Genomic DNA, 72,089 nt, shown 5'->3' with positions numbered 1-72,089 from the left:
AATGAATCTCGTGTAGTTCGGATTCATGGTGACTCGTGTAGTTCGGTCATCTTATTGAGGTAGTAATCTCGTGTGGTTTCGGATTACTAAGGCTCGTGTAGTTCGGCCAACCTCGATGTTGTGAAGATAGTAATCTCGTGTGGTTTCGGATTACTAAGGCTCGTGTAGTTCGGCCAATCTTCATTGTGGTATTTGGTTCTCGGTATTGGGTTAAGGTGTTAACCTTGTTCATTTATATTGTTATATATTAATGTATTGTTGTGTTGTAGCTAACCCTCCGGGTGTAGCTATTTGGAGATGTTCACTTTGTCGTTGGTGGACTCATATTTGTTGTTGTACCTTTAGCTTGATGCTTAGAGATTGTACGGTATGCTTAGTGTAGTTGCTTTATATTTGGATGCTACGGTATGCGGTATTTGCTTGTGTGGCGTATTCATTTTATACATATATATGTATGTAGTATATTATCATTCACTAAGCGTTAGCTTACCCTCTCGTTGTTGACTCTTTTTATAGATTGCATGCGGATGGTGGCTCGGGTAAGCGCGAGGATTAGAGGACTTGCATAGTTTGCGTAGAAGGCTTGCTTTTGGATTTATTAGGATTGGGTAGCGTATCCCCAATCGCCATGCTCGGCTTTGTCTTGTATTAAGAGTCTTATGGTCTAAAATTGTATTTTTATACTTAAAGGGTAATTTGGGCACGTGTGGGCCCCACTTTGTGAAACTCGCTCAAACCTTAGTTATGTGCTAGTTTTACATATATTAATGTACGGTTAAAAGCGTTTTGGCTAAATATGTCGGGAACTAGTCAAACATTTTCGTTAAATTGACTTCCGGGGACAGCGGGCTGTCCAGGTGATTCGGCGCGCCGCGCGCCCACCTGGCGCGCCGCGCAAATGAACTGCACAAGAAAATTTTTTTTTGTTTGAAATCTCGCCGTGTTTGGTCGGTTACGGTTTGGGTTGTTACAAGTGGTATCAGAGCATGGTCTAAGGGATTTAGGTGACTTGAGATAGGTGCCTAGACTTAGACTTGTGTGTGCTTAAATTGTTGCGGGACTTGTAGGATTACGGGTCGGAATGGGTTTGGTTAGTGCCTTGGCTATAGGTTGACTAACGTTTATATTAGTAATGCGGATATTATTAATATGTTGTTGTGTTGTGATAATAATTCTCGCGTGTGTTTGTACCGCGTAGAATTTTGGTTATGTTTGTGTATATCATCGAGCGAGACGGTCGTTGTACTAACGAGTCGATGCGGCATGTGTGCGTAATAAGAACTTGCAAACCTTATTACGGGTGCAAATCGTGTCTAACAAGTGATGTACGATGAGTGTTTAGCAAGATGGGGCTGTGTCGTGCGTACGGTTTTACACGTTCGTGGACTAATCGTTTTGCATTCTTTAGAATGGCGACGCGAAACGAGATCGAGACGAATGACGAGGAGTTTAATACTAGAGTTGCGGCCGCCGTTGCGGAGCAAATGGGTGCTTTGGAAGAAAGAATGGAAAGGAAGTATTCCGAACTTCAAAGTAGTAGTGAAATGGAGCGTTATCTTAAAAGCTTCATGAGGACTAAACCCCCGATGTATGACGGGAAACCGGATCCTTTGGTAAGCACAACTTGGATTTCGGATGTCGAAGGGTGTTTTCGTACTATTGATTGCCCTCCCGAGAGGAAGACGAGACTCGCTACGAGTTTGTTGCGTGGTAGGGCAAGGGATTGGTTGGATGGTAAGATTGATCTTGTCGGTGGTGAGACGTTTATGGCCTTATCATGGGACGAGTTTAAGGAAGAATTCTTTGAGGAGTTCCGGACTTCGGCCGATTTGTGGGAATTGCGTAATGAGTTGCGAAATTTGCGACAAGGATCTATGGATTTGAGTACTCTTAAGACGACCTTTATGGCGAAGGCTCGTTTTTGTCCGGAGTATTTGGGGAATGATCGTTTGTTGATGGGAGATTTCTATCGGACCTTGAATGATGACTTGAAGGGTAAAATTAGCCGGGGTCAAGCGAAATCGTTTTCGGAATTATTCGACTTGGCGAGAGGTTTCGAGTCGTATTCACGACCGAAAAAGGGTGAACCTTCAAGTGAGCGAAGGGTCGTTTCTTATGGTGCTCCGAGTAAGAGGGCTAAGGGTCCGAGTGTGAGCACGGGTGGTACGCGAACGGGTATATCGGATTCTAGTGCGGCTAGATGTTACCATTGTGGCGTGAGGGGTCACAAGTCTTGGGAATGTTCGGTACCAAAGGGTGGTAGTATGGTGTGCTTCAATTGCCAAAAGGAAGGACATCGTAAGTCGGAATGTCCCAAGTTAGCGGGGACGGGTGCGGCAAGGAGACGTTAAGGTACGTTTCAATTTAATAAATATGTCTTTTGATTATTTATTAAGTGCCGTTTGAGTTTGTGTAGTATGCCTTTTGTTGTGCATGTTATTGTTGTGGGTGACGTTTCTAAGGAAGTACCACATGTTGATGTTTGATTGACGGGCGAAGGGCGTTATACTTGGTGCAACCAAGCATTCCTTAGTACTTGGAGAAATGTTTCTACCAAGCCATGGAAATGGTTTTGGTGTTCGATTGTTAAGAGCGTGTTCACTTTTGTGTTGAAGTGATGAACCATGAGGTTCGTCGAGTGATTGGAACCTTTGTGATCGAGTGTTTAAAATCTCGATGTGTGTTGGTAAAGGAGTCTTTACGACGCGACATTAGGTGCCTCTTTTATACTTACTAGCGTGGTGTCGACTCCGATTGTGTGGTGGGTACATTGTACTTAGGGTCCCGGGAGAAGCCCTTACGTACATGAGTGACTAGGTGAAACTTGACAAACTAGGGCAATTGAATAACTTGCGAGGGTATGGTTTGTGTAATCGTGGTACACTTTTGTTTGAAGTGTCTAAGGATTGTTTGAAATCCTTCGTGTGCTCAAGGTTGGAGCAAGGGGTGGTGATGGGTCGTGTATGCCCAATCGTTGGTAAAGTCTACCTTTGGTAGCATTGTACGGTTGTACGAATTGTGATATAGGAACGTGGTTCCAAGTGGGGGAGTCGCACTCCCGCATGAGGAAGTTTTAGTGTGATATTTCGGATGATGTTTTTGGTAGATCCGGAAATTTCGTCGAGACCTAGTTTTGGTCAACTTGTGGTAGAGTACAATTTTGGTTAAATTGTACTTATGATATTGGATTGGAATTACCACTGAGGTGGTAATGTGGTAAATCTCGTTGAGAGATAATGGACGTGTTTGGCGAGCAAGGTGAAATCCTTCGGTTAAGGGAGGTGTGTGTCGGATTCTCTTTTGGAGAATTATTGTTTGGTACCTATGTTTGATGTAGGTGGTTCTTGCTCGATTGTGGGGATGGTTAGTGATATCCGTTAGGATTCACTATAGTGTAGCAGAGCGCGATGTTGCACTACTCGTTGTTTGAGGCCGAAAGTGCGTATGTGATTGATGAAGCATGACTTTCGGAGTCCGCTGACTTCATCATGGGATTGACGATTAATGAAGCATGATCTTCAGGGTCCGCTGACTTCATTATGGTATGGTTGATTGATGGAGCATGATCTTTAGGGTCCGCTGACTTCATCATGGGAGTACGGGATTGGTGGAGCATGATCTTTAGGGTCCGCTGACTTCATCATGAGCGTGGTGTTGATATCGGTGAAGCATGATCTTCGGGTCCGCTGACTTCATCCGGTGTTGAGATTGGTGAAGCATGATCTTCGGGTCCGCTGACTTCATCATGGTTGTGAATCGCGTGTGGTTTCGGATTCACGATGACGCGTGTGGTTTCGGTCATCTTATCAAATGAATCTCGTGTGGTTCGGATTCATGGTGACTCGTGTAGTTCGGTCATCTTATTGAGGTAGTAATCTCGTGTGGTTTCGGATTACTAAGGCTCGTGTAGTTCGGCCAACCTCGATGTTGTGGAAGTGAATCTCGTGTAGTTCGGATTCACAAATGACTCGTGTGGTTTCGGTCATTGTATTGAGGAGTGAGTCTCGTGTAGTTCGGATTCACAAATGACTCGTGTAGTTCGGTCATTCCTCCGGGATAGTGACTCTCGTGTAGTTCGGATTCACTATGGCACGTGTAGTTCGGCCATTCCCGATTGTTGTTGTGGTGAAGGTAGTGAGTCGCGTGTAGTTCGGATTCACTAGGGCGCGTGTGTTTTCGGCCAGCCTTCGTGTTGTGTGATCTGTCGGTTGTTTTATACACCGATGGTGGGGTCGTGAGGACCATGTTGTGTGATTAGTGATGCGATAGCCGTGTTTCGCTCACATGTTGTTACGGGTGTGACGAAAGTCGATTTTGTACACCTTGGTTTAGCGTTGCCATCATCGTTTTGGACGTTATCGGTTTTAGCCGTTTGTTATGATGTTACGGTAGTTGCGCTTTGGTCGTATTGCGCACTACAAGGGATGTTAGTGGTTGGTGTTGTCCGTAAGGATTCGTTTGGTTCGTTCTTCATCGTTTCGGGTTGTTGACCTTAGGTTGAGACTTGGTTGCTTTTAGCGTTGTACTCGGTAATAGTACGCTAAGGGATTGATATCTCGGTATGAGATTGGTTGAGTTTTCCCGATGTTAGGGAATGAGCATGGTTTTAGTGCTCGGATGGTGATTTGAATAAATCGCGGGTGACGATTTAGTTGTGGAAGGCGATTCGTTGGGAAGGAATTGCTTAGGAAAGTCGGATTGGGACTTATGTCGAGGACCGTAGGGTGAGGTCCACTTGGTTAAGTGATGAGGATCACGAGGACGTGATCGAGTTTAAGTGGGGGAGAGTTGTAAGACCCGAATATTTATCTTGCTTGTTTGTGTATTAAGACGTTCGAGATTGGGTTTCGTGGATTATTTATATAAAGTTTAAAATGCAAAAGAATCTGTTTCAGTTAGGTCGCGCGCCGCGCGGGGATTCGGCGCGCCGCGCCGTTTGCTGCTGACAGAATCCCTTGTTTTTAATTAGGTTTAAATGAAGGGCAAATGGGTAATTTCACTTGAGGCCGGATTTGTGAGGCTTATGAGCTAGTTTGGATCAGTTTTGGATCCCATTCACATCCACTCATCATCTTCATCCATTTTAGAGAGAGAGTAAGAGTTTAGAGAGAGATTGGAGGTTTTGGTGAGGAAGAAGCTCGAATCGTTCAAAGTCTCGGGTTTTAAAGTTGTTCCTTTCGTTCTCGGCTACACGGTGATAGTATTGGTAAGCTCAAACTCCGAATTTCAATTATCTAATTTGATATTCAAGTTAGGGTTTTGAGTTAATTGGTTGTAAAACCCTTTTATGTGATGAAATGGGTTTAGTGAAGCTAGTAATCGGGGTTGTTGTTAATTGTTGGTGGATTTTGGGTTTGGTGAACTAATTGGCCATGTTTAGAACTTTAATTTGAGTTTAATCACTTAAGTTAGTGATTATGGAAGTGTTGAAACCCATTTAGGGTATTTGATTGACTAACTTTGACTTTGGGTCAAATTAGGGTTTGGTGGTGATTATGACCCATTTGGTGGCTTAATGAGGTTTATGAACTTAAAATGGATTAAGTTGAAGTATAAGACCGAGATAAATGTGTTTTGGTGTCAAAACTTATAAAGGACGAGATTTTGACCTTTATGGGTCAAAATTAGGGTTTAAGTGTCAAAATGGGTATGACACGTGTTTGGCACTTGTGTCCGGGTTTAATTGGCATATTATGACCATTCTCACTTGCGTTAGTGAGTATTGGTTAGTTTGGGCACGGTTTGTGCTCGGAAGTGCATTTGGGTCGAAATTGCACTAAGTGGCGAATTGGGTTGGTTTGTAAAATCCATCCTAATTGTATTGTTGTAATTGTGTTAATGGAATAGGTATTTTCCATTGGCGAGTTGCGGATCACTTGGAAGCTTCCTTCAAGACTTCAAGGTGAGTGATATTATCCTATGTACATATGTATGTGTAGGATGGGTGCGGGTCGGGTGAAGTGAATCTCGGCTATAGAGCTCACTTCACGTGTAGGTGGACTTGATGGGCTTTTGTATAAGTCCAATTGGCACGGTTGTGCGTTTTGGTTGACCATCTTTGGCGAAGTACACGTTCGTGTGTACATTATCACACGTGATTGTGATTTGGATGTTGTGGCCCCGATGTGGTGGATTATATAATCCCGTGACCGTGGGTTTGAGTTGGAGAAGTGAATCGCGTGTGGTTTCGGATTCACGATGACGCGTGTGGTTTCGGTCATCTTATCAAATGAATCTCGTGTAGTTCGGATTCATGGTGACTCGTGTAGTTCGGTCATCTTATTGAGGTAGTAATCTCGTGTGGTTTCGGATTACTAAGGCTCGTGTAGTTCGGCCAACCTCGATGTTGTGAAGATAGTAATCTCGTGTGGTTTCGGATTACTAAGGCTCGTGTAGTTCGGCCAATCTTCATTGTGGTATTTGGTTCTCGGTATTGGGTTAAGGTGTTAACCTTGTTCATTTATATTGTTATATATTAATGTATTGTTGTGTTGTAGCTAACCCTCCGGGTGTAGCTATTTGGAGATGTTCACTTTGTCGTTGGTGGACTCATATTTGTTGTTGTACCTTTAGCTTGATGCTTAGAGATTGTACGGTATGCTTAGTGTAGTTGCTTTATATTTGGATGCTACGGTATGCGGTATTTGCTTGTGTGGCGTATTCATTTTATACATATATATGTATGTAGTATATTATCATTCACTAAGCGTTAGCTTACCCTCTCGTTGTTGACTCTTTTTATAGATTGCATGCGGATGGTGGCTCGGGTAAGCGCGAGGATTAGAGGACTTGCATAGTTTGCGTAGAAGGCTTGCTTTTGGATTTATTAGGATTGGGTAGCGTATCCCCAATCGCCATGCTCGGCTTTGTCTTGTATTAAGAGTCTTATGGTCTAAAATTGTATTTTTATACTTAAAGGGTAATTTGGGCACGTGTGGGCCCCACTTTGTGAAACTCGCTCAAACCTTAGTTATGTGCTAGTTTTACATATATTAATGTACGGTTAAAAGCGTTTTGGCTAAATATGTCGGGAACTAGTCAAACATTTTCGTTAAATTGACTTCCGGGGACAGCGGGCTGTCCAGGTGATTCGGCGCGCCGCGCGCCCACCTGGCGCGCCGCGCAAATGAACTGCACAAGAAAATTTTTTTTTGTTTGAAATCTCGCCGTGTTTGGTCGGTTACGGTTTGGGTTGTTACAAACGATTTGAGTCAGGGTTTTGCGAACGGTTGACGGCTCTAAAAACCCTAATTGGTCTTGAATCAAACGTTATGCTTTCTAGTCGACGAAGAAACTGTGCTTCATCTCCAACACCATGGAACCTAGCAAAAGCGAACTTGAGTCCATTTCTTAGTCGTTTGCCTGCCAAGTAGATGTCCCTAAGATCGCCGAATTGCTTGAAGACCCGCCAAAGATCAGAAATAGCCCAATGATCACCGAAATTAAAGAACATAAATGATGTCAAACGATGCCCGAAAAACTTTGTTGTCGTCGGAACCCTAGGCTTTCCCTCTCCGCGATCTCTCTGCCCCGTCGTACTAAACCTGTGTGCATGACTCTCTCTCCTCTCACTCTCTCTCCTCTCACTCTCTCTCACACACTCCATTTTTACACTTTGGTGGTGGATGTTGGGTGGATTAGGGTGGTTTTACGGTGGTGGAAATTTGGTGAGAAGAAATTGGAAATGGGGATGAAAGTTAGCAGAAGATGAAATGGAAATTGTGCGAACTTAATTTCATTTGTATTTTAATAATACGAATTTTACAGGAATTGAAATGAACTAATCAGAGAAAAAGGAATCAGATCTGGATCTGTACAAACATTACCTTATCCACATACATGAATATAATAATGGATCTGTCTTTTTGATAGCAGATAAATAAACATGAAATTAATAAAATACGTTATTAATATGATGATAAAGGCAATTTAAACAGCAACGATTTGGAAAACCCTAAATTTGAATAAAGCAAAATTAAATCAAAAGTAGATTGAAGATAAAGTTGAAATTGACATATCTGGGAGAGTTGATAAGAGGACAGAAGAAAAGCGTCGGTGGATGACGGAGGATGCGGCGGTGAATAGAAGGGAAGGTTTGTAAATTCAACGTTATATGTTTTTGTGCTTATATGAGTGGCCAAAGTCTCATTGTAAGGGCAGAAAATCAATTAGTTTTTATTTTGCCATTTGTGAGTTGAACTTTGGATCCTCCAAGTGTGTGTAGTAAGTGTTGTGTTTGCTAACTCCTTGTGTTCATCTCTGTCAAACGGTGTTAGAGTTGGCTTAAAGATTACAATGATTAAATTCGAAGGAAAATATCTGCTTTTCACATACCCCAAGATTTTACATTATCAATGTGGGAATGATAAGATGTACGTTATACTATAAAGGTTGTACAAATAATTATTTCATCTCTGTAAAAATAACTAAATTTTGTGAAATCCATAGAATTCAAAAAATAACTACTACTACTCATGAAAAGCATAAAACTTAAGTTAATATACCCTTTTTATTTGAAAACCTATTATCAGCTTTCTTAAAGAAAGAGAAAGGGGTAATTCATAGTTTGGCTAAAAGAGTAAATTATCGCCCTCTTTTTTTAATACTACAAAGTTTTATCGGTAGTCGTCTAAATCATACGTAGTACATTCATAATAGTTTTAGTTGTGCCTTTTTTATTCATATTGATCGAACATCGAAGCTCTTTTCGGTAAAAATTTATTTACTCGATAATATCCTTCCGATCAGTGATGCGATGGTTGAAACTTTTACTTCGGAAAGTAAACATTTTTATTTTTATTTGAAGAGTAGCCTTACATTGGCTTCCTCCGCCCAGCGACGGAACTAGGATTTTTTTCACCGGGGGCAAAAAATAATTTAAAACCGTAGCAATTTTTTTGGACAAAATATGGAGGTTTTGGGGCAAAAAATTGAGATTTTTGGGCAAAAGTTGAAGGTTTTGAGGCAAAATTTGAAGGTTTTGGGGCAAAAGTTGAAGAATTTGGGGCAAAATTCAAAGGTTTTGGGGCAAAATATGTTGATTTTGGGGCAAAAAAAAATCACCGGGGGCAAAGTCAAAAAACCCAAAATTTTAACACTGAAAAAAAAATCCACTAGAGGCGCCCCTGCCCCCATTTATTTTCGCACTGCTTCCGCCGCGGTTGAATCTTTCTAGAAGATGTTTGGAGATTGAAGATATTAATTGTTGTATATGTGAAACAATGTGTTGAATCCATCAATCATGTCTTATTTTCACACTCATGTGCTTCGAATTTATGGAATAGAGTTCGCACATGGATACATATTCAGGTCCCTTCATTCGATTCTTGGTCAGTTTTTGTTTCATTAAGGAAATTATGGGTTATAGCTATGGAGGTGATTGAGTATGGTTCATGGGTATGCTCGTGAGGTCAATATAGTGTTTATCATTTCCGTTGCGTCTACGTACCTTTCCTGCAATATTGAATCTCAATATTGATACGTGAGTACTCATAATTTAACTTTTACATACTAATAGTGTATCCCTGACTAGTGCTCGAGTATTTAGGATTATGCATGCTTGTACTTTTGATATTGCCCTTAGACAGGTTAGGTTTAATCTTGAATTAGTTACACTTGCGGTTGAGATAAGGTATAAGATATGCATGTCCTTGGAAAGCTAGCGAAAAATTAAGAACTTTTCCTTTAGATATCGAATGGTTTCGATGAATGTATTAGAAGTTATAATCAATTGAATTTTCGATATTTTTATTAAAAATGATTATTATTATCTTCGTTTTTATCGTCGTTCTAGTTTTATCTTATTATTATTATCATTATTATTATCTTTATCAATAAAAGGGATTTATCATTAAAAATTGTTATTTTTTTTTATTATTACTATCGTTATTATCGTTAAAGTTATAATTAATATTATTATTATTATCCAATTATTATTATTATTATTATTATTATTATTATTATTATTATTATTATTATTATTATTAGTATTATTATTATTATTATCATTATTAATATATATATATCATTATTTAAAAATGATTATTGTTATTGTTATTATTATTATTACTATATTATCATTAAGATAATTATTAGTATTATCGTTAATAATGTTATAGTAACTATCATTATTAATATTAGTGTAATTAAAATAAATATTTGTAATACCTAATTAATTTGATTACTATTATTATCATTATTATGAACACGATATAAAAGACGATTAAAAGCTATTAAACGAAACGATTAGGAAATAATGAGTAAGAGTATCATGATGAAATTAAAATATTATAAGATATTGATTTAGATAAAATTATCGTTCTTATTATTTTTATCATTACTATTATTATTAAAAGTATCGTTAGTAGTAAAACTATAATTTAACAAAAATTATCATTTTAATAGAAATGTCATTGATACTATAAAATATCATTATTATTATTATTTTAAATAGAATTATTATTTTAAAGATAATATTAAAAATTATCGTAAATATTAAAGTTATCATAATTAGAATTATCGTTTTATCATAATGTCATCTTAGTAATTATAAATATTGATATTTTTATAATAAAAATTATTATTACAAAATAATACAACTTTTACTTACTATCATTATAGATATTATTTTATCAAATAAATATGTGATACAAACATATTTTACTACGTATAATAACTTACTTTAACGATACCTATCATATTATCTTTATGATATTAAATGAACCCTATAAATTTTATTACTTAATATATATAAAAGTATATTTTATTATATAAATTTAATATAAAATTTTATTTATTAATAAATAAATTATATTATTTACTCTAATAAATCTTTTAAAAATATTTAAAAATATAAAACGACGATATTTAAACTATATATTAATCATGTATAGATTTTTGGAAATTATTTTGAGTCAAATTTACTTTTGTTGACTTTTGTATATTAGTCTCGAGCATTAGGATTGTGGTACACTATGACTTGACCTAATTTGTTAGACAAATATTGACCAACACATAAATATATATAATTAATTTAGGTTCGTGAATCCGAGGCGAACCTTGCACTTGTTCAATGACGTTATATGTATTTTTACTACGAAATACAGTATGGTGAGTTTCATTTACCTTTTTACCCTTTATATATTTTTGGGACTGAGAATACATGCGCTTTTATAAATGTTTGACGAAATAGACACAAGTAATTGAAACTACATTCTATGGTTGAATTATCGAAATCGAATATGCCCCTTTTTATTAAAGTCTGGTAATCTAAGAATTAGGGAACAGAAACCCTAATTGAAATCCTAAAGATAGATCTATTGGGCCTAACAAACCCCATCCAAAGTACCGGATGCTTTAGTACTTCGAAATTTATATCATGTCCGAAGGAGGATCCCGGAATGATAGGGGATATTCTTATATGTATCTAGGTAATGTCGATTACCAGGTGTTCACCATATGAATGATTATTTTTGTCTCTATGCATGGGACGTATATTTATGAGAACTGGAAATGAAATTCTTGTGGTCTATTAAAATGATGGAAATAAATGATTATGATAAACTAATGAACTCATCAACCTTTTGGTTGACACTTTAAAGCATGTTTATTCTCAGGTGTTAAAGAAATCTTCCGCTGTGCATTTGCTCATTTTAAAGATATTACTTGGAGTCTTTCATAGCATATTTCGAAGAACGTTGCATTCGAGTCATTGAGTTCATCAAAGATTATTATTAAATCAATTTATAGTTGGATAGTGGATATTATGAAATGGTATGCATGCCTGTCAATTTTTGATGTAAAGAAAGTTTGTCTTTTAAAAACGAATGCAATGTTTGTAAAATGTATCATATAGAGGTCAAATACCTCGCAATGTAATCAACTATTGTGAATCGTTTATAATGTATATGAACGGGTCCTTTCAGTTGGTAAAATGACCCGTCCTAATCCATCTGGACGAAGTCACCAACAACTGGTTCCATTGCGATGATCGACTCCAAATACTGTCTTTAAAATGAGCAAATGCACAGCGGAAAGTTTCTTTCATACCTGAGAATAAACATGCTTTCAAGTGTCAACTAAAAAGTTGGTGAGTTCATAAGTTTATCATAAAACAATAAAATTCATCATTTTGATGGACCACAAGACTTAAATGCTGCATGGTACAAATGGGCCCGAATCCTATACCCACATGTAATGTACATGCGATATCTTTTAAATACAGTACACCTTTCTCGTGTACGAAATCCTTTTTCATAAAACTTAGTAACCGTACACATATCTCGTGCACAAAACTAATACACATAAGCTGTGCATAAAAATCATTCTCTCGATACATAACATTCATATCAATTGGTGGCAATTATCATGTCCACATAATTTAACGGTGGCAATTATCATGTCCACATAATTCAACGCTGGCAATTATCATGTCCACATAATTCAATAATAATCCGCAGAACTTCTGTCTGCATAATAATTCATTCGAGGAATGTTTTGCTTGTGTCTATCTCGTCAAACATTTATAAAAGCATTTCATGTATTCGCAGTACAAAACATATTTCAAATGCATTTAATAAAGCAGTTGTAAAAACAGCGCATGTATTCTCAGTCCCAAAAATGTAAAGAGTAAAAGGGAGCAAATGAAACTCACGCATATAAATATTGTAAAACAGTTAATAAAGCATTTGCATGTATTCTCAGCCCAAAAATGTAATGATGTAAAAAGGGAGCAAATGAAACTCATGCATATAAATATTGTAAAACAGTTAATAAAGCATTTGCATGTATTCTCAGCCCAAAAATGTAATGATGTAAAAAGAGAGCAAATGAAACTCACACATATAAATATTGTAAAACATTTAAAAAATCATTTGCATGTATTCTCAGCCCAAAAAGGTAAAGAGTAAAAAGGCAAATGAAACTCACTATAATGTATTTTGTAGTAAAAATACATATGACGGCATTGAACAGTTGTAGGGTTGGCCTTGGATTCACGAACCTATATCATTTGTATTTGCATATCCATTAAAACATATAATGGAAATTTCATAATCTCATTTATTAATTATATAATATTTATGTGTTTGTAGTTATATAAGTTTTATACTAAATTCCATTTGAAAACATATCTTATTTATATATATATATTATATCTTATGTTATATATGTTTATTTAGTATATATATTTAAAATAATTATTATCTATACAATTAGTTATATTACCATATCTATATCTATCTATATGTTTAGTATTAAATGTAAAATTCAATAATTTGTTATAAAAAATTATATGTTTGATATATGGTTATATAGTTAGAATATGTGTAATAAGTATATTTCATGTACATTATTTATCGATTAAAAAAATGATAGTTTTGATAATATTAATGATAATACATGTGATAATAATAATGATAATAATGATATTAACAATAATAATAATAATACTACCTTAAGAAGCAAGCTCTTCAAAAAAATAAAGATAGGCCTCTGCATGGACTCGAACTCGAGACCTCTCGCTCAACGCAAACACCACATCCTAACCACTGATCTATTAACGTTTTTCTGATCTACTTAGGAATCTAATAGGTTATAACCATCGAAATTGTATCTAATCTTTCATTCATCATCACCAACATCATAATCACCAACATCATAACTTCATTATCATCATCACCTCATCTTATCTTCATTTTCTATCATGACTCACATGAACTATCATTATCATCGTTTATATCATAATACCATCATCACTTTAATCATCTACTATGGTCATAATCAAATCATCATAACATCACCAAATTTATTTATCCATCTGTTTCAGCCCTTAAGTAGATCAATTGGGCCTCGATCTGATATACACAGAATCTCGGCTCAATAAGCCAACGAAACATGGCCCATCAAGCTAATAATCACAACCCGTTAATGAAATTACTAAACCCATTCAATCTAGATTGTTTTAGACTTGTATATGCTCGTTTGTAAGTCTAATACCAACTGCTAGAGAACAAAGGAAAACGTATGTAATTATTGGTATTACATCATCATCAAATCGTCACTCCTTAACTTTATCAATATCAATATGGCCTAATCTTCCTAAATAATATTATACAGTAGGATAAAATTTTCACCTAGTGCTTCGGCAAATTGAAAAAATATAAGTGGCCCCATCAAAAGGAAAAAAATTCTTGTATGTAAACCGGATAAATCATAGTAACCCTAATTATAATATCGTGCATAAGTATAGAATTATTTAATGGATAGCTCACTACAACATATTCATCATTCATACATCATGGCTAATTCAACAACTTAAGGTAATCATATAATATTATTAATAATAAACAAATACTAATAATAATAATTAATATAGTAATAATCAAAGAATTATAAATGTGTAAATTATTAGCCGTCGTTTACTAAATAAATTCGAGTCCCTATATTCTATATACTTTATTTATATATATGTAGATACTTTTTAAATAATAATAATTATAATATGTTATATTATTTTATTTTACAATTTTAATTCTAATAATTACATCATATAATATTTTTTAAATTATATATATATTTATTTATTTATAAACATATCTATTTACAATTAATTGTTCGTGAATCGTCGGGGATAGGTACTGTAGTGACCCGAACTTTCCATGTTTATATATATATTAAATGAAATTGTTATTTACATGATTAAGTGTTTTCAACATGTTAAGCAATCAAACTTGTTAAGACTTGATTAATTGAAATAGGTTTCATATAGACAATTGACCACCCAAGTTGACCGGTGATTCACGAATGTTAAAACTTGTAAAAACTATACGATGACATATATATGGTTATATATATAGTTAACATGATTTTATTATAAGTATGTATCTTATTAGGTATTTTAACAATGAGTTATATACATAAAAATGAGACTATTAATTTAAGAAACTCGAAAACGATATATATAACGATTATCGTTATAACAACGTCTTACTAGGTACATATGAATCATATTAAGATATTGATACACTTGGTTAATTATGTTAAATGATAAGTAAATATATTATTAAGTGTATTAACAATGAAATACATATGTAAAAATAAGACTACTAACTTAATGATTTCGAAACGAGACATATATGTAACGATTATCGTTGTAACGACATTTAACTGTATATATATCATACTAAGATATATTATATATCATAATATCATGATAATATAACAATTTAACATCTCATTTGTTATAATAAACAATGGGTTAACAACATTCAACAAGATCGTTAACCTAAAGGTTTCAAAACAACATTTACATGTAACGACTAACGATGACTTAACGACTCAGTTAAAATGTATATACATGTAGTGTTTTAATATGTATTCATACACTTTTGAAAGACTTCAAGACACTTATCAAAATACTTCTACTTAACAAAAATGCTTACAATTACATCCTCGTTCAGTTTCATCAACGATTCTACTCGTATGCACCCGTATTCGTACTCGTACAATACACAGCTTTTAGATGTATGTACTATTGGTATATACACTCCAATGATCAGCTCTTAGCAACCCATGTGAGTCATCTAACACATGTGGGAACCATCATTTGGCAACTAGCATGAAATATCTCATAAAATTACAAAAATATGAGTAATCATTCATGACTTATTTACATGAAAACAAAATTACATATCCTTTATATCTAATCCATACACCAACGACCAAAAACACCTACAAACACTTTCATTCTTCAATTTTCTTCATCTAATTGATCTCTCTCAAGTTCTATCTTCAAGTTCTAAGTGTTCTTCATAAATTCCAAAAGTTCTAATTTCATAAAATCAAAAATACTTCCAAGATTGCAAGTTTACTTCCAAGTTTTCTAAATCCATTCCAAGTAATCATCCAAGATCAAGAAACCTTTGTTAATTACAGTAGGTTATCTTTCTAATACAAGTTAATAATCATATTCAAACTTTAATTCAATTTCTATAACTATAACAATCTTATTTCGAGTGGAAATCTTACTTGAAATTGTTTTCGTGTCATGATTATGCTTCAAGAACTTTCAAGCCATCCAAGGATCCTTTGAAGCTAAATCTATTTTTCTCATTTCCAGTAGGTTTATCCAAGGAACTTGAGGTAGTAATGATGTTCATAACATCATTCGATTCATACATATAAAGCTATCTTATTCGAAGGTTTAAACTTGTAATCACTAGAACATAGTTTAGTTAATTCTAAACTTGTTCGCAAATAAAAGTTAGTCCTTCTAACTTGAATTTTAAAATCAACTAAACACATGTTCTATATCTATATGATATGCTAACTTAATGATTTAAAACCTGGAAACACGAAAAACACCGTAAAATCGGATTTACGCTGTCGTAGTAACACCGCGGGCTGTTTTGGGTTAGTTAATTAAAAATTATGATAAACTTTGATTTAAAAGTTGTTATTCTGGAAAAATGATTTTTATTATGAACATGAAACTATATCCAAAAATTATGGTTAAACTCAAAGTGGAAGTATGTTTTCTAAAATGGTCATCTAGACGTCGTTCTTTCGACTGAAATGACTACCTTTACAAAAATGACTTGTAACTTAATTTTCTGACTATAAACCTTTACTTTTTCTGTTTAGATTCATAAAATAGAGTTCAATATGAAACCATAGCAATTTGATTCACTCAAAACGGATTTAAAATGAAGAAGTTATGGGTAAAACAAGATTGGATAATTTTTCTCATTTTAGCTACGTGAAAATTGGTAACAAATCTATTCCAATCATAACTTAATCAACTTGTATTGTATATTATGTAATCTTGAGATACCATAGACACGTATACAATGTTTCGACCTATCATATCGACACATCTATATATATTTCAGAACAACCATAGACACTCTATATGTGAATGTTGGAGTTAGCTATACAAGGTTGAGGTTGGTTCCAAAATATATATAGTTTGAGTTGTGATCAATACTGAGATACGTATACACTGGGTCGTGGATTGATTCAAGATAATATTTATCGATTTATTTCTGTACATCTAACTGTTGACAACTAGTTATAGGGTACTAACGAGGACAGCTGACTTAATAAACTTAAAACATCAAAATATATTAAAAGTGTTGTAAATATATTTTGAACATACTTTGATATATATGTATATATTGTTATAGGTTCGTGAATCAACCAGTGGCCAAGTCTTACTTTCCGACGAAGTAAAAATCTGTGAAAGTGAGTTATAGTCCCACTTTTAAAATCTAATATTTTTGGGATGAGAATAAATGCAGGTTTTATAAATGATTTACAAAATAGACACAAGTACGTGAAACTACATTCTATAGTTGAATTATCGAAATCGAATATGCCCCTTTTTATTAAGTCTGGTAATCTAAGAATTAGGGAACAGACACCCTAATTGACGCGAATCCTAAAGATAGATCTATTGGGCCTAACAAACCCCATCCAAAGTACCGGATGCTTTAGTACTTCGAAATTTATATCATATCCGAAGGGTGTCCCGGAATGATGGGGATATTCTTAAATATGCATCTTGTTAATGTCGGTTACCAGGTGTTCACCATATGAATGATTTTTATCTCTATGTATGGGATGTGTATTGAAATATGAAATCTTGTGGTCTATTGTTACGATTTGATATATATAGGTTAAACCTATAACTCACCAACATTTTTGTTGACGTTTAAAGCATGTTTATTGTCAGGTGAATACTAAGAGCTTCCGCTGTTGCATACTAAAATAAGGACAAGATTTGGAGTCCATGTTTGTATGATATTGTGTAAAAACTGCATTCAAGAAACTGATTTCGATGTAACATATTTGTATTATAAACCATTATGTAATGGTCGTGTGTAAACAGGATATTTTAGATTATCATTATTTGATAATCTACGTAAAGCTTTTTAAACCTTTATTTATGAAATAAAGGTTATGGTTTGTTTTAAAAATGAATGCAGTCTTTGAAAAACGTCTCATATAGAGGTCAAAACCTCGCAACGAAACTCCACGTGTTTTAGTATATAGGGGAAATGTGTGTGGAGATCATACCTCTTTCATATGTCACTCAATTGGATATTGTTTTTCAATAAAGGCGATTTATATATTTAATCCAAAACTTTTAACAAATCTATCAACTTATATAAAAGAGAGATTAGATTAGCTTAGTTGTTATTAGTCCCAAATTAATAGCATCCGATGCCAAATGGATACTCCCTCCGTCCCATAATAAATGTTATGTTTAACTTTTCAAGGTCTTACTGTCAGAATTTTGACTTCAAATATTTATATTTGTGTTATGTAGTATTTGATGAAACTTATATGAATAGATTCGGTTTTAAAATGTGTTTTCATTGATATAAGTTTCATCAAATGTTATATAACACAAACAAAAATATTGGAAGTCAAAAGTATAGAAGTAAGAGCTTGAAAAGTCAAACATGACACTTATTGTGAAACGGATGGAGAATTACACTTTACACATGTCAAATTAACAGAATTTATGATTATAACAAATAATGATATTTAATGATAATTAACAAGTTATAAAAAAACATTAGTTGACCACTAATGCATCTAATGATATTTATTTAATGATAATTAACAAATTACACATGTCAAAGGCTGTAATCAAGATGGTTAATATCGATTCCAATATCAATTTTTTATTCTATTATTGTTCAATGTTCAATTCGTTGATTTTTTGTATATTTTTATAAACATATTAAAGAAATTATCGTTAAAAATTATCAGACTTTATTGATTATTCACATAATTTTAGAAACATGTTGAAATTAGCCTACTGTATTGATGATTCGATTCTATTAATGCCAATATATATCGATGTCTTACCAATTTTAAAGCCAGTCAAATTCAATAAAAAAATGGAAGAACTGTTCCGTAAATTATGCAATAGTGATATCGATCCAATTTAAAATTAGAGATGATTATAATCGTGATTTATTCTCAATTTATACTTGATTTCAATGCGATTTTCTACTATAAATATATCGGTAATTAGCAGCACAATTATTCAAAACATTTATCTTTTTCTCTTATATAACTAATTTATACTATAATATATCAAAGCATTTATCTTTTTCTCTTATGTTATTAATATGTAGTTATCGAAATTAGCAGGTACATATATCATATCACATAGCAAAACCAATATATGACAATTTTTTGAGCAGCCGTGCATCGCATGGGCTCAAAACATAATCTATCTATCTATATAGATAAAAGAGAGATTAGATTAACTTAGTTGTCATTAGCTCCATATTAGTAGCATCTCATGACAAGTGGAAATTACACATGTATAATTAACATAATTTATGATTTTAATAATAAATAATGATAATTAACAAGTTATGGATCACGTCAATAACAAGTTATGAAAAATCGCTAATTATCGAAGGCATATTAAATAATGATAATTATTGATACATAGCAGTCATGTTTAATGGGTAAATTTTAACTTCCTTTTATCTCAATTAATTTTTGTTACTGTTTGTTTCTAAATGATCCATTTTAGTCTAAATGTGTCTCCCGTCCGTAACAACAACAACAACAACAAACCCAATCCCACATGCGTGAGGTATGGGGGAGGTGAGGCGTAGACAATCTTTCCTCTATCCTAGAATAAAGAGAAATTATTTCTCCACCCCGAGTGAAACACTCATAAGAGTAGAGAAAGTCCTCCCTCTCTCTGTTCGATGGATAAATTTTAACTTCTATCTCAATTAATTTTTGTTACTGTTTGTTTCTAAATGATCCATTTTAGTCTAAATGTGCCTCCCGTACGTAAATCGTATCTATTTTGTTATTAATAGGTAGTTATCGAAATCAACAGGTACATACATCATATCACTTATCAAAACCAATATATAACGGTTTTTGAGTAGCCGTGCATCGCACGGGCTCAAAATCTAATATATACATATAGCTCACTTGCTCTTCAACCCATAACATGACTTCATGCTTAAAGAACATTGCAATACCGGTAAGTCAATTTTCCTTTAGTATCTAATTTGATATTATCATTATTTAGATCACACATGTATACTAGTTTTATTTGACATTCATATGCACAATTTTAGATAACTATCGATTAACTTTATACATGGTTCATGAGATAATTTAAACATAAACTAATAGAAATATTAAATAAAGCTTGAATTCTAACAATACATAAGAAATTTCACTAGACTATGATATTGGTCTTGACTTTTTGGATTTGAGAAAACAAGACTTGGTTTTCTTGATGTAGTAGAAGTGCTTTTCTTCTAAGCTTTTCATTCTCTTCAATCATGCATTGATTTTGAATGTACAACTTCAAGTTCTTCATTACCATCTTTCTTTTCAACATTACAAACAAGACCTTTGTATTTTTTCTTGAATTTTCCGTACCCATAACTCCTTTCCTGTTACATTAAACAAAAAATGATCTCAACTAAGGCCTAATAAGTATGTTTCAAAGAACATAGTTATACAAACGAGTTTTTACTGTATAGGTTACCGAGTATATATACGGTTTAACCAGTTATCGGATGAACATGGTTGCTTATTCATATCGAAATTAGTGAACCGCCAAATGGTAAATGAATTCCGAGATATGTTCGGTTTGTATAATGATATATTAGTGAGAGTCCACACATTGTGTAGCTAAAATAACAATTTAGAAGAAAGAGTAACTAACCTTGGTAAATGGTGAAAGTTAAAATTTGATTTTGTGAACTGTTGAGAAGTGAGATATGAAGGATGATATAAGTATTCCTTCGAGTTGTCAAGACACATCTGTTCACCTTTTAAGTAACTCCAATGTGTGTTATATAGGGATTATTATAGATAGATTTGTATCAAATGGAGAGAATGAGATAACAAGTAGTTACATATATATAGGCCAATTGGAGAATGGTAATTAAGTATGAGGGGTAAAATGGAAATTTGATTATAATTGACACTATTTCTAAATCTCTTATCACACATTTACATGTTTGACCACCAATTGTCTTGGACCAATTTAAAACATTAAAACATAATGATGAAAAGAGGACTCATAATTACAAGGACCAAATAAAAAGAGGATCAACCTCCTTCCGATTCCCATTTTCACAAATCACAAGTGGTAGTAAAAAGTGATCAAATGTAACACTCAATCACACACAATAGAGAGTTCTCATTTGTACTTTCATCCTTTCTTGATCGAAGTTTTCACTCCAAAGACTAAAAAACACGTAGTAGGACCCAAATAAAGATATACCCTTTACCTAGTACATTTTTTAATCTAAAACGATTATGTTATAGTAGCATGTACTTCATGCATTAAACTTTGTATCTTGTCTTGAGTTCTTTAGTTTAAACAAGGTTAGCCCAAATTAACCAACTTTATACTCTTTTTGAAACCTTTATTCTTGGCTTGGATCCTAAAACCTTCTCTTTTTGTTCTTTAGTTACCATGAATAGTCATGATTGGGGTTCCATTTTAGTCTTGTGTACTCATTGAGATGAAATAATGATGGTAGCTAATGACAACTCATTTTCATTGTTGAATTCAACCTTGGGATGCTTGCTTGGTTACTTTGGAGAATATACCTTACTGATCATAATTAAAGGGTATCTTTGTCTTTTTAGAAAGAAAAAAAAGAAGCAAAATGCACATTTCTATGAAATAAAGATATTACTAGTAGTATTTTACTAGGTAACAATAAGAAAGTTACAAACATTCTATCATCTTTTACTAAAGAAGCATAAACACGCCGAAATCTATCTAGTAACCGAATGTATCTTCTGTAGTGGAATTGGAAAGCTCTTGTGTGTAAACGAAGTATATGGGTAGTTTGATAAGAAGGTGAAGAACAAAATTACCTAGAAAAATCTTACTGTCTCTTAAGTAAAGTAACCATAAAACAAAAAGGAAAGTTAATTGGGCGATGAAAGTTAAAAGAGCACATTACATATTTGACAAATACCCAGAACAAATTAATTTGTTTAATAGAAAAATATCACTTTTACTGAACAACTCAAGTTTTCTCTTCTAGTTATCTGGAGAAAGAAAATATCTTTAAGCAAATGTACACGACCTAATCAGATTATTTCATAATCGTTTCTAACCCTTTCTTTGACCACCTCAAGATATTCTGCTAGTAAAATTTAAATCTGAAACCTCTTGTGAGGATGTAAAGTTAAAAATCGCATGCTTAAACAACAACCAACAATCAATGTTAGTTGATCACCCAAATACCTACACTAATAACTAGTCAACCTAAAAAATGCAATTGTCATGGTTTTTCAATTAGGAGAAAATTTAACCCATGGGATCAAAGTAGAGATTCTCTATTATTAATATCGTGCAATGCATCCAAGATTCAAGAATTCTTTTTTCTTTGAGCGGCGATATCGATATTGAATGCATCATTTGTCACCCTCTTTTATTTAATTTTCAACTTCTTTTTTCATCTTTTCTACTCTTATCGTCTGATTTTCTCTATTCTAGTTACAATCTCTATTTTTTAACAGATCTATTCGCCACCTTACCTTTTCATCTTCTCCGGTGAGCCACGGCGGGATCAAACGCCAATTTCCTCCATGGTAGGCAACACGCATAATATTCCGCTCAGGAACGGGTGGATTTCCAAAGAGAGACGTAAGAAAAAAACTGTGTATCGCAAACTCGATTTACCTTTTGAGAAGGTTCCGGATAAACAGAAAGAGTATTTCTATGTTACTAATTTCCCAGTTTATGCAAACATCCAATCCTTATGGGATATTTTTGATCGTTATGGTTGCCTTGTTGAAGTTTTCATAGCGAAAAAATTGGCTAAATCAGGGAAACGTTTCGCTTTCATTCGTTTTATGGGGGTGAAGAATCTGATCGTGATGGAAAACAGATTAGCGGACGTGTGGATGGATTCCTTTCATCTATATATCGAGGCTGCTAAATCATCTCGTTCAGCAACAAATCCTTCTTTGTCTAAGGTGCACACTTCGCCTCCTATTGTTCACAAACAGGCGTCTAATCCTCCTTTGTCTAAGACGCACACTTGGCCTCCTGTTGTTCACAAACAGGCTTCTACTAAGTCTTATGTTCCAAAGCAGGCCGATAAGACTGGTGGTGAATCGTCAACTTCGTCCAAAAAGTGTGTTCTGGATGACGCAGACTTGGTCACTGTCCAACCTAAAGACTTCATCGTTTTGGCCAAGTTGAAGGATCTTACTACATTATCGCTGATTTATAAACTGGTTTTCGCAGAAGGTTTTGAAGATGTGAAAATCCAATACATCGGTGGTTATTGGTTGTGGTTCAAGTTCTCATCCCTGTTCAGCTGCTTGGCCTTTAAAGGCAATGAAAATCTTAAGCCATTGTTTTCATCCATCAAAGATGCTTTTGACAATTTCATTGTCGATGAACGAATTATCTGGGTGGAAATCACAGGCCTCCCAACATGTGCGTGGGGAACGAAGGTTTTCAAAAAGGTTGCTTCCCTTGCAGGACGTTTTCTCTTCTTTGAATCAAATAGAAAAATTCCTCTGTCCTCGGGGCGTGTTTGTATTGCTACTCACTCAAAAAAGGTTGTCTCTATGAGTGAGGTTATTAACATTAGTGCCATTGATGTTGATATCATATTACAGGAAGTCGGGACGTGGGCATTTGATCTTGATAGTACTCTCGATTTAAATGAGTCTGTTTCTGGTGAATCTGAATTGAATACCGTATAATATGAGGAATCTGATGAATCCGTGGAGAGTGTTGATTCTGATCCATTAAAAGAGTTTGACGGGATTAATTTGGGTGATAATTCGTCTGATGGTAATAGTTCAAAATGGTCTGATGGTGCTTCGGTAATTGTTGGTCAACAGCAAGACCAAACTCTCAATTCTGCAGATTCCAATACGAGTACTAAACCTATTGCTGCAGTTAGCTCCAGTTTACCAAATCCACCGGGTTACTCGAAAATTATTCATCCTGCGTCGTCTGATTCGAGCGCATCAGTCAAGTGTTACACTCCGGTATTTCATTCTTATCCCTTCAGTAAATGTACGGGGGCTACGAATTTTAATGATGACGCTGGTAACTTTATTGAAGTTGGGGACATGCTTGGCTATAATTTAAGAAATTGTACAAACTTCGTAGGAAACGATCGTGCAAATCATGGTTTCCTATGAAGATCATATCCTTGAATTGTTGCGGGTCGAAAGACCATGTGAAACGTAAATGGATCCGTCAGGTTTGCACATCCTCTAACGTGCAATTTTTAGGTCTTCAAGAATCGAAGATGTCTAGGCTAAATTTGTTTCGTTTAAAGTCGATTTGGGGTAATAGCCAATTCGATTATGCTGTCTCTCTATCTAGGGGTTTCTCGGGTGGTATTGTTTCTATTTGGGATCCAAATGCCTTCATCAAAGATAGAATTTGGTGCGATGATAATTTTGTTATTGTTAAAGGCAAATGGGTTCGGGAAGACATGAATGTGTTCATGGTTAATGTTTACGCCTCTCAACCCGTTTCTGAAAAGGCGGCCCTTTGGAATAAATTATCCGCTTTCATGTCTTCTAATGTAGGCGAGTACATTTTATTTGGTGATTGGAATTTGGTTCGGGTGGATAACGAAAGAAGCAAGTCAGAATTTTGTATTCTAGACGCTTCTAATTTCAATCACTTCGTTGATTCTAATCTTTTGCACGAGGTCCCCCTTGGTGGTCTTCAATATACTTGGCGTAACAAAGCAGGTAACAAACTTAGCAAAATTGATCGTTTTTTTGTTACTAACTGATAAGGCTAAAAAGGAACATATATTTCATAGCATTATCCCCCAAGAAAGACAGGATTTTAGTTGTAATTGTTCCATATTCAAGTAATATTCGTTTATATTTAATAAGTGCGAAGACAAAAGGCGAAAACGAAGAATTGAAGACGGAAAGGTCCAAAATGCTCAAATGTACAAGATACAATTAAAGTGGTTCAAATTATTGATGAAGAACGTCTAAAAATGACAAGAGTACAAGTTGCGGAACGCAAAGTACACGATATAAAATAATACGCGAAGACGTCCGAAAATCCGGAACCGGGACCCGAGCCAAGAAGAAACGCGCGACGCAACGGACCAAAAATATCTAGTCTACTATGCATATAAATATAATATAATATATAAATAATTATTAAAATTATTTATATTTTATTTATATTTAATATTATGTCGGAAAGCTATGAGACAAATCAATGTGAGCTGTCCAGGGTGGCCATGCGACTCGCATGGCCAGAAGGCTATTTCCCATGTGAGTCGCATGAGGATCAGAATCAGGCCTGGTCTATAAATTTGCCAGTTTTCGTTCGTTTTTACACACACCACACACATAATAATAATAATACTCTGTAATAAATAAATATATATATAATATATATAGTATAGTGTAGTTTTATATTAGATTAGTTCGGGTTATGTAAAGGTTATTTTACGGGTTTTAAAGTCGGAGCTCTGTCCGTGTAACACTACGCGATAAATAATCAATGTAAGCTATGTTCTTCTTTTTAAATTAATGTCTCGTACTTAAGTTATTATTATGCTTATTTGAGCCAAAGTAATCATGATGTTGGACTAAATATTAAAGACGGGGTTATTGGGCTTTGTACCTTAATTGGGGTTTGGACAAAAGAACGACACTTGTGGAAATTAGACTATGGGCTATTAATGGGCTTTATATTTGTTTAACTAAATGAAAGTTTGTTAATGTTAATATAAAGATTTACAATTGGGCGTCCCTATAAATTACCATATACACTCAATCGGACACGATGGGCGGGGTATTTACTTACTTTGATATCGCTCTAGTAATCTCGAGTATCATCTACGTCATTTTTGATTTCTAGTTTTTTGTTTATAGTAGCACTATCCCGAATAATCGTTCATTTAACCGTACACGGGAATGGATTAATAGCCACTAGAATAATTAAAACAGGGGTGAAATTACATTCAAGGGTAATTGGTGTAATTGTTAACAAAGTAGTAAAACCTTGGTTTACACGCAGTCGATAACCTGGTGTATTCATTAAACAAAGTATTAAAACCTTGTTACAATTCGAATCCCCAATTAGTTGGAATATTTAACTTCGGGTATAATAATAATTTGACGAGGACACTCGCACTTTATATTTATGACTGATGGACTGTTATGGACAAAAACCAGACGGACAGATTAAATAATCCAGGACAAAGGACAATTAACCCATGGGCATAAAACTAAAATCAACACGTCAAACATCATGATTACGGAAGTTTAAATAAGCATAATTCTTTTATTTAATATTTAATTTCCTTTATTTTATATTTAATTGCACTTCTAATTATCGCACTTTTATTTATTGTTATTTAATCGCACTTTTAATTATCGTACTTTTTAATTATCGCAATTTTATTTTATCGCACTTTTATTATTCGCAATTTCATTATCGTTATTTACTTTACGCTTTAATTTAAGTCTTGTATTTATTTTATATTTTACATTAGGTTTTAACTGCGACTAAAGTCTTAAAATCGACAAACCGGTCATTAAACGGTAAAAACCCCCCTTTTATAATAATATTACTACTTATATAATTATATATATTTTATATAAATATAGTTAAAAATATAGTAAGTATCACCAGCTCCCTGTGGAACGAACCGGACTTACTAAAAACTACACTACTCTACGATTAGGTACACTGCCTATAGTGTTGTAGCAAGGTTTAGGTATATCCCATCCGTAAATTAATAAAACTTGTGTCATATTTTGTAGTATTTTGTATTAAAAATAATACTATTTCGTACCCTCACGCTACCACATCAAGTTTTTGGCGCCGCTGCCGGGGAGTCGGCGAAACTATCTATTTTTCATTTTTGTATATATATATTTATTATTTTTAGAAAAACAATATAAAATCCTAAAAATTAAAAAATTTAAAAATCTAAAAATTTAAAAAATTAAAACCGAAAAGAAAAAAAATATATATATTTTTATATAATTTTAAGATTTTTATTATCAAATATTTCTATTTTTAGTTTTATAAAAATATTAAGTTTTTATTTAAATTATATATATATTTTATTTAATATTTAAAACAGAAAATATAAATAAATATAAATAATACGGTTGAGCCTGTCATTTGACCCCCCTCATTTGAACCGGCTCTGGAGGTCATGCGACTCGCATGACCCTTAGCCTGAACCCCATGAGAGTCGCATGAGGGGTCTGACAGGGCCACATACAACCCTACTTTCGCATTAAATACGGTATTTTATTTATTATTATTAATATAAACCCTAATTAGTTTATTAATTTAATATTAATTAGTTTTAATTCTTAATTAATTTGTATTTTACTTTTAATTAGTTTTATTAATATATAAATTAATATCTTTAATAAATAATAATATAAAAATAATATTTTTTTTTTTATAAAAATTATTCTTTTTCTCAACTTTTTATATATTTTTATATTTTGTATCTTTTAGTCGTTTAGCGTAATATTTGTATTTTGTCGTTCGTACTTAGTTTTAAATATAGATTTTGCCGTAGTTTATTTTTATATTTCTAGATTTTTAGGTTTGCCGTAAAATCCCTTAAGTACTTATTCCTTAGACTAAGATTTAGGTGCTTTAGAATTTTGCGACGCCATTTTTCGTACGACTTTCTTACTTTTATTTTTCGACGTCTATTTTTCTACCTTTTTATTTTTCGACACTTTTCGACGCGCAATCTATTTCTTTCTATTTTCTCGACACTCTAGTTTTTAGGACCTAGAATTTTCTCTATTTCTTATCTAATATCTCAAACAGAAAGAAAAATTATTTAAGCGGTTAAATTAATGGACGTTGACATTTTTCTGGTTCGTAGTAATAGTTGGATTTGTTAGTGGCTAGTTGTGGGCTTCCGATTTAAAGGGTCCTGGCTACCTGCTGCATCTTTTGGCTATTCGAAACGTGGGCAAAATCAGAAAAGTCTATTAATTGGACAACTTATATAAGTTTTTCTATTTTTATAACTAATAGGATAATTCGTGAATGCACCACATTGTAGCTAAAATTTGGCCATCGCAATAAAATGGAAAATTTTGAAAACAAGGCCTTGGAAACTCTTTTTGAACTCCAAAATCAATTAAATCAATACTCTCAACCGAGTGTTGATGACAATTCGGTCAGTCAATCTTGGATCGCGAACGACGAAACAATAACTGGTTGTGAAATCTGTGGAGATTATCACTCAACATGGGAATGTTACTATTACGTTCCTACTGAAAATTACGCACCCACAGAACCTGAATGGAACGATTATGAAGAACACAATTCTAATTGGGATTATTCCCAAGAAGATATTCAAACTCAACAACCAGAAGAACTTGAAGATTCTTTAGATTATATGAGAATCAAACTCGAAGAACTTGATGCTCAAAAGGAACAAATGAGAGAGTTTGTAAATAGGCAAGCTGAAACTCTATCAGATTACACACCTGTTGATCTGAGGAGTATTGTGCAAGAAAATCTCAAATCATCGAATTTTGATGAATTCGAGAGCTCCGAAATCACCAACTATCCCGATGATAATTCTTATTCAGCCTTACCAATTTCACAACATATCGACACATTAGCCTCTACCGACGAAGAAGATGTAAGGGTAACAAATTGGTACTCTTGGGAAAACGATAACGTTGAAAATTTTACCCCCGAGACCAAACCGAACTTCACCATTCCACAACCTCCTAACCCAATATTCTCAATAGACGAGTCATCTACTGAAGATGAACCACGAGCTGTAATAGATAATGACACCTCGAATTTCACCCAATTGGGTAATAGAGGTGAAACCTTTGATTCCGAGAATGAACGGAAGGAAATATTAGAAATTGTCCACCCTATAGATATAAGTATGTCGGTGTATATCGATCCATTTGACCAAGAACCAGAAAAGAGACATATCCATTTACTAAAAGCTACACTTAAAAAAGAATTAAGTAGTGACGATCGGGTGAGTCTAAACTTTAAACCCATTGATATATTATACACCACCCGAGATATAAATAACTGGCTCACTATTCTAATTCGTGGAACTTATTCTACCGACTTCACATGTCGTCAGCTAAGTGTGGGGAAGTCTAATCCCACTTAACGTTAAAATAGGGGTTAGGGTTAGTGCATAACTCGTTAATAACCATGCATGATAAGTTAGGGTAAAATATGTATTTTCAAAAAAATTAGCAAACAGTTCAGAAAAGCAACCATTTTTGAAGAAAAACATGTGTGATAAAACAAAAAGGAAGGAACGATGAGGCGCGTCATCTATCATTCGACGAGCTTTGTAAGTACAAACTAGGTATTCTTAATCACTTTTCTACACTAATCACCCTCATGAATTTATAATTAGAGTCTGATTTCATGCAAATGAGGGCATTGCATGATCTCAAGTGTGGGGAAGGGTTATAAATTCTCTCGGGTTTACACTTGGTTTATTTGCCAAATTTTGGGAAAATTTGAAAAAAATTTCAACTAAATGAAGTCAAAATCATGTTTATACATATTTATGAACGATGAAAACTAGGTGATAATACCGAAATTATCGTTACCTCGAAAAGGACATAAATTGAGAAACAACCAAAAACGCTTGAATTCATTTAAAATGGAATAAATGAGAATAAAAAGGCAAAGAAAGAAACTAAGTGTGGGGAGAATGTACCAAGTTATTCAATTAAAAACTATCTATCACATGTTTCTGTAAAGTTATTGCAGGTGTTTTTGTTTTGGACTAAATTAACTGTTTTACCCGATGAAAAAAAAGAATAGATGGATCTACACGATGAATCAATTCCATCATTAAAAGGAAGTAAAGTCTTCCGAAAAAGACACGCACTTCTTGATTTAGGTCATGAAGTTGTCGTCCAGACCAGCTGTAGGATGACGAAAAATCTAGAAAAGTCATCTCTAAAATCAGCTGGAAATCCACGGACCTCAGCATCAAACAGGGTCGCCAAGTGGTCAGATTTATCCTAACCATGAGAAGGATTTATCTCGTACAATGGGGGGGTACCGTGCAAATTAGCTTGATAAGACTAATGAATCAGATCCCCAGAAAGGATAATCTCCTTTAAAGATCAAAAATCAGCTTTTAAGCCTGATATTACTCAATCCTTGAGATTGACCTTAAAGATTGAGAATTCAAACTCATGGAATTCGATGATATCTAAACTCGAGCTTGAACGAGAAAATATTTTGATAAAAATTACAAACCGATTTGTTTTCTGAAAACCCATTTTCAATGCGTTCATTACCATTGAACGTAAAATCCTAGGAATTCACCTGGAATTCATTAGGTCACCTGAACCAAATCGGGTGTCAACCGTAAGAACGGTGGTTGCATAGCATGGTCGAAGACAGGACCTTGTGCCAGACCGAAAAATCAAAGGATGATCTTTACTATTGCTCCTACCAAGGATAGTTCTAGCATCCGACACGTTAATTAGACCATGAACAAATGCATGTCATTAGACATTGCCTTAACAGTTTCTTGTTCATCGCTTTCCTTTACAACCGGACGGTAGTTTACCGAAAGGTAATATACGGAACAAGTAAACTGGATGTGTGCTTCCGATACCGGGATAGCAGTGGATTACACGAACCTAAAAGTTTTAAGCCAAAATATTGATCCACAAATATATTTTGCAACACCGATGATGGATCAAATCAGAAAACTTGTCTAGGGTAAAATCTAGCTTGAATTTTAAAAGATCAAATGTTTTCATAAAGATCCAATTTCCTTAAGGATCTACATTTTTATAGTCATGTGGGACTGTAAACCACCTTTCAAATGTGCACTTTGCTTTGAAAACCGAAAGTAAATCGGCTATTTGATTGTAAGTGTCGTTGACCTAAACCCAAGGCAACTGTGGATGACACACCCACCTTTAACCATGGTTCTATCATTACTATCATTGTTTATACCGCTCTATCAAAATCACTGATGTACAAAGTGTGAAGAATAAAGAAGTGATTCGTGTGATGTATTATATTATTTCAAGACTGTATTGCTTGAGGACAAGCAACGTTCAAGTGTGGGGATATTGATAAGGCTAAAAAGGAACATATATTTCATAGCATTATCCCCCAAGAAAGACAGGATTTTAGTTGTAATTGTTCCATATTCAAGTAATATTCGTTTATATTTAATAAGTGCGAAGACAAAAGGCGAAAACGAAGAATTGAAGACGGAAAGGTCCAAAATGCTCAAATGTACAAGATACAATTAAAGTGGTTCAAATTATTGATGAAGAACGTCTAAAAATGACAAGAGTACAAGTTGCGGAACGCAAAGTACACGATATAAAATAATACGCGAAGACGTCCGAAAATCCGGAACCGGGACCCGAGCCAAGAAGAAACGCGCGATGCAACGGACCAAAAATATCTAGTCTACTATGCATATAAATATAATATAATATATAAATAATTATTAAAATTATTTATATTTTATTTATATTTAATATTATGTCGGCAAGCTATGAGACAAATCAATGTGAGCTGTCCAGGGTGGCCATGCGACTCGCATGGCCAGAAGGCTATTTCCCATGCGAGTCGCATGAGGATCAGAATCAGGCCTGGTCTATAAATTTGCCAGTTTTCGTTCGTTTTTACACACACCACACACATAATAATAATAATACTCTGTAATAAATAAATATATATATAATATATATAGTATAGTGTAGTTTTATATTAGATTAGTTCGGGTTATGTAAAGGTTATTTTACGGGTTTTAAAGTCGGAGCTCTGTCCGTGTAACACTACGCGATAAATAATCAATGTAAGCTATGTTCTTCTTTTTAAATTAATGTCTCGTACTTAAGTTATTATTATGCTTATTTGAGCCAAAGTAATCATGATGTTGGACTAAATATTAAAGACGGGGTTATTGGGCTTTGTACCTTAATTGAGGTTTGGACAAAAGAACGACACTTGTGGAAATTAGACTATGGGCTATTAATGGGCTTTATATTTGTTTAACTAAATGAAAGTTTGTTAATGTTAATATAAAGATTTACAATTGGGCGTCCCTATAAATTACCATATACACTCAATCGGACACGATGGGCGGGGTATTTATATGTACGAATAATCGTTCATTTAACCGGACACGGGAATGGATTAATAGCCACTAGAATAATTAAAACAGGGGTGAAATTACATTCAAGGGTAATTGGTGTAATTGTTAACAAAGTAGTAAAACCTTGGTTTACACGCAGTCGATAACCTGGTGTATTCATTAAACAAAGTATTAAAACCTTGTTACAATTCGAATCCCCAATTAGTTGGAATATTTAACTTCGGGTATAATAATAATTTGACGAGGACACTCGCACTTTATATTTATGACTGATGGACTGTTATGGACAAAACCAGACGGACAGATTAAATAATCCAGGACAAAGGACAATTAACCCATGGGCATAAAACTAAAATCAACACGTCAAACATCATGATTACGGAAGTTTAAATAAGCATAATTCTTTTATTTAATATTTAATTTCCTTTATTTTATATTTAATTGCACTTCTAATTATCGCACTTTTATTTATTGTTATTTAATCGCACTTTTAATTATCGTACTTTTTAATTATCGCAATTTTATTTTATCGCACTTTTATTATTCGTAATTTCATTATCGTTATTTACTTTACGCTTTAATTTAAGTCTTGTATTTATTTTATATTTTACATTAGGTTTTAACTGCGACTAAAGTCTTAAAATCGACAAACCGGTCATTAAACGGTAAAAACCCCCCTTTTATAATAATATTACTACTTATATAATTATATATATTTTATATAAATATAGTTAAAAATATAGTAAGTATCACCAGCTCCCTGTGGAACGAACCGGACTTACTAAAAACTACACTACTCTACGATTAGGTACACTGCCTATAGTGTTGTAGCAAGGTTTAGGTATATCACATCCGTAAATTAATAAAACTTGTGTCATATTTTGTAGTATTTTGTATTAAAAATAATACTATTTCGTACCCTCACGCTACCACATCACTAACCATATTGTTTCGAGTGTTGATGATTTAAAAGGTGTGGTCATGTCCCGTGGTTCTTCTGATCATTCCCCGATTATGCTTTTTCAAGATAAGGCGGATTTCGGTCCTACCTATTTTAAAGTTTTTGCTTTATGGTTTGATAGACACCATTTTGATGCCATTGTTAGTAACGCTTGGTCTCAAATTAATGTTGATATTAATGCTCCTCTTACTATTAAGTTTAGATCTTTAAAACTTAAACTTAAAGATTGGATCAAACTTTCTAGACTTAATGAATCGGTTCGGTTAAAAGACATCACTAGAAAGATTGATGATCTCGATATCTTGATCGACACGGGGGCTGCCAATTCGTCCCATATTACTGACCGTAACAACTTGTCTCAGGAAAGGAACGACATGAATTAGTTGGAATCGTTTGATTTGCTACAAAAACCGAGAATTAAGTGGGACGTGGAGGGTGACGAGAACTCGAAATTTTTTCATTGTTCTTTTAAGAACAATAGATACCAACAACATATTCAAGGTCTCATGCTAGACGGGTCATGGGTCGTTGATCCTAGCATTATCAAAGATAGATTCTTCGAGTTCTTCAAATCCAAATTCGATGCTGTTAATCAGTCGGTACTGTTTTCTAACATCAGCCCTGAAGTAGTGTTAAATCATGCTGATTCGGTCTTCTTGGAACACACATTTGATGATGAAGAAATTAAAAGGGTGGTATGGGATTGTGGTAGTTCCAAGGCTCCTGGTCCGGATGGTTTTTCTTTTAAATTCATTAAACATTTTTGGGATATTTTATGTCACGATTTATGCAGGGATGTGCGTGAATTTTTTGCTTCATCCGTCATGCCTCAAGGTGCTAATTCAGCTTTTTTTTCTTTAATCCCTAAAGTGAACAATCCGGTCCTCGTTACTGATTTTCGCCCGATCTCTCTGGTTGGTTTCTTTTATAAGGTAATCAAAAAGTTGTTAACGAATCGGTTATCTGTTGTTATTGATAAAACCATCTCTCCCGTTCAGTCAGCATTTATTTCTGGCCGCCAGATTCTTGACGGGCCTTTGATGCTTAGTGAAATTATTGAATGGTTCGAGAAACGCAATAAACAACTTCTTCTCTTTAAAGTTGACTTTGAGAAAGCTTACGACTCTGTTAGTTGGGATTAACTTTTTTTCATGTTACGTTCATTGGGATTTGGTCCAGTTTGGTGTAGTTGGATCTCGGGTTGTCTAAAAATAGCTCGTACATCCGTTCTCGTAAACGGTAGCCCGACTAGAGAATTCCAAATAAAAAGGGGCCTACGTCAAGGCGACCCTCTTAGCCCGTTTCTTTTTATCATTGTCATGGAAGGATTACATTTAGCTCTTAAAAAAGCTATGGATTCTAACTTCATTAAAGGTATTAAAGTCGGGCCTAATTGTAACAACCCAACCCGCAATCCATACGATAAATTTTTTTTTTTTTTTTTACAACACAATTACACGCCAATTAAATATGTAACCCATTTCACGAGTTCTATTTAAAATGCACGACAGTTAATTGTTTACAAAAGGCACGAGGGCCACGAATAAAGTGTAGTACAAGTTTGACCATCTACAATTGATAGTTTATAAACCAAACGACATTCCGAGCATGGTTTGAGACTAAACTACCCAAAACTAGGCCAACTTCCAAAAGCACCAACAAAGCATCATCACGGGACACCTAATGTCCGATAACCCCCTTGCCCTTAACTACGCCTGCATCTAAAAAGATAAACAACGAGAGGGTAAGCTAACGCTTAGTGAATGCAATAATTGTACATATACATATATAATACACCTACTTGCAAGCACTTACACAAATACCTCATACACACAAGCAATTTACATGGCATACCATTGCAAGTATAACACTAAACCCTTCAAGATCACAAGCTAGCATCACAATAGCATATATATAACCCGAATGATATAATATACTACAATACAACGCGTAATTAAGGTTAACCAACACACAAGGGAATGGTACTTCGAATTTCCCATCGGTGTTCATAACAACCGTTAGTGTACAACGAAATATATCACTAACCCCTAGGCGACGCGGACAACGAAATATCCGTTCAAGCAATCGTTAGTGTACAACGAAATATATCACTAACTCTTGGGCGATTTAGACAACGAAATATCCATAGTTAGTGTACAACGAAATATATCACTAACTCTTGGTGGTATAAACAACATTTACCCCGGCCCCTTCCCCGCCCTACAAATAGATACATTATATACACACATGTATAATCATTCCACTCACCTCAAGTCTCTTGTGAAAGCTAACCGAGCTTGCAAACCTTCAATGTAACGTACTTATTACACTATGCATTTATTAACATACAAACTAGTTGAATTAAATGCCAACCACAACCCTTGAGCATTTAATGACCCGTTTGCATTAAATGACTAAACTACACCAAAACGCCCATTAATGGCCATGCCCCGTCATAAATCACTAAAAGCTAGTGATTAGGGTTTAACAACATCAACTAACACAAACTTGGTGTATTTCATAACCATTTCACCCGATTAGGTCAACTAGTGCTCTTTTGACTCTTTGACTTACAAATCAAGTCAACTTACACAATAACAACACTTTCATCACTTTAAAAGTGCATTAATGACTAACATCATCATTTAGCACTTACAATCTCAAATCACAAGACAAAACCCTAGATAATAGCTTTTTAGGGTTTCCTTTCAACAATCCAACCCAAAACCCTCCCATTTAACCCTCAAATGGGTCACACTAGTTCCATATGAACCAAACCCTAGCTTAAATTAGATAAAACTCAAAACATAGAGTTAAGACTTACCAAGACTATGAACGTATAGCTAGAGATACGATGAACAACTTTAATTCTCGCTTCTAGGATCGATTCACAAAACTTCACCTTCAAATCTCAAGATTAATCTTAGTGGGTTTTATGTTTTGGGAGGAAAATGTGAAAGAAATTGGAAAAGAAAATAAGAAATGAAGATAAGTGGTGAATATTAAAGCTCCAACCAGATCTACATGTAAAAAGACCAATTTGCCCCTAAAACCTATTAAATTTGAGCTGAATTCGGAGTCTGAACTGCAGACTTGCCGCGGCGAGGTAGCTTTATCGCGGCGCGACATAAAGAAGGAAAAAAGACTCCTCTTAACTCAAGTTCTGATCTGGATTTGCTTTGTTTGTCGCGGCGCGGACCCGTTTGTCGCGGCGCGGCGTTCGCCTGTTCCTGGTCACTTCGACAACAAATCATAATACAAGGTTTCAAACACAAACACAACAACTTCCACCCTTCCTATGCACGTCTAAACCTCAACCTTAAGTCTCACATGACTTGACGCCAATCACGGCACATTCATATACACGTATACGCACGCATTCGAATATACCCACATATATATATACACACACATATACATATATGCACTCACACCTAACTAACACTTTAGTTCATTTAATCACATAACGAGTAAGTTATAAGCGTACTATTGATTAAGTACGTACCTTTAGACGTGCACGGGAAAACAGGGTGTTACAACTCTCCCCCACTTAAATCGGAGCGCGTCCTCGCGATCCAAGCTGCATGACACGAGGGAAGATAAACCAACACAAATTCTTCGGGCTCCCAAGTAAACTCGGAACCTTTACTACGACGCCATTGGACTTTAAAAGTCCTCACCTCTTTGTTACGCAACATTTTCACCTTTTCATCAAGTATAGCAATTGGCTCTTCGACATACTCCAACTTGTTGTTTAACTCGATCTCATCTGGTGGCATCCATGAAGAATCATCCGCAAGACACTTGCGGAGATGGGAAACATGAAATGTATTATGGATCCCCGCAAGCTCTTCAGGTAATTCTAACCGATAAGCAACTTCACCAACACGAGCTAAAATCTTAAACGGCCCAATAAACCGAGGAGCTAACTTTCCCCGTTTTCGAAACCGAATAATACCCTTCCATGGCGAAACCTTAAGCATCACCATATCGCCTTCTTCAAATTCGATCGGTCGCCTACGTTTATCGACGTAAGACTTTTGTCTATCTTGCGCCGCCTTTAAACGAGCCCGAATCATATCGATTTTGCTATTTGTCTCCAATACCAAGTCGGTACTCCCGACTTCCCTTTGACCCACTTCACCCCAACAAATCGGGGTTCGACACCTCCTTCCATACAACATCTCATACGGTGGCATTCCAATACTAGAGTGAAAACTATTATTGTACGAGAATTCCACCAAAGGTAAATGTTCATCCCAACTACCACCGAAGTCAATGATACACGCACGTAACATATCCTCCAATGTTTGATTCGTACGTTCGGTTTGACCATCCGTTTGAGGATGATACGCCGTACTCATATTCACCCTCGTACCCATGTCTTCATTTCCAAAATCGAGAAGTAAAATGCGTGTCCCGATCCGAAACAATAGATGCGGGAACGCCATGTCTCGATATCACTTCTTTAATGAACATCTTCGCGAGTGCCTCCGACGATATTGCTTCTTTAATAGGAAGAAACAACGCACTCTTCGTCAATCTATCGACAATCACCCAAATAGTATCAAATTGGGTTTTTGCCGTTTTCGGCAACATGGTAATAAAATCCATGGTAATATGCTCCCACTTCCACATCGGAATTTCTAGCGGTTGCAACTTACCATACGGCTTTTGGTGCTCGGCTTTAACTTGCAAACACGTGACGCATTGCTCCACATACTTAACAATGTCGCGTTTCATGCCCGGCCACCAATAATCTTTCTTCAAATCAAGATACATTTTCGTCGCACCCGGATGAATAGAATATTTAGACTTATGCGCTTCATCAAGAAGCACCTTTCGGAAGTCACCCATCTTTGGCACCCATACTCTTCCTTGAAAAGACAACAACCCGCGCGAACCCATCGTAATGAATTCCGATTGCCCCACGATTCGTTCCGCATGCTTGTTGTGAACGTAAGCCTCTATTTAAACTTCACCAAGTTTTTCAAGAAAATCGTTAGTAATAATCATACGTAACAATCCCAATCGTAATGCCGGGTGGTGACTCTTTCGGCTTAATGCATCCGCGACCACATTCGCTTTGCCCGGATGATATAGTATCTCACAATCATAGTCCTTCACCACATACATCCATCTACGTTGACGATAATTCAAATCCCGTTGATCAAAAAGATGTTTCAAACTCTTGTGGTCCGAATAAATCGTACACTTGACACCATACAAATAATGGCGCCAAATTTTCAAAGCATGGACCACCGCCGCTAATTCGAGATCATGAGTCGGGTATCTCTTTTCATGTTCCTTTAATTGTCGAGAGGCGTAAGCAATAACTTTACCTCGTTGCATTAGAACACACCCGAGCCCATTCAAAGAAGCATCACAATAGACCGTCATATCATCTACACCTTCCGGCAATACTAAGATCGGTGCTTGGCACAATTTCTCTTTCAATAATTGGAAAGCGATTTCTTGCTCGTTCCCCCAATTAAAACTCGTGTTCTTCCTCGTCAATTTCGTCAATGGAGAAGCAATCTTAGAAAAGTCTTGGATAAACCGACGATAATAACCGGCCAATCCGAGAAAACTTCAGATTTTCGTAGGCGTAGTCGGTCGTCCCCAATCCTTTACCGTCTCTATCTTCCCCGGATCCACTTGAATACCATTCTTGTTCACAATATGGCCAAGGAATTGAACCTCCCTTAGCCAAAATTCACATTTTGAGAATTTAGCATACAATTTCTCTCTTCTCAACGTCTTCAATACTTCACGCAAGTGGTGTTCATGCTCCATCATGCTCTTAGAATAGACAAGAATATCGTCAATGAACACGATTACTGACTTGTCCAACATAGGTTGGCACACTCGGTTCATAAGATCCATGAATGCCGCCGGTGCATTCGTAAGACCAAAAGGCATAACCACAAATTCAAAATGCCCATAACGTGTACGTGATGTTATGCGAGGTGTATATAAAATAGCTTATATTTTTTACAAGGAAATACTATTAAATACGATACAATTTTACACAAGATATTTATTTATTTAGAGAATGGATATACTTAAACCTTGCTACAACACTTATAGGAAGTGTACCTAATCGTACAGTAGTGTAATTTTTAGTAAGTCCGGTTCGTTCCACAGGGAAAATCTTTTAATCAAAGCTTAACGCTATATTAGTTTAATTTATAAAAATACAAATATATATAAGTAATATTATTATTATAAAGGGGGGTTTTTACCGTTTAATGACCGGTTTGTCGATTTTAAAACTTTAGTCGCAGTTAAAACCAAATGTAAAATATTAAATAAATAAAAGACTTAATTTAAAGCGTAAAGTAAATAACGATAATGAAATTGCGAATAATAAAAGTGCGATAAAATAAACTTGCGATAATTAAAAAGTACGATAATTAAAAGTGCAATTAAATACAATAACAATAAATAAAAATGCGATAATTAGAAGTGCAATTAAATATAAAATAAAGAAAATTAAATATGAAATAAAAGAATTATGCTTATTTAAACTTCCGTAATCATGATGTTTGACGTGTTGATTTTAGTTTTATTCCCATGGGTTAAATGTCCTTTGTCCTGGATTATTTAATATGTCCTTCTGGTTTTTGTCCATAACAGTCCATCAATCATAAATATAAAGTGCGAGTGTCCTAATCAAATTATCCTTATACCCGAAGTTAAATATTCCAACTAATTGGGGACTTAAACTGTAACAAGGTTTTATTACTTTGTTTAATAATTACACCAGGATGTCGACTGAGTGTAACCCAAGGTTTTAATACTTTATTATCAATTATGCCAAGTGTCCTTGTACATAATTTTACCCCTGTTTTAATAATTCTAGTGACTATTAATCCATTCCCGTGTCCGGTTAAATGAACGATTATTCGTACATATAAATACCCCGCCCATCGTGTCCGATCGAGTGTAAATGGTTATTTATAGGGACGGCCAATTGTAAATCTTTATATTAACATTAACAAACTATCATTTAGTTAAACAAATATAAAGCCCATTAATAGCCCATAGTCTAATTTCCACAAGTGTCGTTCTTTTGTCCAAACCCCAATTATGGTACAAAGCCTAATTAACCAATTTTAGTAATTAGCCCAACATCATGATTACTTCGGATTAAATAAGCATAATAATAACTTAGCTACGAGACATTAATGTAAAAAGGTTGAACATAACTTACAATGATTAAAAATAGCGTAGCGTTACACGGACAGAATTTTGACTTACACACTTACAACATTCGCTAACATACCCTTATTATTAGGATTTAAAATTAAAATTAAAATTAAAATATAAATTCTATATATATATATATATATTTACGTATATATTGAGAGAGAGATAGATTATGGATATTTTTGCGATCAAACTGCGTTTGCTTTTATAGGGATTTGAGTCCAGGTGAGCTCCGCGAGTCGCGTAATTTTTTGCCTTCAAACTCCGCAACTCGCGAAGTTTGAAATTACAGCTCACCCAGCTTTGGCTCTTTGTTTGCCGACGATTTATAAATATATTATAATATATATATTAATTTTAAGAATTAATTATATATTATATTATATTTATATACATAGTTAACTTGTAATTTTTTGTCCGTTACGTCGAGTGTTGAGAGTTGACTCTGGTCCCGGTTCCGGATTTTCGAACGTCCTTGGGTATAATTTAATATCTTGTACTTTGCGTTTTGAATCTTGTACTCTTGCAATTTTGAGACGTTTCTTATCAATAATTGGAACCTCTTTGATTGTATTTTGTACTTTTGAGCTTTTTGGTCGTTTGCGTCTTCAATTCGTCGAATCTGTCTTTTGTCTTCACCTTTTATTATTTAAACGAATATCACTTTTAAATAGAACAATTGCAACTAAAAGCTTGTCTTTATTGAGGAATAATGCTATGAAATATATGTTCGTTTTTAGCATTATCAAATATTTCCACACTTGAGCGTTGCTTGTCCTCAAGCAATATAGTCTTGAAATACTAGAATCACTTCTTTATTCTTCACACTTTGTACATCAGTGATTTCTATACGGCGATATAAACAATGGTAGTAGCGATATGGTTTACAGTCCCACATGACTATAAAAATTTAGATCCTTTAAGGAAATTGGATCTTTATGAAAACATTTGATCTTTTGAAAATTTTAATCTAGCTTTTACCCTAGATTAGTTTTCCGGAATAACCCTTCACCGGTGTTTGCAAAATATTTTTGTGGGTTTGGTGGGTTTTAGATTTGAAAATTTTGGCTCAAAACTTATGGTTTTGTGTCACCCACTTGCTAACCTTGTATTAGGAAAGCAACACGTCCAGTATACTTGCTCCGTATATTACCTTTCGATAAACTACCGTCCGGTTGTAAAGGAAAGCGTTGAACAAGCAACTGTTAAGGCAATGTCCCCTGACATGCTTTTAATTAAGGTCTATAACGTGTCGGACGCAATTACTATCCTTTGTAGGAGCAATAGTAAAGCTCACCCTTATAATTTTTCGGTCTGGCACAAGGTCCTGTCTTTGACCATGCTATGCAACCACCGTTCTTACGGTTGACACCCGATTTGGTTCAGGTGACCTAATGAATTCCAGGTGAATTCCTAGGATTTTACGTTCAATGGTAATGAACGCATTGAAAATGGGTTTTCAGAAAACAAATCGGTTTATAATTTTGATCAAAATATTTTCTCGTTCAAGCTCGAGTTTAGATATCATTGAATTCCATGAGTTTGTAACTCTCAATCTTTAAGGTCAATCTCTAGGATTGAGTAATATTAGTCTTAAAAGCTGATTTTTAATCTTTAAGGAGATTATCCTTTCTGGGGATCTGATTCATTAGTCTTATCCAGCTAATTTGCACGGTGCCCCCCATTGTACGAGATAAATCCTTCTCATGGTTAGGATAAATCTGACCACTTGGCGACCCTGTTTGTTGCTGAGGTCCGTGGATTTCCTGCTGATTTTAGTGATGACTTTTCTAGATTTTTCGTCAACCTACAGCTGGTCTGGACGACAACTTCTTGACCTAAATCAAGAAGCGCGTGTCTTTTTCGGAAGACTTTACTTCCTTTTAATGATGGAATTGATTCATCGTGTAGATCCATCTTTTCTTTTCTTTCATCGGGTAAAATAGTTAATTTAGTCCAAAACAAATGCACATGCAATAACTTTATGAAAACATATGATAGATAGTTTTTAATTGAATAACTTGGTACATTCTCCCCACACTTAGTTTCTTTCTTTGCCTTTTTATTCTCCTTTATTCCATTTTAAATGAATTCAAGCGTTTTAGGGTGTTTTTCAATTTATGTCCTTTCCGAGGTAACAATAATTTCGGTGTTAAAACCTAGTTTTATCATATTCATAAATATGTATAAACATGATTTTGAGTTCATTTAATTGAAAATTTTGAAAATGGTTACTAGAATTGGGTAGTCAGTATATAAGACTAGGGCTGTTCTTTATTATCAGAGAGCACTAGATTCTAATACAACTACTGCTTTACTAGTATTTTTAATGGTAACCAAGTGTTTAAGATAAAAAATTTAAAAATCCGAAAGAATTTAACCCCTTCCCACACTTAAGATCTTGCAATGCCCTCATTTGCAAGAAATCAGTAACAATTTAAATTATTGAGGGTGATTAGTGTGAAAATGATTAAATTTTACCAAAGTTTCCAAACATATTGTCGTTTGTTTGCTGAATGATAAATGGTGCATATCATTTGTTCATTCCGTCTTGTTGTTATATCACATTTATTTGCATCTTGTCGTCAAAATTAGTTGCTTTTCCTGAACTTAATGCCAGTATTTGAAAATGCGTTGTTTTACCCTATTGTGTACATAAGATAAACTGCAAACATATATACATATTTTTGAAGTTTGGTATATTACCCCACATTCAAAAATTATTAAAATCTAAAAATAAAAATTTGTAAATTATAAAAACTAATACAATTCCAACATAAATATAAAATGTATCAACATTACAAATTATAAAATAAATAAAACTAAGTAGACTAGGGATGATACTGATACCAGTAGGGGTTCCATGCATAACCGTATGTGTTATAGAATGCTTCGGCTGGGTTATACGTAGGATACGGTGGTTGGATCTCTATAGACCAGGGAGGAAATACGGGCGATTGAGTAGGAATATAGTTTCTACCTACATGTTAGCAATGAGCTATGATTTGGTTTTGATGAACTTGCCAATCTTCAAATGCCTTCTTTAACCATGAAATGGCATTTCTCCCAATTAAGAACTAGATTTGATTGTTCGCATCTAATCAGCATTCGTTCAGGATTAGCTAGACATGTTTCAAAAGTATCACCGAAGACTGAAAAGTCATCCATGAAAACTTCCATGCATTCTTCTATCATGTCATGAAAAATCGCCATCATACACCTTTGAAAGGTTGCAGGGGCATTGCAAAGTCCAAATGGCATGCGTTTGTAAGCAAAAGTACCATAAGGGCACTTGAACGTGGTTTTCTCTTGATCTTCGGGTGCTATTGGAACTTGAAAATATCCGGAAAATTCATCAAGAAAACAATAGTAACTATTTCCGGCTAGCCTTTCCAACATTTGATCAATGAAAGGTAAGGGAAAGTGATCTTTTCTGGTGGCATCATTTAATTTTCTATAATCAATACATACACGCCATCCTGTTACAGTCCTAGTAGGAATAAGCTCATTTTTCTCATTTGTGATAACAGTCATGCCACCCTTCTTAGGCACGCATTGAACTGGGCTTACCCATGGACTATCAGAAATTGGATAAATTAGACCTGCATCTAGCAGTTTAATTATTTCTTTTTTAACAACATCTTGCATATTCGGATTTAGTCTTCGTTGGCGTTGCACATACGTTTTATGACCTTCTTCCATAAGGATTTTATGTGTGCAATACGAAGGACTTATTCCTTTTATATCATGAATCTTCCATGCAATGGCTGGTTTATGAGCTTTCAACACAGAAATGAGTTGTGATTTCTCATTTTCAGTAAGAGAAGACGATATTATTACAGGTAATTCAGATTCACCATGTAAATAAGCGTATTCCAAATGGTTTGGAAGTGGCTTTAATTCTAATGTCGGTGGTTCTTCTATCGATGATTTATATCGATATCTGTCTTCTTCTTTTAGCATTTGAATTTCTTCCGTTGTTGGTTCATATCCATTAGCTATTAGTGTAGCTAACATTTCAGCTTCATCAATTGGTTCATTACCTTCTCCTAAAAAACATTCTCCTGTTCCTTGTAATTCTGGAAATTCTTCTAACAATTATGCATGTGAATCTATAGTTTGAATATAATAACATGTATCATCTGCAGATTGCGATTGTTGCATTGCTCTATCAACTGAAAAGGTAACACTCTCGTCCTCTATACTTAGGGTCAATTTCTTACCAAATACGTCTATCATTGCTTTAGCCGTGTTTAGGAATGGTCTTCCTAATATGAGAGGAACTTGAGAATCATCTTCCATGTCCAGAACAACAAAATCTACTGGAAATACTAAAGTACCAACTTTAACTAGCATGTTCTCCATTATCCCTCTAGGATATTTTATTGATCGATCGGCTAGTTGTATACTTATTCTTGTTAGTTTCAATTCTCCAAGGTCTAGTTTAGTGTATAGTGAATACGGCATTAAATTTATACTAGCACCTAAGTCTGCCAATGCTTCTATTGAACTAAGACTACCCAGAAAACATGGAATTTTGAAACTTCCTGGATCAGATAGTTTTTCTGGTATCTTATTCAACAGCACTGCTGAACAATTAGCATTCATAGTAACAGCCGAGAGTTCTTCCATTTTCTTTCTATTCGTGATCAGATCTTTCAAGAATTTAGCATATCTAGGCATTCCTGAAATCACATCAATGAAAGGAAGATTTACATTTATCTGTTTAAACATATCCAAGAATTTGGATTGCTCGGCTTCAAGTTTCTCTTTCTTCATTTTACTCAGGTAAGGAAGTGGTGGTTGGTATGGTTTAACATAAGGTTTAGCCTTAACTGTGTTATCTTCATTAACCTTTTCATCTACCGGTTCTTTTTCCTTATCTTGATCAGGTTGTGGTTCTTGTGGAGTAGGAATAGCTTCATCAGAAGTTACAGGTATTTCAGGTGGTTTAAGTGTTGTACCACTTCTTGTGGTAATGGCTTTAGCTGTTTCATTCCGGGGGTTTGCATTTGTATCACTTGGTAAACTTCCCGGTTTTCTTTCACCTATTAACCTTGCTAGGTTACTTACTTCTTGTTCCAAGTTTTGAATAGAAGCTTGTTGATTTCTAAATGCTTGAGCATGTTGTTCATTAGTTTGTTTTTGAGATGTGGAAAACTGCGTTTGAGTTTCAACTAGCTTCGTCATCATATCTTCTAAATTCGGCTTTTTATCATCAGTTTGTGGTGGTTTGTTTTGAAAATTAGGTCTTTGCTGATTGTAAGTATTATTGGATACTTGTTGATTGCTAGGACCTTGTTGGTTGTTGTATGGAATATTTCGGTTATAGTTCTGGTTTTGATTGTAAATCGGTCTTGGCGGTTGATAATTATTCTGATAATTATTTCCAGGCCTTTGGTTTAGATATGAAACATTCTCTCTTTGTTCCATTGTTAATTCAATACTGAGACAATCTTTTGTCAAATGTGGTCCTCCACACTGCTCACAACTAATTCGTATTGAGTGGATATCTTTAGTCATCTTTTCCATTCGTCTCTCGACAGCATCTATCTTTGCAGAAATGGAATCTAAGTCATGGCTAGAATCGGCTCTTGCTGCTTTAGATGATCTAACGATATCTTTTTCTTGGTGCCACTCATGTGAGTGGGAAGCAGTGTTATCAATAATTTTGTAAGCATCAGTTTTGGTTTTCTTCATAATGGAACCACCAGCTGCTATATCTATGTCTTTTCTTGTAGTGATGTCGCATCCTTGGTAGAATATTTGTACTATTTCACAGGTGTCTAAACCATGTTGCGGACATCCTCTTAATAACTTTCCAAATCTAGTCCACGCCTCATATAGAGTTTCATTCGGTTTCTGTGTGAACGTAACAATTTCTCCTTGAAGTCTTACGGCTTTAGATGCCGGAAAGAATTGTTTAAGAAAATTTTCAACTAAAACGTCCCATGTATCAATCGCCCCTTCAGGTAACGATTCCAACCAATCTTTGGCTTCTCTCTTTAAAGTCCAGGGAAATAACATGAGATATATCTGTTCATCCTCAACTTCTCTTATTTTAAATAGTGTGCAGATCCTATTAAAGGTACGAAGATGTTTATTTGGATCTTCCTTCGGCGCACCACTAAATTGGCATTGATTAGTCACCATGTGTAGAATTTGTCCTTTGATTTCATAATCTGGCGCATTAATGTCTGGATGAGTAATTGCGTGACCTTGGCCAGTGCGTTTAGCTCTCATTCGGTCTTCCATACTTAAAGGTTCCAGATTCTCCATAATTGAATTTGTTGAATCGGAATCACTAGAGGATTCTGATTTAATGGTTCGTTCCTCAACAATCTCTGTTTGAATGATTGGTGGTTCCGGAGGAAAGTTTAGTGGTTTAGGATCTATGAATCGTCCCTGAATATTCTCCGGATTCTCAATTGTGAGGTCGGGTTCAAAAAATGGATTATCAACGGCGACAATATTAGCTAGATGTCTTGATCTAGTTACAGGTGGTGAACGTACAAAAGGTGGTGAACTTCTTGCTCGGTGCATTCACTGAATATCCTATTAGTTTTTAAAAGGAAAGAAAAATTATATAAGTTATCCAATTAATAGACTTTTCTGATTTTGCCCACGTTTCGAATAGCCAAAAGATGCAGTAGAGGGGCAGGATTCGTTTGGTCTCAATATAATTGAGGACTGTTTGGCTCCAATAACCCGGTCCACGTACAAATCCAACTATTACTATGAACCAGAAAATTTTGATGTCTATCAATTTAACCACTTAAAATAAATTTTCGTAATTTTAAGAAGTATAGATAAGAAGTAGAATAAAAATCTATGTCCTAAAAACTAGAAAAGCGAGAAATAAGAAAGAAAAAGAGCGCGTCGAAAAAGGAAAGGGTTGAAAAATAAAAGGCGTCGAAAAATAAGAAATAAAAAAAATGACTTATAGAACTTAAAAACACTCGACTAACCCAACCTTATTACTATCACTAACTTAAAATTATAATCGCAAATTGAGATTACTAATTGGAATGATAATTGATACATAGGTAAAAGGTGTCTAAAAATATTAAAGCTTACAAGTAAAACTATATCCCAAATGAAAATGACTTAAAAAGGAACTAAAACTTAAAAAGGCGTCGCAAAATTCTAAAGCACTTAAATCTTAGTCTAAAGAAAAGGCACTTAAGGGATTTTACGACAAAGCCTAAAAATCTATAAATAAAAATAACTATGGCAAAAACTAAGTTTTAAAACTAAAAACTAGCGAAAAACACAAATATTACGCTAAAACAATTAAAAAGGGACAAAATATAAAATATACTAAAAGTTGTAAAAAGTACAATTTTTATAAAAATATTATTTTTATATTATTTATTTTATAAAATTATTAATTTTATAATTTAATTAAACTAAATAAAATTAAATAAAACTAAATAAACTAATTAAAACTAAATATTATAATAAAAATACCCTAATTAGGGTTTAGAATTAATAATAATAATTATTATCCCGTAATTAATGCTGTTAGGGTTTCTGTGTATCCGAGTCAGGGCTGCTCCGCGACTTGTGGTGCCCGAGGCTGGAAAACTCCGCGAGTCACGGGGTTTCAAATTTCAGATCAGGTTGCTTCGTTTGACAGGTTCAACGTACTTTTATTTATATATATTTTTTTATTTTTCTGTTTTTAATTTAATTAAAATATTTATATAATTTAAATAAAACTTATATTTTAAAAACTAGAATAGAAATAAAAATATGTTACAATTTTATAAATAAAAATCTTAAAACTAGATTTATATATAAATTTTTTTTCAGTTTTTGATTTTATGTTTTAAATAAAAACAAAATATTTAAATAAAACTTATATTTTTATAAAATAAAAATAAAGAAACTTTATAAAACTTAAAAATTTAACAAACTCTTAAAAATATTTATATTTTTCTTTTTCTTTTTATATTTTTAAATATTTAAAACGTATTTTTACAAAAGCGTATTTTTTTTATATTAGCAAACTAAAAATAATTTTTTTTTTCTTTTTATTAGCGTTGCGCTTTCGGCGTTTAAGATCCCCGGCAGCGGCGCCAAAAATACTTGATGTTATGCGAGGTGTATATAAAATAGCTTATATTTTTTACAAGGAAATACTATTAAATACGATACAATTTTACACAAGATATTTATTTATTTAGAGAATGGATATACTTAAACCTTGCTACAACACTTATAGGCAGTGTACCTAATCGTACAGTAGTGTAGTTTTTAGTAAGTCCGGTTCGTTCCACAGAGAAAATCTTTTAATCAAAGCTTAACGCTATATTAGTTTAATTTATAAAAATACAAATATATATATAAGTAATATTATTATTATATAGGGGGTTTTTACCGTTTAATGACCGGTTTGTCGATTTTAAAACTTTAGTCGCAGTTAAAACCAAATGTAAAATATTAAATAAATAAAAGACTTAATTTAAAGCGTAAAGTAAATAACTATAATGAAATTGCGAATAATAAAAGTGCGATAAAATAAACTTGCGATAATTAAAAAGTACGATAATTAAAAGTGCAATTAAATACAATAACAATAAATAAAAATACAATAATTAGAAGTGCAATTAAATATAAAATAAAGGAAATTAAATATGAAATAAAAGAATTATGCTTATTTAAACTTCCGTAATCATGATGTTTGACGTGTTGATTTTAGTTTTATGCCCATGGGTTAATTGTCCTTTGTCCTGGATTATTTAATATGTCCGTCTGGTTTTTGTCCATAACAGTCCATCAGTCATAAATATAAAGTGCGAGTGTCCTCGTCAAATTATCCTTATACCCGAAGTTAAATATTCCAACTAATTGGGGACTTAAACTGTAACAAGGTTTTATTACTTTGTTTAATAATTACACCAGGATGTCGACTGAGTGTAACCCAAGGTTTTAATACTTTATTATCAATTATGCCAAGTGTCCTTGTAGATAATTTTAACCCTGTTTTAATAATTCTAGTAACTATTAATCCATTCCCGTGTCCGGTTAAATGAACGATTATTCGTACATATAAATACCCCGCCCATCGTGTCCGATCGAGTGTAAATGGTTATTTATAGGGACGCCCAATTGTAAATCTTTATATTAACATTAACAAACTATCATTTAGTTAAACAAATATAAAGCCCATTAATAGCCCATAGTCTAATTTCCACAAGTGTCGTTCTTTTGTCCAAACCCCAATTATGGTACAAAGCCCAATTAACCAATTTTAGTAATTAGCCCAACATCATGATTACTTCGGATTAAATAAGCATAATAATAACTTAGCTACGAGACATTAATGTAAAAAGGTTGAACATAACTTACAATGATTAAAAATAGCGTAGCGTTACATGGACAGAATTTTGACTTACACCCTTACAACATTCGCTAACATACCCTTATTATTAGGATTTAAAATTAAAATTAAAATATAAATTATATATATATATTTACGTATATATTGAGAGAGAGAGATTATGGATATTTTGTGATCACACTGCGTTTGCTTTTATAGGGATTTGAGTCCAGGTGAGCTCCGCGAGTCGCGTAATTTTTTGCCTTCAAACTCCGCAACTCGCGGAGTTTGAAATTACAGCTCACCCAGCTTTGGCTCTTTGTTTGCCGACGGTTTATAAATATATTATAATATATATACTAATTTTAAGAATTAATTATATATTATATTATATTTATATACATAGTTAACTTGTAATTTTTAGTCCGTTGCGTCGAGTGTTGAGAGTTGACTCTGGTCCCGGTTCCGGATTTTCGAACGTCCTTGCGTACAATTTAATATCTTGTACTTTGTGTTTTGAATCTTGTACTCTTGCAATTTTGAGACGTTTCTTATCAATAATTGGAACCTCTTTGATTGTATTTTGTACTTTTGAGCTTTTTGGTCGTTTTCGTCTTCAATTCGTCGAATCTGTCTTTTGTCTTCACCTTTTATTATTTAAATGAATATCACTTTTAAATAGAACAATTGCAACTAAAAGCTTGTCTTTCTTGAGGAATAATGCTATGAAATATATGTTCGTTTTTAGCATTATCAGTACGAAAGGCCGTTTTCTCGATATCTTCGTCACGGACCAGCATTTGGTAATAGCTGGACCGTAGGTCAATTTTAGAGAAGTACGTAGCGCCCTGAAGTTGGTCGAATAAATCGTTAATCCTAGGCAACGGATAGCGATTTTTGATCGTCACTTTATTTAACTCCCGATAGTCGATGCACATACGCATACTACCATCTTTCTTCTTCACGAACAAGACCGGAGCACCCCATGGCGAAGCACTCGGTCAATAAAACCCTTCTCAAGTAAATCTTTAATTTGATTCAACAATTCTTGCATTTCCATCGGTGCTAAACGATACGGAGTTTTAGCAATGGGAGTAGCTGCCGGAACCAACTCAATGCGAAATTCGACTTGTCTTTCCGCCGGAACACCCGGCAACTCATCCGAAAAAACATCTTCAAACTCACTTGCCACCGGAATTTCATGAATGGGTAGTGGCTCATCACGAGTATCAACAATATGGGCAAGAAAAGCCATGCCACCACTATCAAGGAAACGACGTGCCCGTGCAAAAGTGCATATCGGCACCGGTCTCCTTCGTTTATCACCATGAATAATTAACTCTCCCCCACTAGGGGTCTTCACACGAATAGATTTCTCATGGCACGCAATATCGGCTCTATTACGATCGAGCCAATCCATACCAACCACGATATCAAAATCACCCAACGTCATCGGAATGAGATCAATATTAAAGTTCTCGGAACCAAACACAACATTACAATTCTTATACACATCAACCACTAGCACCGTCTTGCCATCCGCTATTTCGACTTCTACCGGACGACTTAACTTAGCTAACGGTTTATTAAGTTTAGGCACAAATTTTGGAGACACAAACGATAAATTTGCACCGCTATCAAATAGAATCCTTGCCGGATTAGAGTTAACCATGAAAGTACCTGAAACGACTTCATTGGATTGCTTGGCTTCGTCATTAGTCATCAAATAATTACGTCCCATAGCTGACCCCACCGCCTTCTCCATTCTTTTAACTTGATTATTTCGGAGTTCGGGACACTCCGACTTTCGGTGCCCTTCTTGTTGACAATTAAACCATGTGATCACATTATTACGCGGTTTTGGGCAATCACGAGAGTAGTGACCTTTTTGCCCACAATTGTAACATGTGGTCACGTGAACACTAGAGGCACCTTTCTTTACACTACCAACACTTTCGGATGCTCCCCTACTCTTCTTGTTCGAAAAATTAGAAGCTTCAAACTTTCGTTTACTCTGCGCATAACTAACCGGACTCGGAGCTTGCGCTTCAAACCCTTTCGCCACCGCCAAAAGCTTAGCAAAAGTCTCAACTTAACCAATACTAATTTTACCCTTCAAATCGTCTCTAAGGGTCGCATGAAAGTCTTCCATTAACAATTGATCATTCCCCACATACTCGGGGCAAAAACGCGCCTTAGCGAGAAAGTTAGTTTTGAGAGTGTTTAGGTCCAAAGACCCTTGACGCATGTTCCTTAACTCGTTGCGCAATTTGGAAAGATCCGCTTGCGTACGATATTCTAGGAAAAACTCTTTCTTGAAATCCGCCCAAGATAACCCTGCAAAAGCTGCATCACCCACCATATCAATTTTACCATCGAGCCAATCTTTAGCATGACCCCTCAACAAACTAGTAGCAAGTCTAGTCTTCTTCTCGGGTGGGCACTCGGTCGTGCGAAAACAACCTTCAACATCGGAAATCCAAGCCGCACTCTTCATGGGGTCGGGATCCCCGTGAAAGTGAGGAGGCTTAGTCGCCAAGAAGTTCTTATAGCTAAACTCCAACTCTCCCACATTCTGAGGTCTAGGAAACCTCCTTTCAACTTCTTCTTTAACGGCATTAGTCATCCGTTCTTGAATCATATCAACAATTTGTTCCGAAACCAACTCTTCGAATATTTGTTTAACCCTTCGTGAGAAAACCGAAACATAGTTTTCTAAAGCGGTCTCGATCTTGGTAGTCATCTCATCTTCCTCTACATGAGAGGGACCACCATTGTCATTCGTATTCATTCCCTTTCTCGTCTTCATTCTATAGGTTAAAAATCGTTTAGACATCGTCAACAATTTCGTACACATATATATATATATACCTATGCATATGACCGCACGCACACCACATCTAGCTCGATACTTGTCGCACATCCTTGCTTGACTTGACTTGCAACCGTAATAGTGGTCGCGACTCACTATTACGCTCACATGCCATGCCATGCTCAAACGTATCACAACCATCTTTCTCGATGTTCAAAACAATATCACATGATTAGTAACATCATAATATAGCATAGTTAGTCCACCCATGCATCAAAGAACTAATCAAACCCCGCACTGACCCGTAGTCCTACAAGTCCTGCATAAAATTCTACAACACAAAAGTCTAAGTCTAGGCGCCTATCTCAAGTCACCTAAATCTCTCAGACCATGCTCTGATACCACTTGTAACAACCCAACCCGCAATCCATACGATAATTTTTTTTTTTACAACACAATTACACTCCAATTAAATATGTAACCCATTTCACGAGTTCTATTTAAAATGCACGACAGTTAATTGTTTACAAAAGGCACGAGGGCCACGAATAAAGTGTAGTACAAGTTTGACCATCTACAATTGATAGTTTATAAACCAAACGACATTCCGAGCATGGTTTGGGACTAAACTACCCAAAACTAGGTCAACTTCCAAAAGCACCAACAAAGCATCATCACGGGACACCTAATGTCCGATAACCCCCTTGCCCTTAACTGCGCCTGCATCTAAAAAGATAAACAACGAGAGGGTAAGCTAACGCTTAGTGAATGCAATAATTATACATATACATATATAATACACCTACTTGCAAGCACTTACACAAATACCTCATACACACAAGCAATTTACATGGCATACCATCACAAGTATAACACTAAACCCTTCAAGATCACAAGCTAGCATCACAATAGCATATATATAACCCGAATGATATAATATACTACAATACAACGCGTAATTAAGGTTAACCAACACACAAGGGAATGGTACTTCGAATTTCTCATCGGTGTTCATAACAACCGTTAGTGTACAACGAAATATATCACTAACCCCTAGGCGACGCGGACAACGAAATATCCGTTCAAACAATCGTTAGTGTACAACGAAATATATCACTAACTCTTGGGCGATTTGGACAACGAAATATCCATAGTTAGTGTACAATGAAATATATCACTAACTCTTGGTGGTATAAACAACATTTACCCCGGCCCCTTCCCCGCCCTACAAATAGATACATTATATACACACATGTATAATCATTCCACTCACCTCAAGTCTCTTGTGAAAGCTAACCGAGCTTGCAAACCTTCAATGTAACGTACCTATTACATTATGCATTTATTAACATACAAACTAGTTGAATTAAATGCCAACCACAACCCTTGAGCATTTAATGACCCGTTTGCATTAAATGACTCAACTACACCAAAATGCCCATTAATGGCCATGCCCCGTCATAAATCACTAAAAGCTAGTGATTAGGGTTTAACAACATCAACTAACACAAACTTGATGTATTTCATAACCATTTCACCCGATTAGGTCAACTAGTGCTCTTTTGACTCTTTGACTTACAAATCAAGTCAACTTACACAATAACAACACTTTCATCACTTTAAAAGTGCATTAATGACTAACATCATCATTTAGCACTTACAATCTCAAATCACAAGACCAAACCCTAGATAATAGCTTTTTAGGGTTTCCTTTCAACAATCCAACCCAAAACCCACCCATTTAACCCTCAAATGGGTCACACTAGTTCCATATGAACCAAACCCTAGCTTAAATTAGATAAAACTCAAAACATAGAGTTAAGACTTACCAAGACTATGAACGTGTAGCTAGAGATACGATGAACAACTTTAATTCTCGCTTCTAGGATCGATTCACAAAACTTCACCTTCAAATCTCAAGATTAATCTTAGTGGGTTTTATGTTTTGGGAGGAAAATGTGAAAGAAATTGGAAAAGAAAATAAGAAATGAAGATAAGTGGTGGATATTAAAGCTCCAACCAGATCTACATGTAAAAAGACCAATTTTCCCCTAAACCCTATTAAATTTGAGCTGAATTCGGAGTCTGAACTGCAGACTTACCGCGGCGCGACATAAAGAAGGAAAAAAGACCCCTTGATAATGCTAAAAACGAACATATATTTCATAGCATTATTCCTCAAGAAAGACAAGCTTTTAGTTGCAATTGTTCTATTTACAAGTGATATTCGTTTAAATAATAAAAGGTGAAGACAAAAGACAGATTCGACGAATTGAAGACGCAAACGACCAAAAAGCTCAAAAGTACAAAATTCAATCAAAGAGGTTCCAATTATTGATAAGAAACGTCTCGAAATTACAAGAGTACAAGATTCAAAACGCAAAGTACAAGATATTAAATTATACGCAAGGACGTTCGAAAATCCGGAACCGGGACATGAGTCAACTCTCAACACTCGACGCAACGGACTAAAAATTACAAGTCAACTATGCACATAAATATAATATAATATTTAAATAATTCTTATAATTATTTAATATATTATATTATTTATAAAACCGTCGGCAGAAGAAAACAACCAAAAATGAGCCTCCCCAGCTGGCCATGCGATCGCATGGCCTGGAAGGCATAAATCCATGCGATCGCATGAGCCCCAGTTCCAGCCCACATGCCTATAAAAATCGAGCTTTGGTGCACCAAAAATATCCATCCATCTTTCTCTCTTCTCTCATATATACGTAAAATATATATATATATAATTTATATTTTAATTTTAATTTTAATCCTAATAATAAGGGTATGTTAGCGAATATTGTAAGGGTGTAAGTCGAAATTCGGTCCGTGTAACGCTACGCTATTTTTAATCATTGTAAGTTATGTTCAACCTTTTTACATTAATGTCTCGTAGCTAAGTTATTATTATGCTTATTTAAAACGAAGTAATCATGATGTTGGGCTAATTACTAAAATTGGGTAATTGGGCTTTGTACCATAATTAGGGTTTGGACAAAAGAACGACACTTGTGGAAATTAGACTATGGGCTATTAATGGGCTTTATATTTGTTTAACTAAATGATAGTTTGTTAATGTTAATATAAAGATTTACAATTGGGCGTCCCTATAAATTACCATATACACTCAATCGGACACGATGGGCGGGGTATTTATATGTACGAATAATCGTTCATTTAACCGGACACGGGAATGGATTAATAGCCACTAGAATAATTAAAACAGGGGTGAAATTATGTACAAGGACACTTGGTATAATTGATAACAAAATATTAAAACCTTGGGTTACACTCAGTCGACATCCTGGTGTAATTATTAAACAAAGTATTAAAATCTTGTTACAGTTTAAGTCCCCAATTAGTTGGAATATTTAACTTCGGGTATAAGGATAATTTGACGAGGACACTCGCACTTTATATTTATGACTGATGGACTGTTATGGACAAAAACCAGACGGACATATTAAATAATCCAGGACAAAGAACAATTAACCCATGGGCATAAAACTAAAATCAACACGTCAAACATCATGATTACGGAAGTTTAAATAAGCATAATTCTTTTATTTCATATTTAATTTCCTTTATTTTATATTTAATTGCACTTCTAATTATCGCATTTTTATTGTTATTGTATTTAATTGCACTTTTAATTATTGTACTTTGTAATTATCGCAAGTTTATTTTATCGCACTTTCATTTTACGCATTTTCATTATCGTTATTTACTTTACGCTTTAAATTAAGTCTTGTATTTATTTATTATTTTACATTTGGTTTTAACTGCGACTAAAGTTTTAAAATCGACAAACCGGTCATTAAACGGTAAAAACCCCCTTTATAATAATAATATTACTTATATATATATATATATTTATATTTTTATAAAAGTAAACTAATATAGCGTTAAGCTTTGTTTAAAAAGATTCCCCGTGGAACGAACCGGACTTACTAAAAACTACACTACTGTACGATTAGGTACACTGCCTATAAGTGTTGTAGCAAGGTTTAAGTATATCCATTCTATAAATAAATAAATATCTTGTGTAAAATTGTATCGTATTTAATAGTATTTTCTGCAAAAATATAAGCTATTTCGTATACCACGCTGCAGACATCAAGTATTTTTGGCGCCGCTGCTGGGGAGACTCTTAAACGCCGGAAGCGCAACGCTAATATAAAAAAAAAAGATTTTTAGTTTACTTTTATTAAAATTCGTTTTTATAAAAATACGTTTTAAATATTCGAAAATATAAAAAGAAAAACAAAAATATAAATATTTTTAGGAGTTTGATAAATATTTAAGTTTTATAAAGTTTATTTATTTCTATTTTTTTTAGTTTGTTAAAATATAAGTTTTATTTAATTAATAAATATATTTTATATTTTACAGCAAAAACAGAAAGAAAAAAAATATATAATTAATTCGGCCCGAACACTGTAGCAGCCCAGCTCTTGGCCCGAAACCCTAGCCCATGCGATCGCATGGCTGGGCAACTGAGGACTCATGTGATCGCATGAGCCCTGCTGACACGCCAACTGTAGCCCTGAATCAGCATTAATTACGGGTATTATTTATTATTATAATTATGAAACCCTATTTAGTTTTATATTTAATATTAATTAAGTTTAGTTTTATTATTTAATTTATATATTTAGTTTATTTAGTTTAATTAAATTTTAAAATTAATATTTTTATAAAATAAATAATATAAAAATAATATTTTTATAAAAATTATACTTTTTACAATTTTTAGTATATTTTTATATTTTGTACTCTTTTAGCGTAATTTTTGTATTTTTCGCTCGTATTTAGTTTTAAGTCATAGTTTTTGCCATAGTCATTTTTACTCCTAGATTTTTAGGCTTTGCCATAGAATTCCTTAAGTGCTTTTTCTCTAGACTAAGATTTAGGTACTTTAGAATTTTGCGACACCTTTTTAAGTTTTAGTTTCTTTTTAAGTTATTTCCATTTGGGATTTAGTTTTTCTTGTAAGCTTTAATATTTTTAGACGACTTTTACCTATGTATCAATTATCATTCCAATTAGTAATTTCAATTTGCGATTATAATTTTAAGTTAGTTGTAGTAATAAGGTTAGGTTAGTCAAGTATTTTTAAGTTTTATAAGTTTCTTTTATTTTTCCGTCACCTTTTATTTTTCAACCATTTTTCTTTTTCTACCTTTTTCGACGAACTCTTTTTCTTTCTTATTTCTCGCTATTCTAGTTTTAGGACATAGATTTTTATTCTACTTCTTATCTAAATTTCTTAAAATTACGAAAATTTATTTTGAGTGGTTAAATTGATAGACATCAAAATTTTCTGGTTCGTAGTAATAGTTGGATTTGTACGTGGACCGGGTTATTGGAGCCAAACAGTCCTCAATTATATTGAGACCAAACGAATCCTGCCCCTCTGCTGCATCTTTTGGCTATTCGAAACGTGGGCAAAATCAGAAAAGTCTATTGATTGGATAACTTATTATAATTTTTCTTTCCTTTTTAAAACTAATAGGATATTCAGTGAATGCACCGAGCAAGACGATCACCACCTTTTGTACGTTCACCACCTGTAACTAGATCAAGACATTTAACAAATATAACCGCCGTTGATTTTTCTTTAGAATCGTCATCCAGTCGACCAAGTACTTCAGTTCAAATTTCCGATAATCCATTTTTTGAAACCGACCTCACAATTGAGAATCCGGAGAATATTCAGGAACGGTTCGTAGATCCTAAACCACTAAACTTTCCTCCGGAACCACCAATCATTCAAACAGAGATTGTTGAGGAACGAACCATTAAATCAGAATCCTCTAGTGATTCCGATTCAACAAATTCAATTATGGAGAATCTGGAACCTTTAAGTATGGAAGACCGAATGAGAGCTAAACGCACTGGCCAAGGTCACGCAATTACTCATCCAGACATTAATGCGCCAGATTATGAAATCAAAGGACAAATTCTACACATGGTGACTAATCAATGCCAATTTAGTGGTGCACCGAAGGAAGATCCAAATGAACATCTACGTACCTTTAATAGGATCTGCACACTATTTAAAATCCGAGAAGTGGAGGATGAACAGATATATCTCATGTTATTTTCCTGGACTTTAAAGGGAGAAGCCAAAGATTGGTTGGAATCGTTACCTGAAGGGGCGATTGATACATGGGATGTTTTAGTTGACAAATTTCTTAAACAATTCTTTCCTGCATCTAAAGCCGTAAGACTTCAAGCAGAAATTGTTACGTTTACACAGAAGCCAAATGAAACTCTATATGAGGCATGGACAAGATATGGAAAATTGTTAAGAGGATGTCCGCAACATGGTTTAGACACCTGTCAAATAGTATAAATATTCTACCAAGGATGCGACATCACTACAAGGAAAGACATAGATATAGCAGCTGGTGGTTCTATTATGAAGAAAACCGAAACTGATGCTTACAAAATTATTGATAACACTGCTTCCCACTCACATGAGTGGCACCAAGAAAAAGATATCATTAGATCATCTAAAGCAGCTAGAGCCGATTCTAGCCATGACTTAGATTCCATTTCCGCAAAGATAGATGTTGTGGAGAGATAAATGGAAAAGATGACTAAAGATATTCACTCAATACGAATTAGTTGTGAGCAGTGTGGAGGACCACATTTGACAAAAGATTGTCTCAGTATTGAATTAACAATGGAACAAAGAGAGAATATTTCATACATAAACCAAAGGCCCGGAAATAATTATCAGAATAATTATCAACCGCCAAGACCGATTTACAATCAAAACCAGAATTATAACAGAAATATTCCATACAACAACCAACAAGGTCCTAGCAATCAACAAGTATCCAATAATACTTACAATCAGCAAAGACCGAATTTTCAAAACAAACCACCACAACAAACCGATGATAAAAAGCCGAATTTAGAAGATATGATGACAAAGCTAGTTGAAACTCAAACACAGTTTTTCACATCTCAGAAACAAACCAATGAACAAAATGCTCAAGCATTTAGAAATCAACAAGCTTCTATTCAAAATCTGGAACAAAAAGTAAGTAACCTAGCAAGGTTAATAGGTGAAAGAAAACTGGGAAGTCTACCTAGTGATACAAATGCTAACCCCCGGAATGAAACAGCTAAAGCCATTACCACAAGAAGTGGTACAACACTTAAACCACCTGAAATACCCTGTAACTTCTGATGAAGCTATTCCTACTCCACAAGAACCACAACCTGATCAAGATAAGGAAAATGAACCAGTAGTTGAAAAGGTTAATGAAGATAACACAGTTAAGGATAAACCTTATGTTAAACCATACCAACCACCACTTCCTTACCCGAGTAAAATGAAGAAAGAGAAAATTGAAGCCGAGCAATCCAAATTTTTGGATATGTTTAAACAGATAAATGTAAATCTTCCTTTCATTGATGTGATTTCAGGAATGCCTAGATATGCTAAATTCTTAAAAGATCTAATCTCAAATAGAAAGAAAATGGAAGAACTCTTGGCTGTTACTATGAATGCTAATTGTTCAGCAGTGCTGTTGAATAAGATACCAGAAAAACTATCTGATCCAGGAAGTTTCACAATTCCATGTTTTCTGGGTAGTCTTAGTTCAATAGAAGCATTGGCAGACTTAGGTGCTAGTATAAATTTAATGCCATATTCACTGTACGCTAAACTAGACCTTGGAGAATTGAAACCAACCAGAATAAGCATACAACTAGCCGATAGATCAATAAAATATCCGAGAGGGATAATGGAGAACATGCTAGTTAAAGTTGGTACTTTAGTATTTCCAGTAGATTTTGTTGTTTTGGACATGGAAGAAGATTCTCAAGTTCCTCTCATATTAGGAAGACCATTCTTAAACACGGCTAAAGCAATGATAGACGTGTTCGGTAAGAAATTGACCCTAAGTATAGAGGATGAGAGTGTTACCTTTTCAGTTGATAGAGCAATGCAACAACCACAATCTGCAGATGATACATGTTATTATATTCAAACTATAGATGCACATGCAGAATTATTAGAAGAATTTCCAGAATTACAAGGAACAGGAGAATGTTCTTTAGGAGAAGGTAATGAACAAATTGATGAAGCTGAAATGTTAGCTACACTTATAGCTAATGGATATGAACCAACAACAGAAGAAATTCAAATGCTAAAAGAAGAAGACAAATATCGATATAAATCATCGATAGAAGAACCTCCGAAATTAGAGTTAAAGCCACTTCCAAAGCATTTGGAATACGCTTATTTACATGGTGAATCTGAATTACCTGTAATAATATCGTCTTCTCTTACTGAAAATGAGAAATCACAACTCATTTCTGTGTTGAAAGCTCATAAACCAGCCATTGCATGGAAGATTCATGATATTAAAGGAATAAGTCCTTCGTATTGCACACATAAAATCCTTATGGAAGGTCATAAAACGTATGTGCAACGCCAACGAAGACTAAATCCTAATATGCAAGATGTAGTTAAGAAAGAGATTATTAAACTGCTAGATGCAGGTCTAATTTATCCAATCTCTGATAGTCCATGGGTAAGCCCAGTTCAATGCGTACCTAAGAAGGGTGGCATGACTGTCATTATAAATGAGAAAAATGAGCTTATTCCTACTAGAACCGTAACAGGATGGCGTGTATGTATTGATTATAGAAAATTAAATGACGCCACCAGAAAAGATCACTTTCCCTTACCCTTCATAGATCAAATGTTGGAAAGATTAGCCGGAAATAGTTACTATTGTTTTCTAGATGGATTTTCCGGATATTTTCAAATTCCAATAGCACCCGAAGATCAAGAGAAAACCACATTCACGTGCCCTTATGGTACTTTTGCTTACAAACGCATGCCATTTGGACTTTGCAACGCCCCTGCAACCTTTCAAAGGTGTATGATGGCGATTTTTCACGACATGATAGAAGAATGCATGGAAGTTTTCATGGATGACTTTTCAGTCTTCGGTGATACATTTGAATCATGTCTAGTTAATCTGGAACGAATGCTTCTTAGATGCGAACAATCAAATCTAGTACTTAATTGGGAGAAATGCCATTTCATGGTTAAAGAAGGCATCGTTCTTGGACATAAAATTTCAAAAGAAGGAATTGAAGTGGATAGAGCTAAAGTAGATGTAATTGCTAAACTTCCACATCCCACCAATGTTAGAGGAATTAGGAGTTTTCTAGGGCATGCCGGTTTTTACCGACGTTTCATAAAAGATTTTTCTAAAATTGCCACTCCTATGAATAAACTCCTAGAAAAGGATGCTCCATTCATCTTTTCAGATGAGTGTATCAAATCTTTTAATATTCTTAAAGAGAAACTCACTAATGCACCGATCATGATAACACCAAATTGGAATCTACCATTTGAACTAATGTGCGATGCAAGTGATTTTGCAATGGGAGCCGTTTTAGGACAAAGGATTGAAAAACAATTTCAACCTATATATTATGCTAGTAAGACATTACAAGGAGCACAAACGAACTATACAACTACTGAAAAAGAACTCCTTGCTATTGTCTTTGCTTTTGACAAATTTCGATCATATCTCGTTCTAGCAAAAACGGTGGTCTATACCGACCATTCTGCTCTTAGATACCTATTTTCAAAACAAGATGCTAAACCAAGATTAATCCGTTGGATCTTACTCTTACAAGAGTTTGATATTGAAATCCGAGATAAAAGAGGAGCAGAAAATCTCGCCGCTGATCATCTTTCTCATCTTGAAAATCCCGAATTAGAAGTTCTAAATGAATCAGCCATACAAGACAACTTTCCTGATGAATATCTATTGAAGATAGATTATAAAGAAATCCCATGGTTTGCAGACTATGCAAATTATTTAGTATGTGGATTCCTTGAAAAAGGATTATCGTACCAAAGACGAAAGAAATTCTTCAGTGATATAAAACACTATTTCTGGGAAGATCCACATCTGTTTAAAAGTTGTCCCGATGGAATAATACGCCGATGTGTATTTGGAGATGAAGCTAGTAAAATTTTAAACCATTGTCACACAGGACCAACAGGAGGGCATTATGGGCCTCAACTAACAGCAAGAAAAGTTTATGATGCTGGATTCTATTGGCCTACAATTTACAAAGACGCACACCTACTTTGCAAATCCTGTGATGCATGTCAAAGGGCCGGAAAAATAAGTCAACGTGATGAAATGCCACAAAATGTCATCCAAGTATGTGAAGTATTTGACATTTGGGGTATTGACTTTATGGGTCCATTTCCAAAATCTCATAATAATCTATATATACTCGTAGCCATTGATTATGTATCTAAATGGGCGGAAGCACAAGCTCTCCCAACTAACGATGCACGAGTTGTAGTCAACTTTTTAAAACGTCTTTTTGCAAGGTTTGGAACACCAAAAGCTTTAATAAGTGATCGGGGTACTCATTTCTGTAATAATCAACTTGAGAAAGTTCTTAAAAGATATGGAGTAACTCATAAAATGTCCACCGCATATCATCCACAAACAAGTGGACAAGTTGAAAATACCAACCGAGCTTTAAAACGTATTCTAGAGAAAACCGTAGGATCAAATCCAAAGGAATGGTCCATTAAATTGGAGGATGCACTCTGGGCTTTTAGAACAGCCTACAAAACTCCAATTGGAACCACACCTTTTAGACTTGTTTATGGAAAAGCATGTCATCTTCCAGTAGAAATTGAAAACAAAGCATTTTGGGCTTTGAAAACATGTAATCTTGATTTACATGAAGCTGGACGTCTACGATTAAGTCAACTAAACGAATTAGAAGAATTAAGACATGAAGCATACGAAAATTCGTTAATCTATAAGGAAAGAACGAAGAAATGGCATGATAAAAGAATCAGAAGTTCAAAAGAATTTAAAGAAGGAGACAGAGTTCTTCTTTTCAATTCAAGATTCAAGCTATTTCCTGGAAAATTGAAATCAAGATGGTCTGGACCATTCATAGTCAAAAGAGTTTTCCCATACGGAACGATAGAATTAATAAATTCAAATGGGATGGAATTTAAAGTTAATGGTCACAGAGTTAAACATTACATACATGGTCCGATGGAAGTCGACAACGAAGTTAATCACAATTTCGACACCACAGCTAACTAAGTGTGGGGAGAATCAAGTCTTTAAAGGATAATATGTATTTCTGTTAGAGTTAGATTGTCTGTTTTCGTGTAGTTCTCGAAAATGGAACCCGAATGGTCTTTCCCTAGCAGACCCTAAAGAACTAGTCTTCTCCCCCCATTCTGAATTTTTATTTTTTTTTAGGTTTTTACGAAATGAAGACTGCCTGTGAACTAAACCATGGTCTAATGCTACACGCTTTGATCACTAAACGTAATAATGACATACTACCGAGTGAATTAGTATCAGTAATCAGAGAAAGAATGGACGGAGTTAGAAAAGAATCCAGATGCGAAGATAATAAGTTACAATTTGGTAAAGGAAAATCAAAATCCGCAGCAAAAAGAAGAGCACGACACCTAGAAAGATGTCATAAATGCGGAAAATGGTCACATGAAGGTAAATGTTCAAATAATCAAACCTATTCAAATACCGAATTTGTTACTTTATGCAGAGACGGACCGTTCATATGTTTAGAAGAAAAGACACTGAATGCTCGAGGTTACGCCTATGTAGCTATGGAAAACCAATTAAACCGACTATCTTATGAATGGGATAGATCATATAACTAAGAAATCTATTTCACAGGTATGTTTGTATAGTTTTTATTTTTATTTTTATTTTTAACCTTTTGATAATAAACGCTAATTTGTTCGCTAAAAAGTATTAAATTGGTATTGAATAAAATTAGGTTTGGCGACCGAAATTATTGATATCATTCAAAAATTTATTACATCACTGCGAAATTTAACGTTTATTCTTAAGGTATAAATATCTTTAATCAATCAACCCAAAATATTTCAAAAATTCGTCATGAGTTAAATTAGGTCTTGAAACCGAAATTACTTTACCGAAAAGAGGGGCGCATATTTTTGATAATATTTGATTGATTAAAGTGGGATAAAAAGCCAAAAAGATTTTTAATTTTATTTTTACCATGTTTTTAAAATTAATATTTAAATCTTAAATTAATATTGTAAACTTTGTAAAAACAATATTTTTAAAATTGTAAATATTTGAATTTTTAAATTAAGTTTGGTGTGAATTTTTAATTTTTAAAATATGAATTTTTAATTTTATGCATTTCAAATTTTAAGTTTGGTGTGAATTTTTAATATTAATTTTGAATTTTATATTTAAGTTGTGTGAATTTAAAAACAAAAATTTACTTTATCTCATTAAGTTAAAAATATGATTTTTAAAATTCTTCGTAAGTTGAAGACTAGGTCTTTGAACCGAAATTGCTTTACCCGAGGGAGGGACGAGAACTTTTATTATCATTATTTTTAATCTTATTGAATTAAAGTATGCCAAAAACATTAAAAAACCCAAAAATCTTTACTTTTAAAAACCGCGCTTTGATTTGACAAATTTTAAAATTTTGTCGAGAGACAGACTAGGACAACGATCCGAAACGCCCTCGATCCTAAAGGAAAATAAAATTTTTAAAATTTAATTAATTATAGAGTTTTATAAAGCATAAGGTAAAAAAAAAAAAACACTGTAGCCGGCACCCCATGCGATCGCATGGAGTTTGCACTTGGAACCCATGCGATTGCATGGGGACCAAATGCAGGTCAGAAACAAATAACAGCAGCGGGTCTGTTCTTCACCACAACACACACACATACACCCGAAACTCACCCAAAAATTCACCAATTTTCGCCATTTTTCCACCGTAATTCGTCATTTTTCTTGCTCTAATCATGCCTAGATTCTCATTCTTCAGCAAATTGGTAAAAATTACACCCCTAAACTCTATAAATTCCTAGTTTTTGTGATAATTACCAATTTTTTACCTAATGCAATTTTGTTAATTTCTAGTGTAATTAGTGATAAATTGTTAGTATTTTATGCATGTATAACCTAGATTGATGCTATTTAACATGATTTGAAGCCAAAAACTTCAAAATTTTTAGAAATCTAGGGTTTGTGTTCTTGAGCAATTTGGGGCTTTTTGATATAAACAGGTTATGGCCGATTTTTGTCATGAATTATTGCTAAATTGAGTAGTATAACATGTTTAGATAGTTAAATGATCCAAACAATGATCCTAAACATGATTTTTGGAGATTAAAGTGGACTTTTTAAGTCCAAAATTCATGAACTTGATTTATTTGATATATTTGCCATTTGAGACTTGTTAAATTATTAATAATGAATATTTTGACATGTTATTTGAGTTAAATGCTTATGAATTTTGTATACATTTTCATATGTGCTTATTTGAAAAATGTAGAATTGTGAAAAATTGTGAAAATGTGTATAAGTTTAATTTTGATTTAACATGTTATAGTGATTATTTTAAGTTGTTATTTTGATAACACTAATGCATATTTGGATGCACAAATTTTGTGTTTAATGTATTTTACAGAGAGCCGACACTGGAGGTTCAGGAGCATCATCATCTAGACGACCAGCACCAGCACCAGAACCAGAACCAGAAATGCAACACGAACAAGAACCGCAACAGGAACAACAACAGCCTGATCAGCACATACCTTATTATGATCCGGTACAGTTTGTTGATGAATTCATAGTATTCCCAATGAGGCCGCCAGTAGAATTCCCAACGATTCCTGAGCACACTCTACATCCTAATCTGAGATTTGATAGAAGATGGAGAGATTACGAGACATATCAAAGGAACAAATTCAAATTGGTAACAAAAAATGTAGAGGAGCCAAGGGTAATTGATTGGGCCCCTTTGGAAACGGTCCATCTAGCTGACCGTGTTAGACAGCTTTTAGTTCAAAGGTATGGCAGTCCTTCTTTTACAGATTGGGAACGTCTTTTCACCATTCGTAGACCTGTATATAAGGAATGGTGTGTTGAGTTGATGAGTACTGTATCACTTGATACAAATATAGTTAGAATAGATGATAGAAGATTTCTTAGGTTTATCCTTGGCGGTAGGATGTACAGAATGTCCATGCTGGACATAGCCAGGGCCTTACAGATATATACTCCTGGTGAGTTGCTATTACCCGATTGTACAAACTTGATTCATTATGGTGAACGGGTAGATAGTAACTTTGACGCTGACGCCATTTGGAGGCGTATGTCACATTTTGATGTTTTTACACGAGCAGGAGGACACTCCTATACACATATTGACAGAGCCGAGCTTCGTATTATTCATAGATTTTTGGCTAACTCGATTACACAAAGAGGTCATAATAAAGAAAAAATTACCTTATATGATTTATTCTACCTAAAGTGTATTCGGGATCCTAGAAGCTTTGTCAATATCCCTTACTGTGTTGCTTTTTATTTATCTAAAATGGTAGAGGGAATGCAGGACGGGAGTATAATAGGAGGAGGTATTTTTGTTACTCTCATTGGAGAGTATTTAGGTGTTGATAGGAACCAATGGGGTCCATTACAGATTTGTAGAGAACAGGTTGAGCCCTTAGGATTGAAAGTTTATGTGGGTGCTAAGGTATTGAAAAGTAGACGTAACCAGGCAGTACCCTATGAGGGATCTCATCCTCAGGTAGAGAGAGGCTCAGACGAGGAAATGGAGGAGGCGGAAGACATTAGGGATGTCTTTCGAGATGCTATTCTTGACGTCCACGTTCGTATAGATGAGGAAGCAATGACGAACGCGGCAATACATAGTATGTATGAGCAGTGGAACTCCGAGCGAGTATACGAGGATTATAGGTGACGCCAACACGATAGCTGGTTAGTTCATCAGCACCAAATCATGAGCCAGCTATCATATCAGGTACCAAATAACTATGTACCTACTCGACCTGCTCATTTTCCGCCACATAGCCCCGATATCCGACCACCCTTTAACCGGTATGACTATAACCAAGCCTATCAGAACACCTATAACCAACAATGGAACCCACCCGATGAGATGAACTGGAACCCCTATCCAGACTGATTTAATTCCATTTGGTTATTTTTATGATTATTATGTTTTTATCTTTTGACTTTTTCATGTTTAAACTTATGTTATTGGATAAATTTGTGTAATTTTTATTATTTTATTATTATTGTGTACTAATATTTCATATTTAGAATTTGAAAGTGGGATATTAAGTCCCATTTCAAATTGCCATGCATGATTATACTTGTATGTATGTATATTTTCGATTGTTCAAAACAGGGTAAAACAGCGCATTTTCAAAGACTGGCATTAAGTTCAGCAAAAGCTACTAATTTTGACGACAAGATGACAAATAAATGTGATGTAACAACAGACGAAATGAACAAATGCTATGCACCATTTATCATTCAGCAAACAAACGCCAATATATTTGGAAACTTTGGTAAAATTTAATCATTTCTACGCTAATCACCCTCAATAATTTAAATTGTACTGATTTCTTGCAAATGAGGGCATTGCAAGATCTTAAGTGTGGGAAGGGGTTAAATTCTTTCGGATTTTTAAAATTTTTATCTTTATACACTTGGTTACCATTAAAAATACTAGTAACGTAGTAGTTGTATTAGAATCTAGTGCTCTCTGATAATAAAGAACAGCCCTAGTCATATATACTGACTACCCAATTCTAGTAAAATTTTTCAAAATTTTCAATTAAATGAACTCAAAATCATGTTTATACATATTTATGAACGATAAAACTAGGTGTTAACACCGAAATTATTGTAACCTCGGAAAGGACATAAATTGAGAAATAAACCAAAATGTTGAAATTCATTTAAAATGGAATAGAGGACGATAAAAAGGAAAATAAAAGCCAAGTGTGGGAAAATTTACCAAGTTATCTTAAACATATGTCACATATATCTGTAACAAATAACTGAAAATACTTTTGCTTTGGACTAAACTAAACCATTTTACCCGATGAAAGAAAAGAAGAGATGGATCTACACGATGAATCAATTCCATCATTAAAAGGAAGTAAAGTCTTCCGAAAAAGACACGCGCTTCTTGATTTAGGTCAAGAAGTTGTCGTCCAGACCAGCTGTAGGTTGACTAAAAATCTAGAAAAGTCATCACTAAAATCAGCAGGAAATCCACGGACCTCAGCATTAAACAGGGTCGCCAAGTGGTCAGATTTATCCTAACCATGAGAAGGATTTATCTCGTACAATGGGGGGGCACCATGCAAATTAGCTTGATAAGACTAATGAATCAGATCCCCAGAAAGGATAATCTCCTTAAAGATTAAAAATCAGCTTTTAAGCCTGATATTACTCAATCCTAGAGATTGACCTTAAAGATTGAGAATTCAAACTCATGGAATTCAATGATATCTAAACTCGAGCTTGAACGAGAAAATATTTTGATCAAGATTACAAACCGATTTGTTTTCTGAAAACCCATTTTCAATGCGTTCATTACCATTGAACGTAAAATCCTAGAAATTCACCTGGAATTAATTAGGTCACCTGAACCAAATCGGGTGTCAACCGTAAGAACAGTGGTTGCATAGTGGTCAAAGACAGGACCTTGTGCCAGACCGAAAAATCATAAGGGTGAGCTTTACTATTGCTCCTACCAAGGATAGTAATTGCATCCGACACGTTATAGACCATAATTAAAAGCATGTCAGGGGACATTGCCTTAACAGTTGCTTGTTCAACGCTTTCCTTTACAACCGGACGGTAGTTTATCGAAAGGTAATATACGGGACAAGTAAACTGGACGTGTTGCTTTCCAAATACAAGGTTAGCAAGTGGGTGACACAAAACCGCAAGTTTTGAGCTAAAATTTTCAAATCTGAAACCCACCAAACCCACAAAAATATTTTGCAAACACCGGTGAAGGGTTATTCCGGAAAACTTATCTAGGGTAAAAGCTAGATTGAATTTTCAAAAGATCAAATATTTTCATAAAGATCCAATTTCCTTAAGGATCTACATTTTCATAGTCATGTGGGACTGTAAACCGCCTTTCAAATGTGCACTTTGCTTTGGAAACCGAAAGTAAATCGGCTATTTGATTGCAAGTGTCGTTGACCTAAACCCGAGGCAACTGAGGATGACACACCCACCTTTAACCATGGTTCTATCGTTACTATCATTTTTTATACCGCCGTATAGAAATCACTGATGTACAAAGTGTGAAGAATAAAGAAGTGATTCTAGTATTTCAAGACGATATTGCTTGAGGACAAGCAACGTTCAAGTGTGGGAATATTTGATAATGCTAAAAACGAACATATATTTCATAGCATTATTCCTCAAGAAAGACAAGCTTTTAGTTGCAATTGTTCTATTTACAAGTGATATTCGTTTAAATAATAAAAGGTGAAGACAAAAGACAGATTCGATGAATTGAAGACGCAAACGACCAAAAAGCTCAAAAGTACAAAATACAATCAAAGAGGTTCCAATTATTGATAAGAAACGTCTCGAAATTACAAGAGTACAAGATTCAAAACGCAAAGTACAAGATATTAAATTATACGCAAGGACGTTCGAAAATCCGGAACCGGGACATGAGTCAACTCTCAACACTCGACGCAACGGACTAAAAATTACAAGTCAACTATGCACATAAATATAATATAATATTTAAATAATTCTTATAATTATTTAATATATTATATTATTTATAAAACCGTCGGCAGAAGAAAACAACCAAAAATGAGCCTCCCCAGCTGGCCATGCGATCGCATGGCCTGGAAGGCATAAATCCATGCGATCGCATGAGCCCCAGTTCCAGCCCACATGCCTATAAAAATCGAGCTTTGGTGCACCAAAAATATCCATCCATCTTTCTCTCTTCTCTCATATATACGTAAAATATATATATATAATTTATATTTTAATTTTAATTTTAATTTTAATCCTAATAATAAGGGTATGTTAGCGAATATTGTAAGGGTGTAAGTCGAAATTCTGTCCGTGTAACGCTACGCTATTTTTAATCATTGTAAGTTATGTTCAACCTTTTTACATTAATGTCTCGTAACTAAGTTATTATTATGCTTATTTAAAACGAAGTAATCATGATGTTGGGCTAATTACTAAAATTGGGTAATTGGGGTTTGGACAAAAGAACGACACTTGTGGAAATTAGACTATGGGCTATTAATGGGCTTTATATTTGTTTAACTAAATGATAGTTTGTTAATGTTAATATAAAGATTTACAATTGGGCGTCCCTATAAATTACCATATACACTCAATCGGACACGATGGGCGGGGTATTTATATGTACGAATAATCGTTCATTTAACCGGACACGGGAATGGATTAATAGCCACTAGAATAATTAAAACAGGGGTGAAATTATGTACAAGGACACTTGGTATAATTGATAACAAAATATTAAAACCTTGGGTTACACTCAGTCGACATCCTGGTGTAATTATTAAACAAAGTATTAAAATCTTGTTACAGTTTAAGTCCCCAATTAGTTGGAATATTTAACTTCGGGTATAAGGATAATTTGACGAGGACACTCGCACTTTATATTTATGACTGATGGACTGTTATGGACAAAAACCAGACGGACATATTAAATAATCCAGGACAAAGGACAATTAACCCATGGGCATAAAACTAAAATCAACACGTCAAACATCATGATTACGGAAGTTTAAATAAGCATAATTCTTTTATTTCATATTTAATTTCCTTTATTTTATATTTAATTGCACTTCTAATTATCGCATTTTTATTGTTATTGTATTTAATTGCACTTTTAATTATTGTACTTTGTAATTATCGCAAGTTTATTTTATCGCACTTTCATTTTACGCATTTTCATTATCGTTATTTACTTTACGCTTTAAATTAAGTCTTGTATTTATTTATTATTTTACATTTGGTTTTAACTGCGACTAAAGTTTTAAAATCGACAAACCGGTCATTAAACGGTAAAAACCCCCCTTTATAATAATAATATTACTTATATATATATATTTGTATTTTTATAAAAGTAAACTAATATAGCGTTAAGCTTTGTTTAAAAAGATTCCCCGTGGAACGAACCGGACTTACTAAAAACTACACTACTGTACGATTAGGTACACTGCCTATAAGTGTTGTAGCAAGGTTTAAGTATATCCATTCTATAAATAAATAAATATCTTGTGTAAAATTGTATCGTATTTAATAGTATTTTCTGCAAAAATATAAGCTATTTCGTATACCACGCTGCAGACATCACCCCTCTTAACTCAAGTTCTGATCTGGATTTGCTTTGTTTGTCGCGGCGCGGACTCGTTTGTCGCGGCACGACGTTCGCCTGTTCCTGGTCACTTCGACAACAAATCATAATACAAGGTTTCAAACACAAACACAACAACTTCCACCCTTCCTATGCACGTCTAAACCTCAACTTTAAGTCTCACACGACTTGACGCCAATCACGACACATTTTTATACACGTATACGCACGCATTCGAATATACCCATATATATATATATATATATATATATATATATATATATATATATATATATATATATATATATATATATATATATGCACACACATATACATATATGCACTCACACCTAACTAACACTTTAGTTC

At 34.4% G+C, this 72,089-nt stretch overlaps 1 protein-coding gene across 1 annotated transcript; it reads left to right on the top strand.

Annotated features, from left to right (window-relative positions):
• The first annotated feature begins 24,185 nt into the window (after positions 1 to 24,185).
• On the top strand, positions 24,186 to 33,494 carry LOC139900799 (uncharacterized). The gene is made up of 2 exons (XM_071883552.1): positions 24,186 to 24,753; positions 33,124 to 33,494. The coding sequence occupies exons 1-2, from the start codon at positions 24,186 to 24,188 to the stop codon at positions 33,492 to 33,494; spliced, it is 939 nt and encodes a 312-aa protein (XP_071739653.1).
• Positions 33,495 to 72,089: the final 38,595 nt, after the last annotated feature.

Source organism: Rutidosis leptorrhynchoides, chromosome 3 (genome assembly GCF_046630445.1).
Source record: "Rutidosis leptorrhynchoides isolate AG116_Rl617_1_P2 chromosome 3, CSIRO_AGI_Rlap_v1, whole genome shotgun sequence".
Lineage (NCBI taxonomy): Eukaryota > Viridiplantae > Streptophyta > Magnoliopsida > Asterales > Asteraceae > Rutidosis > Rutidosis leptorrhynchoides.
Note: the sequence above shows the minus strand (reverse complement) of the source record. Positions and strands in the feature narration are given on the sequence as shown.

Excerpts from the sequence above, each read along its gene's own strand:
- LOC139900799 (XM_071883552.1), top strand. The coding sequence starts at position 24,186 with ATGAAGATCATATCCTTGAATTGTTGCGGGTCGAAAGACCATGTGAAA. Across the intron at positions 24,754-33,123 it reads TACTTGGCGTAACAAAGCAG|GTGTGGTCATGTCCCGTGGT; the intron begins GTAACAAACTTA and ends ATGATTTAAAAG.